The sequence below is a fragment of the Salvelinus namaycush genome, chromosome 35 (genome assembly GCF_016432855.1).
Source record: "Salvelinus namaycush isolate Seneca chromosome 35, SaNama_1.0, whole genome shotgun sequence".
NCBI classification, from domain to species: Eukaryota; Metazoa; Chordata; class Actinopteri; order Salmoniformes; family Salmonidae; genus Salvelinus; species Salvelinus namaycush.
In genome coordinates this window covers 3543256-3615344 of record NC_052341.1, presented here as the reverse complement: position 1 = coordinate 3615344, position 72089 = coordinate 3543256, and the positions used below count along the sequence as shown (strand labels likewise).

Below are 72089 nucleotides of genomic sequence, written 5' to 3'. Positions count from 1 at the left end.
AAACGGTTGGAAAGATATCAAGAGAACTATCGTTGGCTACTGGCATTGAAGAAGGCATATCAGTGTACAGTGAAGACTGGACGGAAGACTAGCACCCCTTAAGGAAAAACCACATGAATTTTCATGATTTATGTAACAGCAACATGTGATAACATGAAACTACACGTGACAACATTTGAAAGATTTTCACATGCGAAGTGCCAATTCGAATTTCACATGTGAAAGTTAGATTTTTACATGTGAAAGTAAAACTGCAATTTTCACGTGAGTTTTTCACATATAGAAATGCAATTCCATCAGTAGCGGCTCCTCAGAGGAGGAAGGGGAGGACCATTTTACTCAGTGAATTTCATACAAATCTAAATTGTGAAACACTAAAAAAGTTATATTTTTTGATAAACTATACTAAATATATTCACGTCACCAAATAACTGATTAAAACACACTGTTTTGCTATGAAGATCTACAGTAGCCTCAGCAGCACTCTGTAGAGTAGCACCGTGGTGTAGCAGGAGGACGGCTAGCCTCAGCAGCACTCTGTAGGGTAGCACCGTGGTGTAGCAGGAGGACGGCTAGCCTCAGCAGCACTCTGTAGAGTAGCACCGTGGTGTAGCAGGAGGACGGCTAGCCTCAGCAGCACTCTGTAGGGTAGCACCATGGTGTAGCAGGAGGACGGCTAGCCTCAGCAGCACTCTGTAGAGTAGCACCGTGGTGTAGCAGGAGGACGGCTAGCCTCAGCAGCACTCTGTAGGGTAGCACCATGGTGTAGCAGGAGGACGGCTAGCCTCAGCAGCACTCTGTAAGGTAGCACCGTAGTGTAGCAGGAGGACGGCTAGCCTCAGCAGCACTCTGTAGGGTAGAACCATGGTGTAGCAGGAGGACGGCTAGCCTCAGCAGCACTCTGTAAGGTAGCACCGTGGTGTAGCAGGAGGACGGCTAGCCTCAGCAGCACTCTGTAGAGTAGCACCGTGGTGTAGCAGGAGGACGGCTAGCCTCAGCAGCACTCTGTAGGGTAGCACCGTGGTGTAGCAGGAGGACGGCTAGCCTCAGCAGCACTCTGTAAGGTAGCACCGTGGTGTAGCAGGAGGACGGCTAGCCTCAGCAGCACTCTGTAGAGTAGCACCGTGGTGTAGCAGGAGGACGGCTAGCCTCAGCAGCACTCTGTAGGGTAGAACCATGGTGTAGCAGGAGGACGGCTAGCCTCAGCAGCACTCTGTAGGGTAGCACCGTGGTGTAGCAGGAGGACGGCTAGCCTCAGCAGCACTCTGTAAGGTAGCACCGTGGTGTAGCAGGAGGACGGCTAGCCTCAGCAGCACTCTGTAGGGTAGCACCATGGTGTAGCAGGAGGACGGCTAGCCTCAGCAGCACTCTGTAAGGTAGCACCGTGGTGTAGCAGGAGGACGGCTAGCCTCAGCAGCACTCTGTAGGGTAGAACCATGGTGTAGCAGGAGGACGGCTAGCCTCAGCAGCACTCTGTAGGGTAGCACCGTGGTGTAGCAGGAGGACGGCTAGCCTCAGCAGCACTCTGTAGGGTAGCACCGTGGTGTAGCAGGAGGACGGCTAGCCTCAGCAGCACTCTGTAGGGTAGCACCGTGGTGTAGCAGGAGGACAGCTAGCCTCAGCAGCACTCTGTAGGGTAGCACCGTGGTGTAGCAGGAGGACGGCTAGCCTCAGCAGCACTCTGTAGGGTAGCACCGTGGTGTAGCAGGAGGACGGCTAGCCTCAGCAGCACTCTGTAGGGTAGCACCGTGGTGTAGCAGGAGGACGGCTAGCCTCTATCCTCATCTGAATGCATCGACTTCCATACAAGACTTCTCATCCCCTTCCATGATGACTTCCCGGAGGATGTCTTCCAACCTATCAGAGCTCTTGCAGCATGAACTGACATGTTGTCCACCCAATCAAAGGATCAGAGAATGAATCTAGTACTGAAAGCATAAGCTACAGCTAGCTAGCACTGCAGTGTATAAAATGTGGACAAATTTAACAAATTAAACAAATTGAACAAATTAATTTCTTTAAAAATTAAGGAGAAGCAGGAAAGAGAGAGAGAAACAGATATATTTTGTTGTATTTATTTCACTTACTTGTTGCAGCTAGATAGTTTATCCTACTCAAACACCCGGCTCAAACAGAGAGGAATGCTATATATGTTAACTAGATGGCCAAGACTATCCAACACTGGAACTCTTCCAAGTCAAGGTAAGCCTTTGGTTTTATTAATTTATTGTCACCGGGGCCCGCCGGTGTAACTGTTAAACCTTCATGCTGACTGTACACTGTACTGCATGATTGTAGCGGGTTTACTAACGAGTTAGATCTATTAGCTATGTTGACTCTGATGTTAGCTAAAATGGTGACAACGATGTAGGCTGTGTGTAGTGGTTAGCGGTTATGGCATGAAGGTTTGGCTTGGAAAGGATTTTTCGCCTGGTCGCAGACAGCTGTTATGTTGTGCATTGAAGTGAGACAACAACATCAAACAAAATTATGATGCTGTTTATATGTGGCTGCTATGAAACTGGCTATGAAAAGCCAACTGACATGTACTCTTGAGGCACTGACCTGTTGCACCCTCTATAACAACTGTGATTATTATTTGACCCTGCTGGTCATCTATGAACGTTTGAAAATCTTGAAGAACAATCTGGCCTTAATGGCCATGTACTCTTATAATCTCCACCCTGCACAGCCAGAAGAGGACTGGCCAACCCTCAGAGCCAGGTTCCTCTCTAGGTTTCTTTAAAGGTTCCGGCCTTTCTAGGGAGTTTTTCCTAGTCACTTCTACATCTGTTATTGCTTGTTGTTTGGGGTTTTAGGCTGGGTTTCTGTATAGCACTTTGTGACATCTGCTGATGTAAAAAGGGCTTTATTAATACATTTAATTGAATTAAATACATTTGATTGATTGATGAAAGTGAACTGTGTTTGTGGGTGATCAGGGGTGTATTCATTCCAACGATTCTGTTGAAAAACATTTCTTAAACGGAAGCAAACGGAATGAAATGGAGATAAACCTACCTGAATTTGTCCAATACAAACTCTTGTTTGCAACTGTTGGACTAATGATTACACCCTAGATCAGCTAGATTCAGGCAAGAGTGTGCAAGGCGGTATTGAATGTGTCACTGTCTGCCACCTTGATCACTCAAATTTCTCCAATTTGTCTCTCGACCTGTGCACGCATCTACGCTGTAAACTGTCATTCATAGGCTAGGTTGTAGCAAGCTCATGATGGGTATTACATTTACATTTTAGTCATTTAGCAGACGCTCTTATCCAGAGCGACTTACAGTAGAGTGCATACATTTTATTACATTTTACATACTGAGACAAGGATATCCCTACCGGCCAAACCCTCCCTAACCCGGACGACGCTATGCCAATTGTGCGTCGCCCCACGGACCTCCCGGTTGCGGCCGGCTGCGACAGAGCCTGGGCGCGAACCCAGCCCAGCCTGGGCGCGAACCCAGAGACTCTGGTGGCGCAGCTAGCACTGCGATGCAGTGCCCTTGACCACTGCGCCACCCGGGAGGCGTATCATGTAGTAGCCTAAACCTATCCATGTTACATTGAACTTGGTGAATGGAATATGAATGACAGTCATCCAATATGCTATATTAGAAACAAGGCCATGCTCATAAAAAACTAAATCGTCCTCCATAATCTTTAACAGCACCGACCGCCACTGAATTCCACATCTGAGAGTTTGTCACGTGATACCGCAAATTCTGCAATTCACATGTGAGTTGAAAACATGTTATTCTCCTCACGTGTGAAGAGGTGGTGTAAACACGTGAATTCTATATTGAATACATTGTGAACAACTGACCTCACGTGTGTCTCTTCTGTTTCTACATGTGAAATGTTCAACTCAACATGTGAAAACAGTTATATCAATTTTCGCAACTGCAAATTTAACATGTTTTTTGGGGGGTAAGAGAAGTAATGAAATTGTATGGGTGTTTTAAGGTAAGTTGTTTATTATTCAGCTAAAATAGTGTAAAAATCTTTAATCAACAACAACATGATAACTTGTATTTTCAATATGACCACACCTGTGATTTGAACTCACGATCTCTGGATTCGGGGGTACGCCGATCATTCTGCTGCCAACACACTACCATCTCAGCAGTTTGAGCGTTTTCTGTATAGTTGTCTAATGTTGATGGGGCATATTATTCCCTTTTAATGTTACTCCTCAATCACTATGATAAATATAATAGTTTTCCTTGATTATACAAAGCTGAGATTGACGTTGAAGTCCAAAGTGTACAAATACAGGTGAAATCAGTTACTGACAGACATGTTGGTGTAGCAAGAAGACTGGACTGCCCGTGAACCAAGAGGTGTGCGACACAAATCCCCGGTGAGGACATGTTGAATAATAATTCAGGATCTCTGTATGATGACACTGTGTTGACTGTGTTATTGTAACAGCAGAAACTCCCTGCAGAACTCAGTCATCAGCTATTACTATGACTAGTGCCAGACCTGGGTTCAAATAGTATTTATTTTCTTTCGAAAGCTTTTTATCTGCGTTTGATTGAGCTTGCCTGGGGCAACTGAATCAATGCAATTGTCCAAAAAGTACAAACCCTACTCATCTGGAACTCTAGGCGGGCAGACACAATCAAATGCTCAAAGTATTTTAAAGAAAAATAATATTATTTGAACCCAGGTCTGACTAATGTTCATTAGTGTATTAGGGTTCATGGTTTCAGTCCTGACTCTTCGGGGGCCATATCCCTACGAGACGTTCTACTGAGGAAAACATAAACGCTTAATATCTAAATGTACAGTACAGCCACATGCATTCATCTAGCATGATTGGGAAGCAAGGCCATCCCATCTGTAATCATTACTGTAACAGCTACTAATCTTGTGTTATGCTTTGTATATTACAACACAGTTGTTAGTACTTTTTTCACAAAACTATGCCCATGTCAGTAAAGACTTTAGGAGTATTGAGTACTATGTGTCAAACAGGGCTATTCCTCTCTGTATGTGTTGGATTACAGTACTATGTCAAACAGGGCTATTCCTCTCTGTATGTGTTGGATTACAGTACTATGTGTCAAACAGGGCTATTCCTCTCTGTATGTGTTGGATTACAGTACTATGTGTCAAACAGGGCTATTCCTCTCTGTATGTGTTGGATTACAGTACTATGTGTCAAACAGAGCTATTCCTCTCTGTATGTGTTGGATTACAGTACTATGTGTCAAACAGGGCTATTCCTCTCTGTATGTGTTGGATTACAGTACTATGTGTCAAACAGGGCTATTCCTCTCTGTATGTGTTGGATTACAGTACTATGTGTCAAACAGGGCTATTCCTCTCTGTATGTGTTGGATTACAGTACTATGTGTCAAACAGGGCTATTCCTCTCTGTATGTTTTGGATTACAGTACTATGTCAAACAGGGCTATTCCTCTCTGTGTGTTTTAGATTACAGTACTATGTGTCAAACAGAGCTATTCCTCTCTGTGTGTTTTGGATTACAGTACTATGTGTCAAACAGAGCTATTCCTCTCTGTATGTGTTGGATTACAGTACTATGTGTCAAACAGAGCTATTTCTCTCTGTATGTTTTGGCCTCAGTCCTCCAGTAAACTCTACAACACAATTAATCACTGAGCTGAGCTCAGTGTCAACATCGTTTGTCATCAGTGGTCCGTAGCCGTCACTCTTAAGTCGGGAGTGCAAGGATGTCGCTGACAGAACCGCCTTAAAAAAATCTGCCAGAACTTTCCCGGCTGTAAACGAACACATTTTGACACTCCCTATCACTATCAGTGAGCTCAGGACTCAGTCAGTAGCTTCTTCCTGGGTGACTAGACAGGGGAAGATAATCCACAAGGCCCTGCCTGCCGCTCTGGCATTCCTGCCTGGTTCTCAGGACCCTTGTCAACAACCCAGAGGTGCAGATGCTCCGGCTGTCAGAGCCACTTCAAGAGGACTGGAAAGAAGGGATTTGTCCCACATGGCACCCTATTCCCTATTTAGTACACTACTTTAGCCCAGAGCACTAAATAGGTAACAGGGTGCCATTTTGGACGCAGAAGTATAAAGGGCTGAGGCTCGGCAGCCTTTGCATGTGATTAGTGATGTCAGCCGTGTGTATTACAATGGAAAACTTCATCACCACTTATCGTTTTCATGTCCCATAGGCTCATGACGTTATGCACCACTACGACAGCATCTTGGCGATGACTTCACGTGTAGAGGTTGTGGTGTTGTAAAATTAACCACAATTTTTTTTTTTTATGGAACTACTGTTTGTATATAAGGCGTCGTTGTAAATAAGAATATGTTCTTAACTGACTTGCCTAGTTAAATAAAGGTTCAATTAAAAAAATAAAAATAAATGTTTGTACTTCTCCTAAACAAGATCATAGAATTGAAACTGTACCAACGCACATTGATTTAAAAGTGTCCATAATATATAGATGAAAATGTACACAATTAAGTGTACTACACCATGTTCAATGAATGGTTCAAATAAAATCAAATGTATTTATAAAGCCCTTCTTACATCAGCTGATGTCTCAAAGTGCTGTACAGAAACCCAGACTAAAACCCCAAACAGCAAGCAATGCAGGTGTAGAAGCACTGGTTGGATGTGATCCACAGTGGGAGATGCAACCGCTTTTAAAGGTGGCTTTCCATTTAGTAGTGTTGACTACATTATCGCTAGAACATTATTCAGAATAAATGCATTATCAGGAAGTGGACACAAACGACTAAATACAAATGTTAAGCAGACAACCCAATGGTCCCCAACAAGATTAACAGCAGGCATTCCTCCTTCAGGATTGGATTTATTTTCTATTTTATTTCTCCGTTAATAACTTGCCGTGAACACCACTGTTAATATATCGACAATGTCTCCAGATTGGCAGTGAAACCCCAATGACTAAATGAGAATTCAAAATGGCCATTATCTACATTAATGTCTGTTCATTTAGAGAGTCAATACAGTGTCTGAGTTGGTGCGTGAGAGAGAAATGACGGAGAGCAATCTGGAGTAAAGTAATCCGTTATCAACGATCTCATTTAAAGTGTGTTTTTTTAAACACGTCATGTGAAGGTATTCTGGCTTCTAGGTGGGTGTAGCTGGTACATTTGTATTCATGCATTTCCAGGGCTTGTTCGTATTACTCTTTTAGATAAGTGCAACATTTTCCAATCACATTTATCATCCACTAGGCCCAATTTAACTTTCATCAGTGTATGTATTATCACACCAACCAGATAAAAAATATCTGTGCCCCTGACCAAGGCTCTTAACCCTTGTGTTGTCTTAAGGGTCAGAAATGACACACCACTATGTTTAAATGACATGTTGGGGGAAAAAAGCCAACTCGGCTCCTTCATTCATTGAATCAGATGGCTCATTCATCACAAAACACACTGATCTTGTCAACTACTTTAATGACTTTTTCATTGGCAAGATAAGCAAACTTAGGGATGACATGCCAGCAACAAACGCTGACACTACACATCCAAGTATATCTGACCAAATTATGGAAGACAAGAATTGTACTTTTGAATTCCATAAAGTCAGTGTGGAAGAGATGAAAAAAAGTATTGTTGTCTATCAACAATGACAAGCCACCGGGGTCTGACAATCTGGATGGAAAATTACTGAGGATAATAGCAGACGATATTGCCACTCCTATTTGTCAATTTAAGCCTACTAGAAAGTGTGTGCCCTCAGGCCTGGAGGGAAGCTAAAGTCATTCCGCTACCCAAGGATAGTAAAGCCCCCTTTACTGGCTCAAATAGCCGACGAATCAGCCTGTTACCAACCCTTAGTAAACTTCAGGAAAAAATTGTGTTTGACCAGATGCAATGCTATTTTACAGACTTTCAGCACGCTTATAGGGAAGGATACTCAACAAGCACAGCACTTACACAAATGACTGATGATTGGCTGAGAGAAATTGATGATAAAATGATTGTGGAGTGGCAATATCGTCTTGTTAGACTTCATTGCAGCTTTTGACATTATCGATCATAGTCTGCTGCTGGAAAAACGTATGTGTTATGGCTTTACACCCCCTGCTATATTGTGGATAAAGAGTTACCTGTCTAACAGAACACAGAGGGTGTTCTTTAATGGAAGCCTCTCAAACATAATCCAGTTAGAATCAGGAATTTCCCAGGGTAGCTTTTGGCGAACACCAAATCTGTTTGCTTATTTATTTCTTTAAGCAATGCCTTTTTTCTGGCCAATCTTCCGTAAAGCCCAGCTCTGTGGAGTGTACGACTTAAAGTGTTCCTATGGACAGATACTCCGATCTCCATTGTGGAGCTTTGCAGCTCCTCCAGGGTTATCTTTGGTCTCTTTGTTGCCTCTCTGATTAATGCCCTCCATGCCTGGTCCATGAGTTTTGGTGGGCGGCCCTCTCTTGGCAGGTTTGTTGCGGTGCCATATTCTTTCAATTTTTTAATAATGTATTTTTTGGTGCTCTGTGGGATGTTCAAAGTTTCGGTTATTTTTTTATAACACAACACCGATCTGTACTTCTCCACAACTTTGTCCCTGACCTGTTTGGAGAGCTCCTTGTTCTTCATGGTGCCGCTTGCTTGGTGGTGCCCCTTGCTTAGTGGTGTTGCAGACTGGAGTCTTTCAGAACAGGTGTATATATACTGAGATCATGTGACACTTAGATTGCACACAGGTGAACTTTATTTAACTAATTATGTGACTTCTGAAGGTAATTGGTTGCACCAGATATTATTTAGGGGCTTTATAGCAAAGGGGGTGAATACATATGCACGCACCACTTTTCAGTTGTTTTTTTTCCCGAATTTTTGAAACAAGTTTTTTTTTTCATTTCACTTCACCAATTTGGACAATTTTGTGTATGTCCATTACATGAAATCCAAATAAAAATCCATTTAAATTACTGCAACAAAATAGGAAAAATGCAAAGGGGATGAATACTTTTGCAAGGCACTGTATATGGTATTGGTGAAGTAGGGGCCTGAGGACACACAGTGTGTTGTGAAATCTGTGAATGTATTGTAATGTTTTTAAAATTGTATAAACTACCTTAATTTGCTGGACCCCAGGAATGGGGATCCATAATAAATACAAATACAAAATACAAATCACGTTAGAAGTTGAGAATGAGAAAGTATAGGCTTTGAAGAAATAATGACACGCACATTTAAGGTGCCCTAAAGCTTTTTACTGTCATTCTTTATATAATTTATCTTTGTTTCATAGTGTAGTTTCTTTTTCTTCTTCTTTAGTTTAGTCGCATGATTTGCAGTAGGTTTGCCAATCAGTTGGGCTGCCAGACTTAATTGCCATACCTTTTGCCTCATCCCTCTCAACCATACCATTTTTCAATTCCTCATCAATCCAAGGGGATTGAACAGTTTTTACAGTCATTTTCTTAATGGGTGCGTGCTTATTAGTAACTAGAATAAGTAGTTTCATAAATGCGTCAAGTGCAGCGTCTGGTTGCTCCTCGTTACACACCACAGACCAGCAAATATTCTTTACATCAACATATGAATCACTACAAAACTTCTTGTATGACCTCTTATACACTATACTAGGCCCAGCCTTTGGAGCTTTTGTTTTCCTAGATATGAGTATTATATTGATAGTGATATATAGTGATCAATATAATAGCCATATTGGGAGGGGTGTGGCTTCATCATAATGATCAAGAGCAGCTGCTCACAGATTTGACAGCTCCAACACAGTTCCACCTTTAGCACCGTCAAAACAACCGCTATGTATCTGCTATCGACGGTTAAAGCTTGATCTGATTGAATCTGGGCCTTATTTCTTACCTCTTAAGGAACGGAACTTTTTTTTTTTAAATGTTCTCCTAAAATGACATACCCAAATCTAACTGCCTGTAGCAGTTATATATATATATATATATATATTTAGGTTACAGGTTATTTCTACAGGACAGACCGATACCTCTTGTAATACGATGAATACAGTTCAGCTATATCTACTATCCAGCTATTTAAAGTACTTTACAGCACTGGTAGCTGTATTATTGATTAGCATCCAGCATTTCAAGTCATCTCCCAACAGCTAAATTGGTTATAGCTGGTTACAATTATCAGACGTAATTTTCCGGTTGTAATGATGTCATTTCAACCAGTTTTGCCCACTGGGATCGGTTTCAACCACTAAAACAGGACAGGCAGATTCCCAACCACTGTTGTTTAGAAAAACAATCTTTCTGATCTGACCTCGCCTTACAACCTGGTCTCAAAGCATTTCGTATTATTCTGTACGTAAATCCGAGACACTCCATTCAGTGTATGTTACGCTTGGTATGGTTACATAAGACAGATGGTTAATTAAGGCAAAAGTGAATGGAGGGTGGTTGGTTGGTGTGGATGGGTAGACGTATAACGCGAACGTCTAGCAACCCAAATGTTGCGAATTCGAATGTTCTCACGTACAACTTTTGCATTTTAGCTAAATATCACCTTTTCAACTACATTTTAGCTACTTTGCAACTACTTAGAATGTTAGCTGACCCTTCCCCTAACCTTAACTTGAACCCTTTTAACTAAACCATTAGCTAACCTTAACCTTAACCCGTTAACCTAACTCCTAAACTTAACCTTAACCCAAACCTAAGTATGATATGTTATGTTTGGTATTGTATGTATTATTCATTTGTGGATGTGCATTACCCATTTTGAATGCTATGTTATGAATTACAACTAGAATTATTTGTTACGAATTTGCAAAACATACAATATGTTATGAATTTGCTAAATGTATGTTACCTTATGAATGCTAGCTAGGTGGCTAACGTTAGCTAGCTCGCTAACATTAGTTAGGCTAGGGGTTAGTGTTAAGGTTAAGTTGGGGTGGCAGGTAGCCTAGTGGTTAGAGCATTGGACTAGTAACTGAAAGGTTGCAAGATTGAATCCCTGATCTGACAAGGTAAAAATCTGTTGTTCTGCCCCTGAACAAGGCAGTTAACCCACTGTTCCTACGCCATCATTGAAAATAAGAATTTGTTCTTAAATTACTTGCCTAGTTAAATAAAGGTAACAACATTTTTTTTTTAGGAGTGATAAGATTCCAACCTTTGGGTTGCTAGGCCTTCGCATTATACGTCTACCCATCCACACCAACCAACCACCCTCCTTTCACTTTTGCCTTAAGTAACCATCTGTCTTATGTAACTATACCAAATGTAACATATACTAAATGAAGTGTCTCAGATTTACGTACAGAATAATATAAAATGCCCTGAGACCAGGTTGCGTCTTGACCTGGCTTAGTTCAGAGTGGCTACAATGGAAGGAATGCCACCGATGGGTAGTAAAGATGAGAGTTGAAAATAGCTAATGCTAACAACAACTTGACTTGAGCTTTTTCTATTCTGAGGTTTATACAAATGTAACCTAAGATGCTGTTTTAAAAAGTATTTTGGAAATAACAATTCTGAAATAAAATCTGGGGTCAATTGCTAGATCAAGACATTGCGTATTTGTGTACATAAAATTCTGTCTGAATCAAAGAACTAGCAGAGTACGGGGTAAACTGCAAGCCAATAGGGTACTCAATAAAAACACTGCTGCCCGTGGGGCTTCTCTGTTCGAAACATCAATATCCAAAGAGCAAAGAACCTATAGTCATCACTTAATTACCTTATCACTGTGATTTAGGGGACAAGGTGAATGTTAAATAGCTGTAAATCCTTATCTTTGACTTTGTGGGTGGTTTATGGCAGTTTCAACAGCAGCTCGGAGACAAAACGTCTATACCTGCAGCAGGATACACGATTTATAGCTTTATTACTCTTTGTCTAAAAGAGCAGAGAAACATATAATTGAAAGGAAGAGATAGAGGCTAGCTAGCGGCTCTGGGAGCTAGGGGGGACTGGAGGGGGAAAGGGGATTGAGTATCATCATTGGTAGAGACATATCTCGGTGACAGGTTAATAGCAGAAGGGGCTAGCTCTTTATTTTTGGAGCCGCTACTCTTTATGAAATGAGCAAGATCCAATTTTCTGATTCATCTGCAAACATTCCTAAGTTAGACACCACCCACCAGAAACACACACACACACACACACCAGACACACACACCAGACACACACTCACACCACACACGCACACACACACACCAGACACACACACACCAGACACACACACACACACACCAGACACACACTCACACACACACACACTCACACACCAGACACACACACACACACCAAACACACACCAGACACACACACACACACACACACCAGACACACACACCAGACACACACACACACACACACACCAGACACACACACCAGACACACACACCAGACACACACGCACAATAGACACACACACACAGACACACACACATACACTCACACACACACACGGACGTACACGTGCACACATGCACACAAGCATGCACCAACTCAACCTCATGTTTTCCCTCTTCACACACTATCCACCCATAGTTCCACCCTGAGTGACACAAGGCATATTGCTCTCACGGATAAGACCACAATGTACACGGTAATGGGAATTAGGGGAGGAGTAAGTCACACAGAAAGTGGGTGACACCGGACCAATAGATAGTCACGGCTTTCTCACCCTGAGGGGCCATTAGTGGAGAGGACTTCTTTGTTTGTCTAATGGTGAAAGGCCAGCCCATCCCAAATGGCACCCTATTCCCTATATAGTGCACTACTTCTGTCAAAAGTTTACTATAAAGGGAATAAGGTACCATAAGTTATGCAACCTGAGATTCTCTCTTCACCTGTGGACAAAGACATTTCTACTTTAGAAGTTGACCTGAAAGTCAAGTCAAGCTAAATTCTAAATAACATTTTTGTGAATTACTCTGAAAATTACATGACACTAAGACACTTTTTGCCGCCACTGCTTATCTTTATGAACCAACGGCCGTAGACATTTCCATCAGGAAGTAGATTCTTAATGTGTTCGGTGGACTGTAGGAAAGGCCTCCGCACCCCATCAGAGCAGCCGTATAGGCCTGCCGGAGGACGGAAAGGAATTATCTCTAATCTTCAACAGTGTTCAAACTGATTACCCCGAGCATATGACAAGTTCAATAGAAGAGATTCCACATTAAAGTACTTAAGGCAAATGCATATTGTAGCCATCACTGTGATGTGAGCCCCCCCCCACCCCCACCCCCCCATATCCCATCTAAACGTACAGATCAATTGTTGTTAGTCCTACCCCATAACTAAACCTAGCAGCTCCGACTACAGCTGAGCGAGCAATGTGCCAATCAAAACCAAATATATTAATTTGTGTATTATGATGGTGGCACATGCATTTTCACAATTAATAAATTCCACCCCATCGAGTTGCGATTTAATTAGGAATTATGTAAATGGTATATGGCATGAATCATTTATGCTTTTTATTAGCTAAATGGGGGAACGGAATGTAAGCACATCACAATGATTTGAATTAACCCTCTCCAAATGTAGACAGCAGAAGTAACAAAATAATCAGAACGGCACACAGAACGGCGTTGCTAATGGCAAAACACATTTCAGATTACAGATTAATAATTGAGAAATAAAACTTGAATGGCTTTTAAAGGGCCAGATGTACTACACATTATATTTATCTGGTCTTCGAACCTGTTGCTGGATCCCAGGAAGAGTAGCTGCTGCCTTGGCAGGAACTAACGGGGATCCATAATAAACTCCATGAAGAGTAGCTGCTGCCACGACAGGAACTAATGGGGATCCATAATAAACCCCAGGAAGAGTAGCTGCTGCCTTGGCAGGAACTAACGGGGATCCATAATAAACTCCAGGAAGAGTAGCTGCTGCCACGACAGGAACTAATGGGGATCCATAATAAACCCCAGGAAGAGTAGCTGCTGCCTTGGCAGTAACTAATGGAGATCCATAATAAACCCCAGGAAGAGTAGCTGCTGCCTCGGCAGGAACTAATGGGGATCCATAATAAACCCCAGGAAGAGTAGCTGCTGCCACGACAGGAACTAATGGGGATCCATAATAAACCCCAGGAAGAGTAGCTGCTGCCTTGGCAGGAACTAATGGGGATCCATAATAAACCCCAGGAAGAGTAGCTGCTGCCTTGGCAGGAACTAATGGGGATCCATAATAAACCCCAGGAAGAGTAGCTGCTGCCTTGGCAGGAACTAATGGGGATCAATAATAAACCCCAGGAAGTGTAGCTGCTGCCTCGACAGGAACTAAAGGGGATCCATAATAGATACAAATAAAACAGTAATATTACATTTGATGCTATGGAATATATCATATAATATGTATGGATTTGACCGGCTAAAAAGAATGAAGCAGAATACTAGACTATCAACCTCCTCAACACTAGGTTTTGTCTCTCACTTCACTCTGTTGTCAAGATGATGCAATATGAGTATATTTAGCTTGAAGAGGGTTGTCAAATCGAACCGTCAAGACTGCACTTTTGGATGAAGCGTTATTGCTCGCTCATCTGTCAATCAAAGGAGAAAGACTCCTGTCAAAGGCAAATTGAAGAGTTGAGAGAAACGAAGTTGTCTGACAAGCTAACATTTCACAGTGAGAGCCGGGTAACAGAGAGATATTTGAAGGGTATTCTGAAAAAGCTAACATTTCACAGTGAGAGCCGGGTGATCGGGAGGTATTTGAAGGGTATTCTGACAAGCTAACATTTCACAGTGAGAGCCGGGTGATAGGGAGGTATTTGAAGGGTATTCTGACAAGCTAACATTTCACAGTGAGAGCCGGGTGATAGGGAGGTATTTGAAGGGTATTTTTATATACTTAACGGGTCCTCAGGAAAAGGGTTGTTTCTCAAATGGCACCCTATTCCCTACATAGTGCACTACGTTTGACCAGAGACCACTATGTAGAGAACAGGGTGCCGTTTGGATAGCCGATGATAGGATATAACCTCTCTGGTATGAATGAGGAAGTATACCACACCACACACATACTATAGATACATAGCATTTCAACAAAAGCACACTTGACTTGTAGGTTATGATTTACGCATGCCGTAGCAACTCAGCTAAACTACATACCGTACCGGTCAATATAGTCTTCCTGAATTTATTTGTATCTTTCATAACATATTGCGGTAAACCGTGGGGCATTGGGTTGAGCGTGCTGTGATTAACACAGAGACCAGGAGGTTTTAGTCAGCAAACATGACTTTACTAGGCCATAAAATAAACATAACAAAGAAAATCACATAAGTTTGGCTCTCTGTCAGTCTCTCCCACGGTGTGCCACAGTGCTCCTTTTATGTGGCCTCCACAGCTGGTTGGCACTTTCCCCTAATTACCTCTACTTGGAGCCATCCGTGTCAGGGTGCTCAGCTCGTGTACTGCCAGCAGAGGGAGCCAACGTCGCAGCACGTACCTCCCCTCTATTACCACCCCCCAGGGTAGACCTCCCGGGATACCACAATATCAACACATTAAGTTAGCTGGAGATACACTATTTTACTTTTTTTTTTAAATTGAACCTTTATTTAACTAGGCAAGTCAGTTAAAAACAAATTGTTATTTTCAATGACGGCCTAGGAACAGTGGGTTAACTGTCTTGTTCAGGTGCAGAACAACAGATTTTTACCTTGTCAGCTCGGGGATTCAATCTAGCAACCTTTCGGTTACTGGCCCAACGTTCTAACCACTAGGCTACCTGCCGCCCCAAAGGCTGCTGAGGCCCTTCACTCCGCTAGGAGCTGAAAGGAATAAGTCAAGTCCAGTAAGTCAAAACAGCATCAGGTAGTAGCCTAAGACTGTAGTGCTCAGAGAAATAGAATGGTATTCATGATGATATCCTTCACAGTAGCCTAAGACTGTAGAGATTAGAGAAATAGAACGTTATTCATGATGATATCCTTCACAGTAGCCTAAGACTGTAGAGATCAGAGAAATAGAACGTTATTCATGATGATATCCTTCACAGTAGCCTAAGACTGTAGAGATCAGAGAAATAGAACGGTATTCATGATGATATCCTTCACAGTAGCCTAAGACTGTAGAGATCAGAGAAATAGAATGGTATTCATGATGATATCCTTCACAGTAGCCTAAGACTCTAGAGATCAGAGAAATAGAACGGTATTCATGATGATATCCTTCACAGTAGCCTAAGACTCTAGAGATCAGAGAAATAGAACGGTATTCATGATGATATCCTTCACAGTAGCCTAAGACTAGAGATCAGAGAAATAGAACGGTATTCATGATGATATCCTTCACAGTAGCCTAAGACTGTAGAGATCAGAGAAATAGAATGGTATTCATGATGATATCCTTCACAGTAGCCCAAGACTGTAGAGATCAGAGAAATAGAACGGTATTCATGATGATATCCTTCACAGTAGCCCAAGACTGTAGAGATCAGAGAAATAGAATGGTATTCATGATGATATCCTTCACAGTAGCCCAAGACTGTAGAGATCAGAGAAATAGAATGGTATTCATGATGATATCCTTCACAGTAGCCTAAGACTGTAGAGATCAGAGAAATAGAACGGTATTCATGATGATATCCTTCACAGTAGCCTAAGACTGTAGAGATCAGAGAAATAGAATGGTATTCATGATGATATCCTTCACAGTAGCCCAAGACTGTAGAGATCAGAGAAATAGAACGGTATTCATGATGATATCCTTCACAGTAGCCTAAGACTGTAGAGATCAGAGAAATAGAATGGTATTCAAATCAAATGTTTTTAGTCACATGCGCCGAAAACAACAGGGATTACAGTAATGCTTACTACGAGCCCCTAACCGACAATGCAGTTTAAAAAATTACGGATAAGAATAAGAGATAAAAGTAACAAGTAATTAAAGAGGAGCAGTAAAAAATAACAATATATACAGGGGGGTGCCGGTACAGAGTCAATGTGCGAGGGCACCGGTTAGTTGAGGTAGTATGTACAGGTAGGTAAAGTTAATTAAAGACTATGCATAGATGACAACAGAGAGTGGCAGTGGTGTGGAGGGGAGGGGGGGGGCAATGTGAACAGTCTGGGTAGCCATTTGACTAGATGTTCAGGAGTCTTATGGCTTGGGGGTAGAAGCTGTTTAGAAGCCTCTTGGACCTAGACTTGGCGCTCCGGTACCGCTTGCCATATTGTAGCAGAGAGAACAGTCTATGACTGGGGTGGCTGGAGTCTTTGACAATTTTCAGGGCCTTCCTCTGACACCGCCTGGTATAGTGGTCCTGGATGGCAGAAAGCTTGACCCCATTCCTGCTACCCTCTGTAGTGCCTTGTGGTCAGAGGCTGAGCAGTTGCCATACCAGGCAGTGATGCAACCAGTCAGGATGCTCTCGATGGTGCAGTTGTAGAACCTTTTGAGGATCTGAGGACCCATGTCAAATCTTTTCAGTCTCCTGAGGGGGATCAGGTTTTGTCGTGCCACTTCACGACTGTCATGGTGTGCTTGGACCATGTTAGTTTGTTGGTGATGTGGACACCAAGGAACTTGAAGCTCTCAACCTGCTCCACTGTAGCCTGGCGAAGAGAATGGGGGCATGCTTGGTCCTCTTTTTCCTGTAGTCCACAAACATCTCCTTTGTCTTGATCACGTTGAGGGAGAGGTTGTTGTCCTGGCACCACACGGCCAGGTCTCTGACCTCCTCCCTATAGACTGTCTCGTTGTTGTCGGTGATCAGGCCTAACACTGTTGTGTCACCGGCAAATTTAATGATGGTGTTGGAGTCGTGCCTGGCCGTGCAGTCATGAGTGAACAGGGAGTACAGGAGGGGGCTGAGCACGCACCCCTGAGGGGCCCCTGTGTTGAGGATCAGTGTGGCGGATGTGTTGTTACCTACCCTTACCACCTGGGGCCGGCCAGTCAGGAAGTCCAGCATCCAGTTGCAGAGGGAGGTGTTTAGTCCCAGGGTCCTTAGCTTAGTGATGAGCTTTGAGGGCACTATGGTGTTGAACGCTGAACTGTAGTCAATGAATAGCATTCTCACATAGGTGTTCCTTTTGTCCAGGTGGGAAAGGGCAGTGTGGAGTGCAATAGAGACTGCATCATCTGTGGATCTGTTGGGGCGGTATGCAAATTGGAGTGGGTCTAGGGTTTCTGGGATGATGGTGTTGATGTGAGCCATGACCAGCCTTTCAAAGCACTTCATGGCTTCAGACGTGAGTGCTACGGGTCAGTAGTCATTTAGGCAGGTTACCTTAGTGTTCTTGGGCACAGGCACTGTGGTGGTCTGCTTAAAACATGTTGGTATTACAGACTTGGACAGGGAGAGGTTGAATGACACTTGCTAGTTGGTCAGCGCATGCTCGCAGTATACGTCCTGGTAATCTGTCTGGCCCTGCGGCCTTGTGAATGTTGACCTGTCTAAAGGTCTTACTCACATCGGCTGTGGAGAGCGTGATTACACAGTCTTCCGGAACAGCCGGTGCTCTCATGCATGTTTCAGTGTTATTTGCCTCAAAGCCAGCATAGAAGTAGTTTAGCTCTTCCGGTAGTCTCGTGTCACTGGGCAGCTCTCGGCTGTGCTTCCCTTTTGTAGTCTTTAATGGTTTGCAGGCCCTACCATATCCAACGAGCGTCAGAGCCGGTGTAGTACGACTCGATCTTAGTCCTGTATTGACGCTTTGCCTGTTTGATGGTTCGTCGGAGGGCATAGCACGATATCTTATAAACTTTCGGGTTAGAGTCCCGCTCCTTGAAAGCTGCAGCTCTAGACTTTATCTCAGTGCAGATGCTGCCTGTAATCCATGGTTTCTGGTTCGGGTATGTACGTACAGTCACTGTGGGGACGACGTCATCGTTGCACTTATTGATGAAGCCAATGACAGATGTTGTGTACTCCTCAATGCCATTGGAGGAATTCCGGAACATATTCCAGTCTGTGCTAGCAAAACAGTCCTGTAGCTTAGCATCTGCTTCATCTGATTCATCTTCACCTTTTTGTTGATCTAGTCGCTGGTGCTTCCTGCTTTAATTTTTGCTTGGAAGGAGGAATCAGGAGGATAGAATTATGGTCACATTTCCCAAATGGAGGGCGAGGGAGAGCTTTGTATTCGTCTCTGTGTGTGGAGTAAAGGTGGTACAGAGTTCTGTTCCCTCTGGTTGCACATTTAACATGCTGATAGAAATGAGGTAAAACTGATTTAAGTTTCCCTGCATTGAAGTCCCCGGGTACTAGGAACACCGCCTCTGGGTGAGCGTTTTCTTGTTTGCTTATGGCGGAATACAACTCATTCACTGCTATCTTGGTGCCAGGCTCTGACTGTGGTGGTATGTAAACAGCTACAAAGAATATAGATGAAAACTCTCTCGGTAGGTAATGTGGTCTGCAGCTTATCATGAGAAACTCTACCTCAGGTAAGCAATGGCTCGAGACTTCCTTAGATTTCATGCACCAGCTGTTGTTTACAAAAATACATAGACCGCCGCCCCTTGTCTCACCAGATGCCGCTGTTCTATCCTGCCGGTACATCGTGTAACCAGCGAGCTGTATGTTGATATTGCCGTTGTTCAGCCAGGACTCCGTGGAGCATAAGATGTTACAGTTTTTAATGTCCCGATGGTAGTTTAATCTTCCCAATAACTCGTCCATTTTATTGTCCAAAGATTGCATGTTTGCGAGCAGAATTAAGGGAGTGGGGGTTTATTCGATCGCCTCCTACACCTCAGAAGGCAGCCGCCCTCCGACCTCTCTTTCTCTGCCTCCTCTTCACGCAGATCACGGGGTCGGGGCCTGTTCCCGAGAGAGCCGAAGATCCTCCGCCTCGGGCTCGTCAGAGTCGTGAAAGAAGAAAAAGGATTCTGCTAGTCCATGGTGAGTAATCGTGGTCCTGATGTCTAGAAGTTATTTTCCGTCATAAGAGATGGTAGCGGCAACATTATGTACAAAAATGTATTTGTGATAATATCCTTCACAGTAGCCTAAGACTGTAGAGCTCAGAGAAATAGAATGGTATTCATGATGATATCCTTCACAGTAGCCTAAGACTGTAGAGATCAGAGAAATAGAATGGTATTCATGATAATATCCTTCACAGTAGCCTAAGACTGTAGAGATCAGAGAAATAGAATGGCATTCATAATGATATCCTTCACAGTAGCCTAAGACTGTAGAGATCAGAGAAATAGAATGGTATTCATGATGATATCCTTCACAGTAGCCTAAGACTGTAGAGATCAGAGAAATAGAATGGTATTCATAATGATATCCTTCACAGTAGCCTAAGACTGTAGAGATCAGAGAAATAGAATGGTATTCATAATGATATCCTTTACACCACAGAAATTTCCCAGACATACGGAGGAGTAATGCATCCCATCTGGATTTGTTGTGTGATAGTGTGATATTGCCTTTACTCCCTTACCAGGGGTGAGGGGTGCCCCTTGGCAGACTCCTCCAGTCTTTTCCTCACCTCAAGGGGCCAGCTGTGGCTGTGAGCTCCCATGTTTGGTCCCCATGGGGAAATACTCTCTCAGAGAGACAGATTCTGCATTCACAGTTCAACTGGACAGGATGGAACCTGCAGATACTCAGACAGACAGATTCTGTATTCACAGTTCAATTGAACAGGATGGACACTCAGAGAGACACATTCTGTATGCACGGTTCAACTGGACAGGATGGAACCTGTAGATACTCAGACAGACAGATTCTGGAACTGTGTATCACTTCACGTGATTTGTTTTTTATATTGGGAACTTTGTTACTCACCAGGTCTCTGAGATAATACTCTGCTATTCACAATGTATGCCGCTGAGGTCACAAAGTAGTATTATCTCTCTCTCTCTCTCTCTCTTTCTCTCTCTCTCTGTCAGTAAATTAATTGGTGCTATTTGCACCCCTCTAGTGGCACACCTGGCAGCTGCTTGCCCTGACCTTTCTCCTGGGGATGAGAAATAATAATATAATTGGTTAGTCACTGTGTTATCCTGTGTTTATTCTGCCCTATGCTTGTCAAAACTGAGGCATATCATCACCCAAAGCTCTTAAAACTGAGGCATATCATGAACTAATGCAGTCAATAATGATTTTAGATTATGTAATGACATAGTCATGGAGGCACTGACATTTTCAGTGTCTCCTCTCTCTCTTCCTCTCCCCTCCTCTCTCATTCCCTCTCCCCCTCTCTCACCCCCTCTCTCATCCCCTCTCCCCTCCTCTCTCATCCCCCTCTTTCCCCTGAAGTTAATTATCTACACCATTTGTCTCTGACATAACGCCAGCTGCTCTTGACCTTGTGCTCATGTGTCTCAGAGCAGCAGATGAAAGGGAGTCGTCCCCTCATGACTGGATTAACCACTGATATGGGATGTGTGCATTCCAAATAGCACCCTATTCCCTACATAGTGCACTACTTTTGACCAGATCGAGCCCTATGGGCCCTGGTCAAAAGTGGTGCACTAAATAGGGAATAGGATGCCATTTGGGATGTAGCTATGGTGTGTGTCTGGCACTATTAGGATCCTACACAGGGCCCTGTGATGACGCCCCCCATCCTCCAGCCGTCTCTCCATGCAGAGCCTCGCCTCTCGGTGGGAGCATGCTGTCACCACACTATCACACGGCATGGTTGTGGAACTAAAAGGCCCTGAGGAGAAGACTTCAGCTACAGATCAGAGATATCAGCTCCCACTGGCCTGCTGATCACCACACCAACACATACTGTATGTAACTGGGTCAAAATACCACAGAGGCAGAGAGTTAGTCTATGTTACATTGTTCACATGGACTTCATTGTGTAGCCTCGTGAAAAATCATACTGCTTTTTAATATGATAGAAAATAACTCAACCAGCCGACATGCAAGAGCATATTGTAGATGCAATAACATGACATTTTTGTTAGGTGAAAGTAGCGGACCAATGGCCCAGTGGATATATATCTCCAACAATACAGTATACTGAACATTGAACATGACAACAGCGCCCCTCTCTGTACGAAAGTATGCATCACATGTTGATCACGTTACATGCGTCGCGGCTGCTCTAAAGAGGTATTTCAGACAGTCACAAACAGGCCAGATGAACAAGGGGTTGAGGTAGGTAGGGTTGACCTGGATTTTCTGTGATACAGAATCAACTGGAGGGTGACCGTGTCATTACCCTCGTAAGGTATCTGAAATTACATCAAAAGGTAAATAATAGTCCACGGTTACCATGGTTACCGACTGTGCTGTGGTAGAAAAGTAAATACTACATACCTGGGACACTGACTGTAGTCATTAAGATTATAGAATTTGCAATTCAACAATGACATTGCAAAATTATAGTAGTCTAGAATTATATGATTTTTTGGGACATGGACTTGCAAATATGCTATAGGCTAATGTTTTGGACATTGCCTATTCACATATTCCTGTTGGAACTATTGTCAGACGAGTTTAACATTGAGTTCAAAATTAACACACTGCTCAAACTGACTGTCCTTGTTGGCCCCAATGATCCACATTCTCTAAGTGTTCTAGGATACTCTGTTATTGTTTCTGTAACAGCAGAGTCCATGGAACTGTATGTTCCACAAACCAGTAATGGAATAGGATAGGGGGAACTGTCGTAATAGAATACAAAACTTTACAGCGACACAGAAGCCTCACAACGTTGGCAACTATTACAGTGTGTCTGGTGACGCTCCTACGCAGCTAGGTCTTTGTGTAAAACTACCATGTGTCTGGTGACGCTCCTACACAGCTAGGTCTTTGTGTAAAACTACCGTGGTTATGAGCACATGATAAAGCAATACCATTATCTAGATTTGGTGAAGCAAGTGTTAACTGGATTATTCATGAATCGGGGATCAGAGACCCTCCCTCCATCCCTCCCTGTTCTCAGAGGCCATTTTATACAGTGAATCACCTAACGGTACAACATAACTGGCACCACGCAGATTCATAGTTCGTCGAATTCATCTCTTTATACGCGGTAAGTAGGTTACTGTATGCATTACTTTTGGTGCGTGCTCCATACGTGCTCCATCGTTTGAAGATCAGGTTATTTGTTCATGTTGATGAGGAACTTTGTACAAATATTTCGGATAATTTTGCAGCCATAAGATATAATGGTACAAAATGTCAGTGTCTGAATGGAGTTGGATGACAAGTGAACAATTCAACAGTATCTTGCTCAAAGTAAAATGGTGTTAAATTGCAGACCACTTGTGGCTATGGACGTTACAGCCGTTGGGGTGGTTTTAGCACATGAGCGGTCACGTGCACGCGTTTATTATTAATTTAACCTAGAACATTGTAATATAAGCGCAATTAATATATTGTCCGTTCATGTGTATGCATTATATTTAGGGTGCGCCACTATATTACAGCTCTGCGGTTACGTATAGCAAACAAGGAAACAGCTTGTTACACGGTAAGAAGTCATTGATCTGTCAAACGGTCAATGAATAAGCGAGGAGAAACATTGTTACAATGTCTTTTCACAGTGTATCCAGAGAAGCATTGATCGGGTCCGCTACACTTGGAGTTGTCTTTGTGGCTGGTTATTACATTGGTAAGGGGGGGTAGAATCAACGTGGCCGCCTTATCAATTTCATCACATGTCAAGATGACGTTCAACAGTCAAATAAGACCGCTAGAGTCATCGTGTATTGTTTCCCATTATTGTTAAATTATCAAACACTTAAACCACAGTATCTGTACCATATAGCCATTTTGAGATTACTCATCAGTTGACATGATTGCTCCCTCCAGGCAAAAGAAGATCCACATTTTCCATGGACATCTTCAAGAGTCACTCTGGGGCGAAAGATAACCCCTTGATGCAGTATGTCCTCAATCATTCAATGAGGGAGCATCCGGCCCTGAAAAAACTCCGACTGGTAAGAAGGTCCGGATTTACTCATGTCTTCATTATCAAATATGTTCAGATATTTGCCTAGCAGTAGAAACTGTCCAAAGTCCATAGTGTCTGTCCATAGTGTCTGTCTTTTGCCACAAGGGGGAACCATTTATTATGTTGTACAAATCACATCAAATCTAATTTTATTTGTCACGTGCGCCGAATACAACAGGTGTAGGTAGACCTTACAGTGAAATGCTCACTATCAAGCCCTTAACCAACAATGCCGTTTTAAGAAAAATAAGTGTTAAGAAAGTATTTACAAAAATAAACTGAAGTTAAAAAAATAACAGACAAATAACAAATCATTAAAGAGTAACAATAAAATAACAGTAGTGAGGCTATATATTTTTATTTTTATTTTATTTCACATTTATTTAACCAGGTAGGCAAGTTGAGAACAAGTTCTCATTTACAATCGCGATCTGGCCAAGATAAAGCAAAGCAGTTCGACACATACAACAACACAGAGTTACACATGGAGTAAAACAAACATACAGTCAATAATACAGTAGAAAAATAAGTCTATATACAATGTGAGCAAATGAGGTGAGATAAGGGAGGTAAAGGCAAAAAAAGGCCATGGTGGTGAGGTAAATACAATATAGCAAGTAAAACACTGGAATGGTAGATTTGCAATGGAAGAATGTGCAAAGTAGAAATAATGGGGTGCAAAGGAGCAAAATAAATAAATACAGTAGGGGAAGAGGTAGTTGTTAGGGCTAAATTAAAGATGGGCTATGTACAGGTGCAGTAATCTGTGAGCTGCTCTGACAGCTGGTGCTTAAAGCTAGTGAGGGAGATGTGTTTCCAGTTTCAGAGATTTTTGTAGTTCGTTCCAGTCATTGGCAGCAGAGAACTGGAAGGAGAGGCGGCCAAAGGAGGAATTGGCTGTGGGCGTGACCAGAGAGATATACCTGCTGGAGCGCGTGCTACAGTTTACAGTCTAACCAGACACCTAGGTATTTGTAGTTGTCCACATATTCTAAGTCAGAACCGTCCAGAGTAGTGATGCTGGACGGGCGGGCAGGTGCTGGCAGCGAACGGTTGAAGAGCATGCATTTAATTTTACTTGTATTTAAGAGCAGTTGGAGGCCACGGAAGGAGAGTTGTATGGCATTGAAGCTCGCCTGGAGGGTTGTTAACACAGTGTCCAAAGAAGGGCCAGTAGTATACAGAATGGTGTCGTCTGCGTAGAGGTGGATCAGAGAATCACCAGCAGCAAGAACGACATCATTGATGTATACAGAGAAGAGAGTCGGCCCAAGAATTGAACACCCTGTGGCACCTCCATAGAGACTGCCAGAGGCCCGGACAACATGCCCTCCGATTTGACACACTGAACTCTATCAGAGAAGTAGTTGGTGAACCAGGCGAGGCAATCATTTGAGAAACCAAGGCTATTGAGTCTGCCGATGAAGATGTGGTGATTGACAGAGTCGAAAGCCTTGGCCAGGTCGATGAATACGGCTGCACAGTATTGTTTCTTATCGATGGCGGTTATGATATCGTTTAGGACCTTGAGCGTGGCTGAGGTGCACCCATGACCAGCTCTGAAACCAGATTGCATAGCGGAGAAGGTGCGGTGGGATTCGAAATGGTCGGTAATCTGTTTGTTGACTTGGCTTTCGAAGACCTTAGAAAGGCAGGGTAGGATAGATATAGGTCTGTAGCAGTTTGGGTCAAGAGTGTCCTCCCCTTTGAAGAGGGGGATGACCGCAGCTGCTTTCCAATCTTTGGGAATCTCAGACGACACGAAAGAGAGGTTGAACAGGCTAGTAATAGGGGTTGCAACAATTTCGGCAGATAATTTTAGAAAGAAAGGGTCCAGATTGTCTAGCCCGGCTGATTTGTAGGGGTCCAGATTTTGCAGCTCTTTCAGAACATCAGCTGACTGGAATTGGGATTAGGAGAAATGGTGGGGGCTTGGGCGAGTTGCTGTGGGGGGTGCAGTGCTGTTGACCGGGGTAGGGATAGCCAGGTGGAAAGCATGGCCAGCCGTAGAAAAATGCTTATTGAAATTCTCAATTATAGTGGATTTATCGGTGGTGACAATTTCCTATCCTCAGTGCAGTGGGCAGGAGGAGTCTCCATGGACTTGACACTGTCCCAGAACATTTTTGAGTTTGTGTTGCAGGAAGCAATTTTCTGCTTGAAAAAGCTAGCCTTGGCTTTTCTAACTGCCTGTGTATATTAGTTTCTAACTTCCCTGAAAAGTTGCATATCACGGGGGCTGTTCGATGCTAATGCAGAACGCCACAGGATGTTTTTGTGCTGGTCAAGGGCAGACAGGTCTGGAGAGAACCAAGGGCTATATCTGTTCCTGGTTCTACATTTCTTGAATGGGGCATGCTTATTTAAGATGGTGAGGAAGGCATTTTTTTTTTAAATAACCAGGCATCCTCTACTGACGGGATGAGGTCAATATCCTTCCAGGATACCCGGGCCAGGTCGATTAGAAAGGCCTGCTCGCTGAAGTGTTTCAGGGAGCGTTTGACAGTGATGGGTGGAGGTCGTTTGACCGCTGACCCATTACGGATGCAGGAAATAAGGCAGTGATCGCTGAGATCTTGGTTGAAGACAGCAGAGGTGTATTTAGAGGGCAAGTTGGTTAGGATGATATCTATGAGGGTGCCTGTGTTTACAGCTTGGGGTGGTACCTGGTAGGTTCATTGATAATTTGTGTGAGATTGCATCAAGCTTAGATTGTAGGATGGCTGGGGTGTTAAGCATGTCCCAGTTTAGGTCACCTAGCAGCACGAGCTCTAGATATATAGGGGGTACCAGTACAGAGTCAATGTGTGGGGGCACAGATTAGTCACAGGTTAGTTGATGCAATATGACAGTACCAGTCAAATATTTTTAGTTTTTCTTACTATTTTCTACATTGTAGAATAATAGTGAAGACATAAACTATGAAATAACACATGGAATCATGTAGTAACAAAAAAAGTGTTAAACAAATCAAAATATATTTGAGATTTGAGATTCTTCAAAGTCGCCACCCTTTTCCTTGATGACAGCTTTGCACACGCTTGGCATTCTCTAAACCAGCTTCACCTGGAATGCAGTCTTGAAGGAGTTCCCACATATGCTGAGCACTTGTTGGCTGCTTTTCCTTCACTCTGCAGTCCAACTCATCTCAAACCATCTCAATTGGGTTGAGGTCAGGTGATTGTGGAGGTCAGGTCATCTGATGTAGCATTCCATCCTTCTTGGTCAAAAAGCCCTTCCACAGCCTGGAGGTGTGTTGGATCATTGTCCTGTTGAAAAACAAATGATAGTCCCTCTAAGCCCAAACCAGATGGGATGGTGTATCGGTGTAGAATGCTGTTGTAGCCATGCTGGTTAAGTGTTCCTTGAATTCTACATAAATCACAGACAGTGTCACCAGCAAAGCACCCCCACACCATCACCCCTCCTCCTCCATGCTTCCCGGTGGGAACTACACATGCGGAGATCATCTGTTCACCCACACCGCATCTCACAAGACACGTTGGTTGGAACCAAAAATCTCCAATTTGGACTCATCAGACCAAAGGACAGATTTCCACCGGTCTAATTTCCATTGCTCGTGTTTTTTGGCCCACTCAAGTCTCTTCTTATTATTGGTGTCCTTCAGTAGTTGTTCCTTTGCAGGAATTCGACCATGAAGGCCTGATTCACGCAGTCTCCTCTGAACAGTTGATGTTGAGATGTGTCTGTTACTTGAACTCTGTGAAGCATTTATTTGTGCTGCAATTTTTGAGGCTGGTATCTCTAATGAACGTTTCCTCTGTAGCAGAGTTAACTCTGGGTCTTTCTTTCCTGTGGCGGTCCTCATGAAATCCAGTTTCATCATAGCGCTTGATGGTTTTTACGACTGCACAATGCAAATAGTCTGGGTAGCTATTTGATTAGCTGTTCATGAGTCTTATGGCTTAGGGGTAGAAGCTGTTAAGAAGCCTTTTGGACCTAGACTTGGCACTCCGGTATCGCGCTGTAGCAGAGAGAACAGTCTATGACTAGGGTGACTGGAGTCTTTGACAATTTTTAGAACCTTCCTCTGACACCGCCTGGTATAGAGGTCCTCGATGACAGGAAGCTTGGCCCCAGTGATGTACTGGGCTGTACGCACTACCCTCTGTAGTGCCTTGCGGTCGAATGCCAAGCAGTTGCCATGCCAGGCAGTGATGCAACCAGTCAGGATGCTCTTGATGGTGCAGCTGTAGAACTTTTTGAGGATCGGAGGACCAATGCCACATTTTTTCAGTCTCGTGAGGGGGAATAGGCATTGTCGTGCCCTCTTCACGACTGTCGTGGTGTGTTTGGACCATGATAGTTTGTTGGTGGACACCAAGGTACTTAAAGCTCTCAACCTGCTCCACTACTGACCTGTGGATGAGAGTGGGGGCGTACTCAGTCATCGTTTTCTTGTAGTCCACAATCATCTCCTTTGTGTTGAACACATTTCGGGAGAGGTTGTTGTCCTGGCACCACACGGCCAGGTCTCTGATCTCCTCCCTATAGGCTATCTCATTGTTGTCGGCCTACCACATCGCCAAACTTAATGATGGTGTTGGAGTCGTGCTTGGCCATGCAGTCGTAGGTGAACAGGGAGTACAGGAGGGGACTGAGCACACACTCTCTGTTCACAAGTGTCTGGGTCTGGGACTTGTAAATATAAATGTACACTTAGTAAACAGGCTGTTTATCATGTTAACTTTTCTATTTTTGGAGAAAATCAAAACATGAACATCTCCTTTCTTCTGTTTTATCTTCCAGAGGACGATGGATGATTCCTGGAACTTCATCATGGTTGCCGCTGAGCAGTCTCAGCTGATGGCTAACCTGGCGAGACTCATCAAAACCAAGAAGGCTATAGAAATCGGTAAACATTATTCACATTATACTCTTTATCACATGTAATAATCTCTTCTCACTAGTTTCTGTAGCCTAGGGTTTTATTTAATGTTGCTATCACCACCAATAACATAGTGTAATTCTAGTCCATATTGGCTCGCAAAAATAAATACTGTTTTTATGTAAAACATTTACTGTATACGAGTCTCATAATACTTGATTTATTTGTCTTCCCTGTAGGAGTATACACAGGGTACAACACTCTGAGCATAGCGCTGGTTCTGCCAGACGACGGGAAGATGGTGGCCTGTGACATCAAAGACGAATACCCCAACATCGGCAAACCCTTCTGGAAAGAGGTGATATGTGGATTTGTGTTTGCTTTCTCTGACACACCAGTGCTACGCGACCTACTGTTGACGTAACTCTTTTAGACAGGAATTTCAGCTGGCAGAATCATTTGATTGACTATATGTCATCTCTCACACCATTGTAGTGATTCTGGCGTGTACAGGCCAGACATGGGTGTATTTGTAAGGGATAGCACCACTAGCCTTGTCAAGCTCCCCAGGTAACAAGTTATATTCTGAAACTATTTTATTCACATTAGCCTCGTCCCAGATCTGTTGTCTCCTTCTATAGCCTGGTCCCAGATCTGTTTGTGCTCTTGCCAACTCCTTTGCTGTAATTTTTGGCATGATGGCATGATGAAACAAACAGACTGGCACTCAAGCTACATTTTCAAGTAAAACTAAATGCATGCTCTTCAACCGATCGCTGCCCACACCTGCCCGCCCGTCCAGCATCACTACTCTGGACGGTTCTGATTTAGAATATGTGGACAACTACAAATACCTTGGTGTCTGGTTAGACTGTAAACTCTCCTTCCAGACTCACATTAAGCATCTCCAATCCAAAATTAAATCTAGAATCGGCTTCCTATTTCGCAACAAAGCTTCCTTCACTCATGCTGTCAAACATACCCTCGTAAAACAGACTATCCTACCGATCCTTGACTTTGGCGATGTCATTTACAAAATAGCCTCTAACACTCTACTCAACAAATTGGATGTAGTCTATCACAGTGCCATATACTAACCACCACTGCGACCTGTATGCTCTCGCTGGCTGGCCCTCGCTTCATATTCGGCCTCAAACCCACTGGCTCCAGGTCATCTATAAGTCTTTGCTAGGTAAAGCCCCGCCTTATCTCAGTTCATTGGTCACCATAGCAGCACCCACCCGTAGCACGCTCTCCAGCAGATATATCTCACTGGTCACCCCCAAAGCCAATTCCTCCTTTGGCTGCCTTTCCTTCCAGTTCTCTGCTGCCAATGACTGGAACGAACTGCAAAAATCACTGAAGCTGGAGACTCATATCTTCCTCACTAACTTTAAGCACAGCTGTTAGAGCAGCTCACAGATCACTGCACCTGTACACAACCCATCTGTAAATAGCCCATCCAACTACCTCATCCCCATACTGTTATTTATTTTGCTCCTTTGCTCCCCAGTATCTCTACTTGCACATTCATCTTCTGCACATCTATCACTCCAGTGTTTAATTGCTATATTGTAATTATTTCGCCTCTATGGCCTATTTATTGCCTTACCTCCCTAATCTTACCTCATTTGCACACACTGTATATATATTTTGTCTACTGTATTATTGGTATGTTTGTTTATTCCATGTGTAACTCTGTGTTGTTGTATGTGTCGCACTGCTTTGCTTTATCATGTCCAGGTCGCAGTTGTAAATAAGAACTTGTTCTCAACTAGCCTACCTGGTTAAATAAAGGTGAAATAAAAAATAAAACAATTTTTAAAAACATTTGCATGGCATCAGAAAAGCTGTCTCACTGGGCTAAGAACTAGCTGCACCTCGATGGGTGTGCGCCTCGATGGGTGTGCGCCTCGATGGGTGAGCGCCTCGATGGGTGAGCACCTCGATGGGTGTGCGCCTCGATGGGTGTGCGCCTCGATGGGTGTGCGCCTCGATGGGTGTGCGCCTCGATGGGTGAGCGCCTCGATGGGTGTGCGCCTCGATGGGTGTGCGCCTCGATGGGTGAGCGCCTCGATGGGTGTGCACCTCGATGGGTGTGCGCCTCGATGGGTGAGCGCCTCGATGGGTGTGCACCTCGATGGGTGAGCGCCTCGATGGGTGAGCGCCTCGATGGGTGAGCGCCTCGATGGGTGTGCAGCTTGTTATGGTTGTTGCTTTTATGGAGCTAAGATACCAAGCACAAAACACTGTTATGAAAAAAAGACCTTTAAGTTCATCATTATTCCCATAGCTGTGAACCTGTAGATGTGCAGTACACTGCTGATATTCTGGACTTTACAAAAAAAAAAAAAAAACTCAGACATGCTTTTTCAGTCCCTCCTCAAAATCAATTCAAGCTTTTGAGAGACTGGCTGTGGTTGTGTGATAGATTGATGGGAATGTGAAAGTAATCTGATCCATCATAGAGAGTCTGTCAGAGCATCCATTACTAATGGACTCACCTTATAACAGACGTTTTTCTCACCTACCACCTTCAAGAAAAGCCCTTATTGTCCACATTGTAAGCAGAGCACAAAATTGGTGTCAGAAAGTCATGTGTAACCATGCATAACTCAACCACCAGGTCTACTTCTGTGCTTTCTTTGCAGGCTGGAGTGGAACATAAAATAGATCTACGCATCCAGCCGGCATTGCAAACTCTAGGTATAGTAATAACATGTTTATAACAGATCCATTACAAACAAGACCATGAACAAATGTATTCACACTCACTCCTCTTCCTCAGATGACCTCCTGGCCAATGGCGAGGCCGAGACATTTGACTTCGTCTTCATCGATGCAGACAAAGCAAACTATGACAACTACTATGAAAAGTCCCTCCAGCTAGTGAGGAAAGGAGGCATTATTGCCATTGATAACGTGAGTGCTTCAATATGAGGACTGTAGTCTCAAATCACATGGACAGCCGTAAGCAACTAAAAGATATCGCTTAGAAATGTCCTTGTTTTTGAAAGAAAAGCCCATTTTTTTTGTCCAGTAAAATAACATCAAATTGATCAGAAATACAGTGTAGACATTGTTAATGTTGTAAATGACTATTGTAGCTGGAAACGGCTGATTTTTAATGGAATATCTGCATAGGCATACAGAGGCCCATTATCAGCAACCATCACTCCTGTGTTTCAATGCCACGTTGTGTTAGCTAATCCAAGTTTATAATTTTAAAAGGCTAATTGATCATTAGAAAACCCTTTTGCAATTATGTTAGCACAGCTGAAAACTGTTGTCCTGATTTAAAGAAGCAATAAAACTGGCCTTCTTTAGAATAGTTGAGTATTTGGAGCATCAGCGTTTGTGGGTTCGATTACAGTCTCAAAATGGCCAGAAACAAAGACCTTTCTTCTGAAACTCGTCAGTCTATTCTTGTTCTGAGAAATTAAGGCTATTCCATGCGAGAAAATGCCAAGAAACTAAAGATCTCGTACAACGCTGTATACTACTCCCTTCAAAGAACAGAGCAAACTGGCTCTAACCAGAATAGAAAAAAGAGTGCGAGGCCCCGGTGCACAACTGAGCAAGAGGACAAATACATTAGAGTGTCTAGTTTGAGAAACGGACGCCTCACAAGTCCTCAACTGGCAGCTTCATTAAATAGTACCCGCAAAACACCAGTCTCAACGTCAACAGTGAAGAGACGACTCCTAGATGCTGGCCTTCTAGGCAGAGTTCCTCTGTCCAGTGTCTGTGTTCTTTTGCCCATCTTAATCTTTTATTTTTATTGGCCAGTCTAAGATATGGCTTTTTGTTTGCAACTCTGCCTAGAAGACCAGCATCCCTGAGTCACCTCTTCTCTGTTGACGTTGAGACTGGTGTTTTGCGGTTACTTTTTAATGAAGCTGCCAGTTGAGGACTTGTGAGGCGCCTGTTAATCAAACTAGACGCTCTAATGTACCTCTTTCTCAGTTGTGTACCGGGGCCTCCCACTCTTTCTATTCTGGTTAGAGATAATTTCTAAGTTATTTGTTTCTGGCCATTTTGAGCCTGTAATCGAACCCACAAATGTTGATGCTCCAAATACTCAACTAGTCTAAAGAAGGCCAGTTTTATTGCTTCTTTAATCAGAACAACAGTTTTCAGCTGTGCTAACATAATTGCAAAAGGGTTTTCTAAGGATCAATTAGCCTTTTTAAAATTATAAACTTGGATTAGCTAACACAACGTGGCATTGGAACACAGGAGTGATGGTTGCTGATAATGGGCCTCTGTACACATTCCATTCAAAATCAGCCGTTTCCAGCTACAATAGTCATTTACAACATTAACACTATTTCTGATCAATTTGATGTTATTTTAACTGCAATGTTTTTTTTGCTTTTCTTTCAAAAACAAGGACATTTAAGTCACCCCAAACTTTTGAATGGTAATATACATATACACACATTATAATGATGCTGCTGCTCTGTGCTTTAGGTTCTGTGGAGTGGTAAGGTGGTAAACCCTGCAGCTGATGACATTGACACCCAGGCCATTGACAAGCTGAACAAGAAGTTGTACCGGGATGTCAGGATCAACATCAGCATGCTCACTGTGGGAGACGGCGTGACACTGGCCTTCAAACTCTAACACTATGTAGGAGACAGGTCTTAAAACTATAGTACTAAATGGGAGATTGGCCAACACTGGTCTGTACTGTAGTATCAAATACCTTTGGGTTATGATTGACCAACACTGGCCTTTACTGTGGTAAACTGTAGTACCCAATTACTGAGAAGTAGCTTTACGTTATGATAATCAGATAGTACTTGCCATCTTTTTGGTACAAGTGCTGACTTTAAGTTGTTTGTCATTAAATCCATGTGTGTAATGCTGCCCTTGAATATATGTGACCTGAAAAGGATTAAATGAAAGAACTAGGACTGTCAGAATCAGGTAACTTTGTAATTTTAGTGCCCTTTTTTTTTTTTTTTTTTTTTTTTTTAAATCGCGATTAATATCATTGTCTGAAAGTATTCAAAAATATACTGAAAACGTACCTCTAAAAACAAGTCGGGTGCCTGCTTTCTCAATTTACATAATTTTGCCAACTGTTACTTTAGATAAAATTAAGATGTCAATATTCTTGTTTTTTTATGAAGAATCTTAAATCACACCTTAATTTTAGCAAATTCTGAAGTTGCGATAATTCACAGCAAACCCTGCGATTAAATAAAACTTGATGGTCCTAGAAAGGACCAAAGTAATGTTTACAGTTCTACACATATTGTACTCAGGTGAGTCATACTTTCACTGTTATGGTTGTTTTAAATGTTCATTATGGTTGAGCTGTACATTAAATTGTAAAACAAGTGACTTGTCATGTACAGTTTCATGTTGTGAAGGCGCCATGACTTATCCAAGAACAAAGGACTGACTTGTTTAAAGACTTTATTGTAAAGGTAGACAGACAAGTGGACTTGGTTTCTGGTTTCCCAGTCATATCATTTATACACAGCTAGGGGAAGGGGAGGTGGAGGATTCGCTCAGTTATAATAGTTTCCCCGTTTCCTTTCTAATGACACCCAGAAAATCCCATTTGGCAATGTCGTGCAATTTATATTACCATGTTCAACTAGGAAACAGGTTAGGTAATCAAGATCGTATGGGTGGCGAAGCAGTAAGCATAATTAACATGTCCTCAAGAATATTAGCTAAATAGATCACCCAATAGAATAGAGGTTTAAGGTCTCTAGAATACGTGATGAACATTCTGAGTAGGAGCCGTCCTGACAACAGGCAAAGCGTTGCTAACCGAAGGCTACTATATGTGTAAATGAAACAGGGAAAGAAAGGATATAAATTAAGGTATAATATAATACGCTAGTGTGAAAAACAACAGTTCAGGATTGTCACACAATGACAACATAATAACATTGTTATTATATATAGAACTAAATGAAAGTATACATCTTAATATAACCCTCCGGATTGTCCGAGCCAAACCAAGAAAACAAACGTCAAACATGCAGAATGAACGCGCTTTTTGAGAAGGAGGATGTATTTCACTAGTGGTACAGGAATACATGACTGAATACATAACAGGCTTAGTGGTACTGGGCTACTGTTCATAGGACACACGGGATGACTGACTACAAACCAATACATAACAGGCTTAGTGGTACTGGGCTACTGTTCATAGGACACACAGGATGACTGACTACAAACCAATACATAACAGGCTTAGTGGTACTGGGCTACTGTTCATAGGACACACAGGATGACTGACTACAAACCAACTGAAAGGAAATGACAGTGGCTGATAGGTCAGGGATCCATCTAACTGACAGAACCGAGGGCTATGTTGTTTTAGATTAGATTCATCACTTTCCTTTGAGACATCCCTTACTGGTTGTTGGGTTGGAAATAAATAAGGCCAAATTCTTCTGATATTCCCTCAAATATTAAAATATGAAGACTTCACTAGAAAGGATAGCTAGATACTTATGCCTCTAGCTCCAAGCCCAGTCCCAGTTTGTGGCCACCGGCGTTGATGCTCTTACCATCGACCAGTGCAGACAGGACAAGTTTCATACCTGCAGAACGGGAAAAATAAATAACTTGGCTACAACAACGCAATTTGGTGATGGCTGGCAGTGCAAAGTAGTGAGAGACAGTTCTTACCTGGTCGCAGCGTCTGGGTATAGCCCACTCCCACTAAGCTGGCATTGTTAACTTTAGCCTGGAAAATATAACAAACACATACAATTAAACAATGGAATACAACGGGTTATGATAAGTATTGGCATTGCGTAAGAACGTCACTATTGTCCAGTTACTTCCTAAAATATCTCATTTGACACAACCCATTCCCATTTAATAAACTGCTAATCCTGCAGAACCAGTCCCTGAATATTAAACAGCCGTCAGGCTGATAAACAAGACAAGCAAAGAGCAGCACTCACAGATATGGAGGCACTGGAGTCCAGCTGATACTTGGCAGCGATGCCAAAGCGCGTGCTGTTGCTGCCTGCTGTCCAGGCCAGGTTCACAGCAGTCTCCAGCTTGTCATTCACCTTCTGGTAAATGGACCCTCCAAACTCTGTGCCATCATTACTGGGATATAGGACATAAACATACATTGTGTTATCCTTGTCTGATGAAGAGCTCTTTTTGTTTAATAATAACTCAACAAAAGATGAACTGAAACACTCAAATCAACCTACAACTTATTCAAAATCGATGTAACTTGGTAAGACCATAGTTACCAATAAGCACAAAAGGAGAACATCTTTCTAGTAGAAACAGTCATACTTTTCACTTCACTGCTGAGACACAAGTCCTCCAAAAATACAATCGATATGAAGCTTACACATTGGTGTGCAGCTGGAAATCTCCCGTCTTGTAGCCAACGGCGAAGTTGCTCTGGGTCATTTTGGACTTGGCCGTGTCGAAGGTCATCTGGTAGCCAGCCAGCCATCCCTCATATCCGGCCACCGCTGCCCCATGGATGGCCGGGCCGGCAAAGTCAAAGTCTACATCCACGCCCAAGTTGACATATTCACGCTTATACGCAGTCTTCACCTTCCCACTCTTCTTGCTGTTAGAAGGAGAATAGAGGAGGAAGATAGGATGAATAAACATCAGTCTGATATTTCTGTTGTTCTAGTTCAGCCGTCACTGATTATTTTCAATAAAGGAAGATTGGTGGTGGATTAGGGTTTCAAAAGACTGGTGAGAAACATTTAGTTGTGCTTGAAATTAAAAAAGCCACAAACCTTACCCAGAATTTGGTGAGAACTGGGTGTCGAACGTAAGTTTCAGTCCTTTGGTGATCTATGAAAAAAATAAAAATAAGCATAACTGAATAGAATGCTCACAGATTACAGTATAGACTGGTTTCTCCTCTCTACCTGGTCTTCAACGGTGATCTCAGTCCCCAGAGTGTTGTCTGTGGTCCACTTCTCTGTAAACGTCAGGCCGTATTCAGCCCATTTGTACTTGGTCTCCAGGTTGCCATTGACTTTGCTGGTGTCAGTGTTGGATGAGCCAGAGGTTTTGAATTCCTAAATAACAATAATGACAGACTTAGCACACCTATATCTTGCTATGGAGAACCAGAATGTACAGTAATCCTGGCAGGATTGAAAAGCCAAACTCACCACTCCACTTGAAGACTTGGTCTTGACATCAAGTTTCACCAATCCAAAACCTAATAAAAGAACAAACCATAACATTCAGAACACCACATGTTCCATTACATATTAAGGTAGTGGCATTAACCTTGTTTTGATTGGCGTCTCATTAACATTTAAATACTTGCCAAATGGACTTCTACATGGAGAATACTGATCCATTCGGCCCAATTGTGACATGTCTTGAACAAATTGAATGCCCGGGTGTTATGTTAACTTCCTTGTAAAATGTCATGTCAGTGTGAAATGTGTTCTGTGCATTGATGGAAACATTCCCTTACGGGCTCAAGAGAGGACAAACAAAAGTGATGTGAACGTTTAAGTTGTCAGAAGAGGCCCCTGTTACATTAAGGTCAATGCGTGTCCTGCTCATCATTCCTACAGGGGTAAACCAACCAGTTTCAAAGACATTTACCATATCCTTTGTTGAAGATGTCCTTTGCAGATTTACCAAGGTCACCATATGATGGAGGGACAGCCATTCTACCTGTGACAAGAAGGAAAATGGCAGATGACAATTTAATGCTGTCGTAGTACTACTGACCGAGTTCAGCATGTAGCCTATTACAGCAAATGTAGGACAAAGATGGTATTGCCACAAAGGGATAGTCCTAACATGCATGTTGTTCGCCATTTATTCACTAGTAAGTGTACTCCACCACCAAGTAACTGATCAGATAATAGGGAATGTACGGATCATCTCCTCGTAGGACTGTGAACACGTTTTAAGGGATATAGCCAGGCCTACACAACCATCTCTACACACGTAAAGCTTTGAAGAACAAGGTTATCTGCAAGCAGCCATCTTGACGTCGATATTAGCACGTCAAAGCCCCTGCCAAGTCTCAAGTTGTTTGCTTGCCTAGCTAGCTACAGTAGATCGTTACAACATGCAATATCAATGTGACTGGCGGCTGGTTCAATGAAAGTCAAGTTAGCTAGCTAGTAGCCGTTAACAAAATAGCTAGCCGGCGAGCAAGTTAACAAGCCATTACATCACAGACAGGGATTTGCTCACAACAGCAATCTGTTCTCTCAACTTGAACTAGACAATAAGAAGACGTAACTAACTAGCTAGGCAATGGCACATATTTCCACCTCGAATAAAAGTCCAAATGTAATTAGTTATACTGTAGTTAATATGTCAAAGATCGGGACATGTATTTACCCTTGACAATGAACTAACGTTAGCTATCCATGTAACGTTAGCTAACTAGCTATCTGGCTACAGATTTCTCAGCGCTGGATCCCGGCCATGTCCCCTACCTAGCTAACATTTAGCTAGTTAGCTGGCAAGCAATGTACCTAATTAGATAGCAAACAAAACTATGGCAATTACTTACTGGAAGTTTTGCGTTGGTGCAGATAGTTGGTTCGTTGTTCAAGCAGTTTCCAACACCGCGTCGCGACAGTCCTATCCAGCTGGAGGGCGATGAAGGAGAAACAGCAAAAGCAAAACAACCTCTCATGACCCCAGGATCGCAGGACCCTATAAATATAGGTGTTCGTTTCTTTGCCTGTCTAAATCAAAGTAGGATGACTGAGTTCTGGGTTTATTTGAGTATTTCTATGCCCATATTTAATAATTTTGTTAATACAAGACTGAAAAACTTTAACATTTGTGTATTAATTAACTTAATACAATTGTCTTTACAAATAATATACCTGGCAACTGGAAGACGTCTTTATCACCATAGAAACCACGGTGCTTTACCTAACACGATAGGTCTAGCAGTCAGCTAATGTCAAATCGTATTTGTCACATGCGCCGAATACAACAGGTGTAGGTAGACCTTACAGTGAAATGCTCACTATCAAGCCCTTAACCAACAATGCCGTTTTAAGAAAAATAAGTGTTAAGTAAAAAAATATATATTTTAATTTAAGAGCAGCAGTAAAAATAACAGTAGAGAGGCTGGGGTCAATATGCGGGGGCATAGGTTAGTCGAGATAATTGAGGTAATATGTACATGTAGGTAGAGTTAAAGTGACTATGCATAGATAATAAACAGAGTAGTAGTCTGGGTAGCAATTTGATTAGCTGTTCAGGAGTCTTTTGTCTTGGGGGTAGAAGCTGTTAAGAAGCCTTTTGGACCTAGACTTGGCGCTCCGGTACCGCTTGCCGTGCGGTAGCAGAGGGAACAGTCTAAGACTAGGGTGGCTGGAGTCGAACAATTTTTAGAGCCTTCCTCTGACACTGCCTGGTATAGAGGTCCTGGATGGCAGGAAGCTTGGCCCCAGTGATGTACTGGGCTGTACGCCCTACCCTTTGTAGTGCCTTGTGGTCGGAAGCTGAGCAGTTCCATACCAGTCAGGATGCTCTCGATAGTGCAGCTGTATAACTTTTTGAGGATCTGAGGACCCACGCCAAATCTTTTCAGTCTCCTGAGGGGGAATAGGCATTTGTCGCGCCCTCTTCACGACTGTCTTGGTTTGTTTGGACCATGATAGCTTGTTTGTGATGTGGACACCAAGGAACTTGAAGCACTCAACCTGCTCCATCGATGAGAATTGGGGTGTGCTCGGTCCTCTTTTTCCTGTAGTCCACAATCATCTCCTTTGTCTTGATCACGTTGAGGAAGAGCTTGTCATCCTGGCACCACATGGCCAGGTCTCTGACCTCCCTATAGGCTCTCGCATCGTTGTCGGTGATCAGGCCTAACACTTGTGTCATCGGAAAACTTGGTGTTGGAGTCGTGCCTGGCCATGCAGTCATGAGTAAACAGGGAGTACAGGAGGGGACTGAGCACACACCCCTGAGGGGCCCCCGTGTTGAGCATCAGCGTGGTGAATGTGTTGTTACCTCCCCTTTACACCTCAGGGTGGCCCATCAGGAAGTCCAGGACCCAGTTGCAGAGGGAGGTGTTTAGTCCCAGGGTCCTTAGCTTAGTGATGAGCTTTGAGGGCACTATGGTGTTGAATGCAAAGCTGTAGTCAATAAATAGCATTCTCACATAGGTGTTCCTTTTATCCAGGTGGGAAAGGGCAGTGTAGAGTGCAATAGAGATTGCATCACCTGTGGATCTGTTGGGGCGGTATGCAAATTGGAGTGTGTCTAGGTTTTCTGGGATAATGGTGTTGTGATCCATGACCAACCTTTGAAAGCACTTCATGGCTACAGACGTGAGTGCTACAGGTCAGTAGTCATTTTGGCAGGTTACCTTAGTATTCTTGGGCACAGGGACTATGGTGGTCTGCTTGAAACATGTTGGTATTACACACTCAGTCAGGGACAGGTTGAAAATGTCAGTTAAGACACTTGCCAGTTGGTCAGCACATGCTCAGAGTACACATCCTGGTAATATGTCGAGCAGTCATATTTTCTCTGCACAGTTTCAGGAGGTTTGCATTTTGTTGACAGCTGGATTAGCAACTATAACGGGCTGTCAGAAACACTTCAAGAAACCTTAACTGGAAGAATTCTGCATGGTAAGGAATTACACTAACTGAGCTGTGATTAAATAAACATTTGCTGGAGCTGATCACTGTGCTGCTAGCGGAGGGCTGCAGTGTGGTTGAAGAAAGCTTTTGATGGTCAAAACAGAAACCGGTGGTCTAGCTAACTAAAAACAGTAAACACTGAATCAGCATCGTCAGAGGTCTTGACCTGAAGTGGGACTAACTAAGCTAACAAGATCAGGCTGAACAGACATGCTGGTTTTCCATAGCAGACAGACCTGGCATGTAAACTCAGTAGTAGGTTAAATCCATGATTAGACACTGGACCTCAGACACAGTGGGAACCATGGCCATCAACTGGATGGGATTTCAAAAATGTCAACTGCTCAGGATAGCTCTGAGCCGATTCCCAGAATCCGCTTAAATCCACTGCACTCTGGCTCTATCCCGTGCAGATGTGTCACCATGTCCTCTAACCGTGTAGCTAACTGAATTACAGTCTTGCCCACAGTGCTCCTGGGTGACTTTTCACTAGGTAAAGATTTAGGATCCACTTCCCCTCCCCAATACTAACTTTAACCATTTGTAGGGAACCTGCAACAAGATCAGCATATCGGGACAATGTCACATTACACTCAAACCCTTCTCTTCTGAAGAATCACATCCAAGTCACAGCATTGATGTCAACTGTTTAATGATGGTAAAGACATGTCATTCGCAGGACATTAATCAATTAACCCAATACAACCACACTTTGTGTGATTGCTACATTCCAAAATGGTAGCCAATTACTGCATCGTGGAGCTATGTAACATACCATTATAACCACACCAGTGATAAGGATTAGTAACAATTTATTAGAGGGGGTTAAAAGTGACAAGAACAAATACATGAGAGAAGTCATAATTCTCCTGTATATATCAAAAAAATAAAAATCATCTTAGCAGCAAATGATAGATTTGCAGTTAGCACGAGCTGGCATTAGTCAGAAGTTAGACGCATTTCTTTATTAGGAGGGGGGGGGGGGGTAATAAAAGACTCATAGCATGTAAGGGATCTAGTAACTATTCCACAGCTGAAATTCCAAATAAAACATGGGATGGAGATGAGACTTAACCCACTGGACACAAACCAGTAGAATCAACATAAAAAATCTATGACGTAGAAAAACAAATTTGATTAATCAAGGTGGATAACTGATTAGATTCAAGAAGTCATCAACATAAAATGAATTTGGAAAATGTGTCCTTTTTTCACCTGACTTAAATCCAATGACAGAGTTCAAATCTATATTTTCTTACATTGAGTTGTCAACTTGCGTGAATTCAAATCAATTGTAGGATACATTTAAAAACTAGACGTTGAATTGACGTCTCTGCCCAGTAAAGTAACCCTTAATTGTCTTACAAAAGTGGGTTGTAACCAATACCATTAATGGCCGTTTCAGATCTGATTTGAGTGACGGGGGTTTGTGTTGGTTGGAATTTGTCTTTAATGATTTGGGTGAGAGGATGATTCTGAAAAATCAATCTATACATAAAAGCACATTGTGTTTTAAACAAATATATTTCCCCACAACTGTAAACATATTCCTGTTCAAGTGTATATTGCAATATCCTTTCTGTACATCAAATAAAACAAAAAACAATTCTATTGACATATACAAAATTAAATAAATTAAGACAGTCCAAGGGATCTGTGGAAGAAGTAAAACTATTTTTGTAAGGATTTATATCCTTGTATGTTAATCGCGAAGCCTGGGCATTTACTAAATTACAAGCGAGTACGCAACATCTGAGATATGCAGTTCTTATAAAAAAGACAATGTTACTATAACACCTAAAGTTATTGGCAAATGGAATGATATTTAAAAACGATTGTTCACCATTTTCCATTCCATAGTTTTGGCTGCTTTTTGCGATCTCCTTGGGGGTAACATCCCCGTTTACGGCAAGGTATAGTTCGGAAAAAGGTAGGATTAACTGAACAATACAAATATTATAAAGGACACCAAATATATTATATACACACGTATGTGGACACCTCTTCAAATTAGTGGAGTCGGCCTTTTCAGCCACACTCGTTGCTGACAGGTGTATAAAAAAAGAACACCGCCACGCAAGCTCCATAGACAAACATTGGCAGTGGAATGGCCTTATTGAGGAGCTCAGATGCCACCTTCCCAACAAGCCAGTTCGTTACATTTCTGTCCTGCTAGAGCTGCCATGGTCAACTGTAAGTGTGGTTATTGTGAAGTGGAAACATCTAGGAGCAATAACGGCTCAGCCGCAAAGTGGTAGGCCACACAAGCTAACAGAACGGGACCGCAGAGTGCTGAAGCGCATACATTATAATTATTATTATTATTTTTTTAAATGTCTGTCCTCGGTTGCAACACTCACTACCGAGGTCTGGGGATGTTTTTCATGGTTTGGGCTAGGCCGCTTAGTTCCAGTGAAGGGAAATCTTAACGCTACAGCATACAATGACATTCTACACAATTCTGTTCTTCCAACTTTGTGGAAGGCCCTTCCCTGTTTCAGCATGACACTGCCCCCGTCCACAAAGCGACGTCCATACAGAAATGGTTTGTCGAGATCGGTGTGGAAGATCTTGACTGGCCTACAGAGACCTGACCGCAACCCCATCGAACAGCTTTGGGATGAATTGAAATACCAACAGCGAGCCCAGCTTAATTGCCTAACATCAATGCCCGACCTCTAATGTTTGTGGCTGAAAGGAATTAAGTCCCAGCAGCAATGTTCCAACATCTAGTGGAAAGCCTTCCCAGAAGAGTAGAGGCTGTTATTGCAGCAAGAGGGCAGGGACCAACTCCATATTAACACCCATGATTTTGGAATGAGATGTTCGACAAGCAGATGTCCACATACTTTTGGTCATGTAGTTCATGTCAACATGACTAATTCAGCATTCTAGTAATACAGCCAAAACCCACAGTAGTGTCTTAAGGAATGCAGAAGCTTTTCACACTACCCAAATTAATAAAGATAAACAAGTAACAAGACCGGTCACAACATCTGGAACTTAGATATTGTTATACAGAAATTCAGGAACAGTATCATCTTTGACATTTTGAAAATTGCTTAAAAAAAATTTTTTTTAAAGAAGTGGGCCATACCTGTATTAGAGCCAGATAAAACCACAATAATATTATACCCTAATTTCTCAGGATATATAAATGAAGATTTTTTTAATATAATACTGTTGAATTTTAGATTAACAAATTCTATTGGACTTAAAAAAAAAAAAAAATTTGGTTACAATAGGCTGCCTGAGAATTCCGCTTTCATGTTTTTCCCCAAACCTCTAGCTTGCTTATTACCTTCAACGTTCCCTCAGACTGCAAGTTAAGAGCTGTTAAGCGTGGAAATGCAAGCCTGGCAGTAGCAGGTCAGTTTGTGCTTTAGCCAACTCGTCTGTCGAGTTCGCTGTCATGCCATACACCGTAAGACATAACAAGAGATGAGTTGACTAAAGCACTTACATCATATCTGTTACCTGGTTATTGATCATGGCAAAAGGTGTGGGAAATATCTGCAAAAATCTCAATCCCTTTTCAAATGAAGAGAATTAGTCTTTAGCATGTATCCAAAACGGCACCCTATTCCCTACGTAGTGCATTATTTTTGACGAGAGGCCATAGGGCTCTGGTCTAAAGTAGTGCATTATAAAATGAGTAGTGTGTCATTTTAACCACACAGTTTAATCCCTTTCAACAGGCTGCCGTGGGACAAACGCCAGCCAACCACTAAGTCACAGAATATGAGTAGTCAAGTCTCCCGTACCCTGTCGCACCGTGGCACCGATAGGATCCTACAAGCCATCTCAGTTCGCAGTCTCTGCAGACATTGGAATATAAAGTCAATATCACACAACCACAGTTGGCAACTCCTTGAAGGCAGCGGCAGCAGCAAAAAAACACAACGGGTCTCACAGTAAACAGTGTTGGAAGAGATCAACGTCGTGGTGGCTGCATCGCAGACCAGTGGACTCCACCTAGTACCCAATCATGCTCCTGATCATGGTGGGTTTAGAGAAGGGCCACCCGTACTCGTTGGGCACGGGGCCATTGACGTTGCATTCGAAGAAGGAGAACATGGGGAACCAAATGCGGGCCCTGCGACTCTGCTGGTAGGCCCTGGTGTTAGCCAGCGTGTGGTAGTACAGGAACAGCCTGGTCGTGATGTAGAAGGCGATGAAGACGTCGATGGAATAGTGTTCATGGGCCGCCAGGATAAAGAAGATGCCAAACAAGTTCAGGACCCAGGACAAGGTGTGGATGAAGTTCCAGCCCCGCGGGGTGTCTTAATGAATACATACAAGCAGAACATTGAACAATGTGTTAGGATGGTTTTGAGTTTCAGTTATGTTCTGTTCCAAATCAGGAATTGAATGACAACTTCAAGTGATCCTGTAGATTGAGACAACAGTTTAAAGCTGTCAGTGGTCAGGTCTTCATGTAGTTATAGCTGATTGACACACAATGTACAGAAGTTCTTCCCACTACAGTCAATTACATCTTATAGTCTGCACCAATAAATGATATGGAACACTTACATTCTGTCACAAAGAAGTTGAGCATGGTGATGACCACCGTGTGACCACTGAACATGTAGTCCCCACACGTATGGACCCCTGTGAGGGACATTCCAAATCCACTCCATATGGCCAGAGCTCGATGCAGTTTGGCCCACATATCACCATACACCTAGGGGAAAGAGAAGGAAAGGGTCACGATTGATATTCTAGCCTGTTGTGAGACGTGTAAATTGCCATCCATAGCCTGTGTACAGCAAAGGGGGGGGGGGGGTCAGAATGTACAGCGGGGGGGGGGGGGGGGTCATAGAATGTACAGCAGGGGGGGGGGTCATAGAATATACAGCGGGGGGGGGGGGTCATAGAATATACAGCGGGGGGGGGGTCATAGAATGTACAGCAGGGGGGGGGGGTCATAGAATGTACAGCAGGGGGGGGGGGTCATAGAATGTACAGCAGGGGGGGGGGTCATAGAATGTACAGCAGGGGGGGGGGTCATAGAATGTACAGCAGGGGGGGGGGTCATAGAATGTACAGCAGGGGGGGGGGGGTCATAGAATGTACAGCAGGGGGGGGGGGGTCATAGAATGTACAGCAGGGGGGGGGGGTCATAGAATGTACAGCAGGGGGGGGGGGTCATAGAATGTACAGCAGGGGGGGGGGTCATAGAATGTACAGCAGGGGGGGGGGGTCATAGAATGTACAGCAGGGGGGGGGGGTCATAGAATGTACAGCAGGGGGGGGGGGTCATAGAATGTACAGCAGGGGGGGGGGTCATAGAATGTACAGCAGGGGGGGTCATAGAATGTACAGCAGGGGGGGGTCATAGAATGTACAGCAGGGGGGGTCATAGAATGTACAGCAGGGGGGGTCATAGAATGTACAGCAGGGGGGGTCATAGAATGTACAGTAGGGGGGGTCATAGAATGTACAGTAGGGGGGGTCATAGAATGTACAGTAGGGGGGGTCAACTATCCCCCCTGCGGATCGCATTCAGTTTTAACCGAGGTCCAGAGGGACACATTTAAAATTGGTTACATTTGACCGACGTCAAAATTTGCAAAAAAGAATGATATGACCATCACTTTTGGAATTTGCGATGCTCTCCGACCGTCTAGCTTTCGTTTACTGTTAGCAAGCTGGACAGAGTGAAAAGACTATAGATGACTTATCAAGCTGGACAGAGTGAAAAGACTATAGATGACTTATCAAGCTGGACAGAGTGAAAAGACTATAGATGACTTATCAAGCTGGACAGAGTGAAAAGACTATAGATGACTTATCAAGCTGGACAGAGTGAAGACTATAAATTGTAGGTTCATCATATCTACACAGTGTTGATTTAGTCAGTGGAGAGGTGGTACCTTTCCTGAGCACTGCAGGTGCTGTCCTGGCACTGACAGGGAGGTCACGAACATGGTGATGCAGCGCAGCATAAACACTGTCCCCATGAGGCTGCACAGCCGCCGCAGCAGAATGGACCTTTAGCAGAGCAAACATTACACACATTAACATAGCACTGACCACAACTTCAATAACTAGGCCAATGGTTTTCAAACCTCTCCTCAGTGACCCTTAGAAGTTTCAACATTTTGTTGTAGCCTTAACTAGCTCACCTGATTCATGTAGTCAAAAGCCTAATGATTAGTTGACAAGTTGAATCAGGTGTGATAGTTCTGGAATAGATTGAAAACATGAAACCGGTTCCCTGGAGGAGAAGCTTGAAAACTCCTGGACAATACACTTCTATTCTACACGAATCCTCTATTCTAGTCAGGGAGACATCCTAGACACTAGCTTTAAAAAAATTAATAATAATAATAATAATAATGTCTAGGCTGTGTGATGAACATGTTTCCCTATGGACCAGTCAGTAGCCAGTACTCTACCTGTGCTTGTGCAGCAGCAGAACTAGCAGCCAGATATTACACAGGATGACTCCACATGCCTCTGCCATGGCAAAGGCCCATGGTATTCTAGGTACACTGTTAAAGAAAGAAAAATGGTTATAGGCTGATCTTCAAGCTGTCTGCTACGGAGCACTGTGGGTTATTCTCCCAGGCTTAGCCAACTTTATTAAAAAAGGGTCACTGAAGCCTAATCGCTAATAACCTGATGAAAAGTATTAACCTATATTCAACATTACTTAACTGGAACAAACTAAAATTGCCTAGAAGATTTCTTTCCCAATTAAAGGATGCGAAGGGACACGCAGTGCAACTGGGATAACACCTGACAAACCGGAATTAGGTTCTCACAAAAGGCTAACCCTTTTGCTATTTCACTACGCTGCGTCTCGACGTCAACCTCTAGTCCTGCTAGACCCTAAACATAGGGAGCTACATTTAGCCTAGTTACTGCTTAGTCATGTCGCCAACAATAATCTGCCACATTATCACACCATGAGTAAGTGGGAACTCAGCACTCGGTAAGAACAAGCCGGACATTTAAGCGTAGTACACCGCCCAATGGAATTCATTGTGAACAGAAGATTAGACAATCCAATAACACTTGATGGCACCCCATTCCTATATAGTGTACAACTTTCAACCAGGGCCTATAGAGTAGTACACTTCGTGAGCAATTTGGGACACACCCCGTGTCAGGCTTATAATAGACTGTTGCTATCAGAAAGTAGGGCAAGTACCACAATGTCCATCCAACAGCTTGATTGCTTGTTTTAACAGATCACAAGATGCTGCAGGTGCACCATCATGTTTAATTTCACTATCGAGACCAACTTTCACTGTTGCTCTGAGAGCCTAATCAGGGCTGTATTCATTAGTCGGACACTGACTAACGAATACATTTTGCAACGGAAGCCATTCACACCAAACGGAAAACATTTTGCTACGAAAAATAGTTTATATTAATGAAATTCAGATTAGTTCCTCCCTGTTTGCTTGTATTTGGTTCCTTGTAACGTGTCGTCAAAGCATCAGTTATGTTGACAATCGGAAAGAGGTGCTTGCTGGAAAGTCACAAGATCAAGTCGGTCTAAATGTACATACATTGCTTAGGTTGTAGGGGAACAGCATGAGCAACCCACCTGTCTAAGAAAATGTCTGGCAAGGGAGGGTAAGTGCGCATGTCCGGCACCCTCTCGTGCACGATCACCATAACGAAAGAGGTAAATCCGAACACAAACACCACATAGATGGCACTAAGCGCCGTCTTCCAGTACTCAGGGTCCAGCCTCCCGCTCCCTCCATGCTTGTACTTCCCATTCCTATACTCAAGATACTGCTCTCCAACCGGTGCTGTGTCTGTGTTAGAGTTATCGCTCTCTCTACTGGAGTCTCCGTTGCAGTGCCAGTCCCCACCCTGAGGCGAGTGTCCGTCGAATGGGACCCCCAGCTCCTCCAGGATATCCAGGTTTTGTTTCTGCAGCTTGCGGAGGGACACCATCAGCCTCTTGATGTCCCCCAGCACCTTGAGTTCCAGTGGGGGAGAGCGGAGGTCGTATTCACTTAGGGTGAGTAAGGACATGCCATCCAGACGGTGCTTGTTGCACAGTAGGTCTACATAGTGGCAGAAGCCCTCGTCCTTCAGCCACTTGGCAACGTGCTTGGTGGTCCAATGCCGGATGCTCAGCTGGGTACTACTAGACATCTCCCCTTCACTCTGTAAACTGTAGAAGACAAAAGGACAAGATTAATCTCGACTCCAAAACCAAATATGCTCTTAAAAAGGGCGACTGCATTCCTGATTTGACCTCGTTTTATATTTGATTCATTTAAGAAATGCTAGTGGCTGTGACTGAATTCAAACATGAGTTTGTGTCTGGGGTGTGGTTTGATGTGAGTCTCTCGCAGGTGGGAAGAGTTAGCCAAATTATTTCACCAATTAGCTTCAGCAGGCTGGTGTTTGACCGTGGCAAAGTTGGTTACCTCATTTCTGGGGATAGTTCGGGACTGTCAAATTACACAAGAAAATATTTTCATGCCGCACATCTTTTAGTTGTCTCATTAAATGCTTTCAATATTTGTATTTGAATTTCTACAATTTATAATTGGTTAAGTCATTACATTTGGAGCTATTGAACTTCTAAAATATTGTCCCATGTGCATTGGGACATGTGCAATTTACTGATGGTCTCTAACTAGCAGGGTTCGGTTGTTCAGCAACAAAACCGAATTGATGATTACTTGGGTGCTGCCAGCTGGATTGAAATAAACAGGATAACTTACTGTACCCTTCATCCGTGACATAACATTTTATTCCCTATCATCTTGCAAATCTCTGTTTTGGACGAGACTGACTTTACACTTTGTAGTCAATTTTGACACTAGAATAAATGTCTAACTCATGACGATGCCACATAAAAAAATCTCGTTTTGAAAATGGCCTAAAGGGCAGTCGCTCTTTAAGTTTGTCACAGGAAACATGCATATCACATTAAAAGATATGCACTGTGTGGAATAGACAAAAAGTTCCCATATCGATTGGAGGAGCCAGTACCATTTCAAAAGAGAAAACACTGCAACACTGTCATTACACAAGCCACAGAGAACTAGGCATTCACCATTTCACTGAATCAGCATTTCAGCAATACTGTCTGGTTCACTGTCTAGCATACAATATTTCTACATGAGGCACTGACTTTCCAATGCTTCAAGACAATCTTCTCCATTTCTTCCAGTCTGGTTAAATTGTAGTCACTCAAAGCAGTTTTCCGCTGAAACTTCTAAGCACTAACGTTAAGTCTAGCCTACAGTACACTGTCAGACAAACCTCTGTATATACCGAGTAATTGTGTAATACAGCCTAGTTAAAGCAAACTACTTAGAGGTCAGTGTCCCTGGCAAAACAAACTGTCCCATGTCATGTCCCCACTCACCTCTTGCAACCATTAAAACGCAATACAGAGAACTAGTGTTGGGTGCTAATAGCACAGTCACTCATTATACTAAACAAGACAGACAGAGAAGGGTGGTGACATCTCTGGCAATAGCCAAGGAACGCTGAACTCCGTTCTCGTATATCCGCTACTCTGGCAAAAGCCTACTGTCTCCAGTAGGCCAGACAGGGGTTAGTTAGCTAACAGTAGCTAGCTAGTTAGCCATACACATCTGAGAGCTTTGGCTTTAACTACATAACTAGCTAAGTGCACGAGTGACTGATATACCACCAAGCCCAGTTAGCTAGCTATCCACACAGCAAGCTATGCAAAACACATTTCAATGCTCAGAATACATTAGCTATCAGCAACGTGTACATTCCGGCATAACGTCACCAGCTTCCTGGTATGCAAACGTTAGCCTGATATGTTAGCTAGTTAGCAATCTAGCAGTAAATACTCACCAGAATTCAGACTCAACTGTTAGTTAGCTGCCGCGGAGAGTAAATTGACTATATGGCATCTCACATGAGTCTGACGAACCTATATTTACGTTTAGTGTGATAAAACGATTGAAGCAAATCATTTCGTCCGCTGCTGGTTAGCATCTGCTTTGCTGTTGACAATACTGAAGGAGCTCCGTAAACACTGGAAGAGCCGCGCACCAGGTAGTTTTCTCGTACTGAGTCGAACGTTGCTCATAGCTGAATTTATAGCCAATACACTGACCTCTACTGGTGAAATGACAGTATCGGTATGCAAAGACAGCACAGTATGTACTCTGAAACAATGTATTGTTCATGACCAGTAAAGTAACCTAACGTCATGTCAGCCTGGTCTCAGAAACTAGACGTAACATAGTAAATGTAAATCCAGAATACTTATTTTAATGTGGTATTTTATGTTTAATATGGATACATAAGACAGAAAGATATGTCGAGCAACCAAAAGGTTGTGTGTTTGAATCTCATCACGGACAACTTTAGCATTTTAGCTAATTAGCAACTAGTTACTACTTTTTTTTACTCCTAACCCTTTAACCCAACTCCTAACCTTAACTTTACCCCTAGCCTAGCTAACGTTAGCCAACTAGCTAACATTAGCCACAACAAATTGGAATTTGCTATTTTGTAACTATTTGTAAGAATTACAATTCATAATATATTGAACGAATTGCAATTTGTAACATATACTAATTGTTATTTGTAACATATACAAAATGGTTGATGACACCCACAAATTAATACATACCATACGACACGTAACATATTATACCATTTGGTGGATTTACATTTACTTTGTTACATCTAACCCTGAGTCCAGGTTGCATAACGTAGCCTATATTTAAATTAGGTGAGTCACTGTTGCCAACATTAGCTCTATGTAAAGTTGCAAGACACATGTAAGATTTAAGACATAGGTCTAAGTTCAATTACACAAACAGACATCAATCAGGTCATTTTTCATTTTAGACTGAGGCGAAGGAACAACACCTGTTCCTGCCACTATACATAAGCCTAAAGCCTCAACTAGGCTAATTACCATCCTACAACATCAGAAAATGAAAAGGAAAGATAGCTGATGTCTCATGAGAGCCATTTATACCACACTGTATGTGTGTTCTTGTCTTTATCAATGTATTCTATTGAATATCATGTACAGCTGTTGCATTGTTTGACAGAAGAGCTTGCAAGTAAGCATTTCATTGTACTGTATATTATACTACACTGTATCCTGTGCATATGACAAATACACTTTTATTTGATTTGTATGTTGGAAGTACACTTTAAAAAGTAATAGTTGTTAAATGGTTCTTCTCTCAGGTCTTATGGTTCCTTGGAGAACTCTTGCCTGATAAAGAACCTTTGAGTTAAACATGTGGGTTCTTGAAAGGTTCTGGAAGCCTGCAGATGTGTCCCTTTCATAGCACACAGTAAATTGGCCAGTGTTAACTAGTGTTGATTTTTTTTCAGTGTAAAATTTCTAGTGGTTATTCAATAGGTAAATTAACACTGTAAAATGTTAAATTAACACTCAGTGTTTTAAAAGAACCCCAGTGTTGGGGTTAATAACCAGAGTTGAACCATTATCATATTTCCCAGCATGCTCTATTGCAGGTTGATTTTTATAATTGTTTGTTTCAATATCAATGTTTTTTCATGTACATTGATTGATTAATTAATCTAATGCTACTTAAATATAAATAACATACATTTTTCTAAACTATTCCAATCTGTTACTTGGACTTATTGCACCCGGGACGGTCCCATATTTCAGACCCGCTTCAGGTGTCTTGTCTTTTTACAAAAAGGTCAATTTGTCAGCAAGACGCACCATTTAACTCGGGCAACAAGAGTGTAGGGCCTAATGACAATGGCTGAATGTCATTTTTTGGTGTTTTATAACGGACGTGTCTTTCCATTCATCAAATGGATTGGATTTGGATACTAGAATTACTTTGGAGTGGACAAACTTGTGCAGGTAGCCTACTTTTTGAAGTGATTTGTTTGACAATCAGATGAAAACATAATGACTGGTTGTGTTTATGCCACATTAAATGGCAATTACATTTTTACCATTAAATGACATGTCTTTACAATTAGGCTCATAAAAAAAATTCCCAAGAAAAAAATTGAGAACCCCCCGAATGTCACGGTATAATTCGTACTCTGCTCACGTATGGCCTTGTGTCACTTGAGAACAGTTGACTAAATCAGCGGTTCTTAATTCCCTCTTCAGGGTCCCCCAGCCATAGCACACCTGAATCAACTTCTCAATGAACACAATAACAATGCCTTAGAAATTGTAACAATATAATATGGCTAACCAGAATAAAATAACCTAAAATAACCTTCAAAAGGATCTTTCTAGAACCATTTTCCATATAGGTTCTATAAAGAGCTATAAAAATAGTTTTATATATATAGCCCCAGAAAGGGTTGTAACCATAGCGGAACCATTTTTTTGGGTGCTACAGTATATAGAACCTTTTCTAATGGTTCTTTATAGAACCTTAGGAAAGGGTCTTTGTGCTGTAGCACCATACAGGTTCCATTTAGAACCTTATGAGCATGGTTCTTCATAGAATCTTCAAAAAAAGGTTCCATATAGCACGAGAAAGGGTTCTGCTATGGGTACAAGCCAAATAACCCTAATTTAAGCCTTCGGAAGGTATTCATACTCTTTGACTTATTCCACATTTTGTTGTGTTACAGTCTAAATTCAAAATTGACTCAATTGATTTTTTTTCTCTCACCCATCTACACACCATACCCCATAATGACAAAAATAATTTGAAAAAATTATTGAAAATTTATTGAAAATTAAATACAGAAATATGTAATTTACATAAGTATTCACACCCCTGAGTCAATACTTTGTAAAAACAACTTTGGCAGCAATTACAGCTGTGAGTCTTTCTGGGTAAGTCTCTAAGAGCTGTGAGTCTTTCTGGGTAAGTCTCTAAGAGCTGTGAGTCTTTCTGGGTAAGTCTCTAAGAGCTGTGAGTCTTTCTGGGTAAGTCTCTAAGAGCTGTGAGTCTTTCTGGGTAAGTCTCTAAGAGCTGTGAGTCTTTCTGGGTAAGTCTCTAAGAGCTGTGAGTCTTTCTGGGTAAGTCTCTAAGAGCTGTGAGTCTTTCTGGGTAAGTCTCTAAGAGCTGTGAGTCTTTCTGGGTAAGTCTCTAAGAGCTGTGAGTCTTTCTGGGTAAGTCTCTAAGAGCTGTGAGTCTTTCTGGGTAAGTCTCTAAGAGCTGTGAGTCTTTCTGGGTAATTCTCTAAGAGCTTTCCACACCTGGATTGTGCAACATTTGCCGATTTATTCTTTCCAAAAGTCTTTAAGCTCTGTCAAATTGGTTGTTGATCGTTGCTAGACAACCATTTTCAGGTGAACTGCTAGACAATCATAGATTATCAAGTAGATTTAAGTCAAAACTGTAACTCGGCAACTCAGGAACATTCATTGTCTTCTTGGTAAACAACTCCAGTGTAGAGTTGGCCTTGTGTTTTAGGTTATTGTCCTGCTGAAAGGTGAATTCATCTCCCAGTGTCTGGTGGAAAGCAGACTGGACCAGGTTTTGCAGCCATCACCATGTTTGAAAATATGGTACTGGTTAGTATTGTGGAGCAACTACAATGTTGTTGATCCATCCTCAGTTTTCTCCTATTACTGCCATTAAACTCTGTAACTGTTTTAAAGTCACAATTGGCCTCATGGTGAAAAACCTGAGTGGTTTCCTTCCTTTCTGGCAACTGAGTTAGGAAGGACGCCTGTATCTTTGTAGTGACTGGGTGTATTGATACACCATCCAAAGTGTAATTAATAACTTCACCATGCCCAAAGGGATATTCAATATCTGCTTTTAAGTTGTTTTACCCATCTACCAATAAGTGCTCTTCTTTTTGAGGATTGGAAAACCTCCCTGGTCTTTGTGGTTGAATCTGTAATAACCATATCCCCTACTTTAATCTTTAAATATAACTGCAACTTTATTCTCAAGAAGTCTATTTTATTCTCAACATTTTGACTTTATTCTCCCAATTTTTTTGTTGAGTTGATTCTCAAAATATTTTGACTATATTCTTGAAGTTGAATATTCTCAGAATATTGCAAATTTATTCACAAAGTTCAATTTTGACTTCATTGTCAAAGTATTGCGAGTTTTTGAAGAACCATCCCCATCAAATAAACATTTTTATCTCTTCATTTGGCCCTAATGCTCTTCCGTATGATGCACTTTTCACTGGGAATATATCTTTTTTGCTTCTTTCTGTATTATATTTGACCCATTTACAATAAATAGGCAGCACTGTGTTACAGCTTTGTCTTTCTGTTCCTGAAATACTATCCCAGCTCAGTAGAATGGCAGCAGGTAGTCTAGTGGATAAGGAGGTGAGCCAGCAAACGGAGAGTTGCCATTTCGAATCCTGGATCTTACGGGAAAAATCTGGTTGGATGCAAGCTGTAACCGGAGGGTGGGTGGTATCAAAATCCATTGCCATTTAAACCCCCACAACCACTGCTCCACGGGCACCCAGTGTGGCTGCTCCAACCTCTCTCATATGTGTGTGTCTTTCAGAGGTTGGGATCAAGTGGAAGTCAAAGTTCAGGCTGGACATGAAAGTGGACGAATAAAATTATTTTAAATCTACTCTACAGTATACTATAGAAACACATCTTTAACAGCGTCCATCATGTAAAATCACCCGTGCTCGTCAGGTGCTTCCTCTCTGTTTGTGGTTTATTGAATTAAGGGTCTTTGTCGGCGTCCCAAACGGCACCCTATTCCCTGTATACTGCTTTACTTCTGACCAAGGGCCCATAGGGTTCTGATCAAAAGTAGTCATAGGCAATAGGGTGCCATTCGAGACACACGGGGTGGTGTGAAAGGACACAGTCACAGCCGTCAGTTTGTGATCCTGCCCTCTGCCTGACTTACTGAGGGTAAACAAATACCAGCTCACACATATCAGCTGAAGTGGGAGTATAGAGTGTGCTGCTGCTTTAACACATTGGAAACATTGACTAGTAGCCTAGTCATTGATTTGTAATTTGAGGGGGATTTGTAATTGGAATAATGGCAGCCCTGAAGACCAAAAAAGAACCCAGGAAAGAGTACCTATCTGTGAAGGACTTGGAAAAGATTTTGGATTCTTGCACGCTGCGGTTGACCCAGATAAATGAGGTTTGGCCGAACATATTCATAGGAAATGTGTAAGTATTCATTTGAATAATTATTCATCTTAACTGCATTACACGTAGTTCATTGTTTAAGCATTTGTAAATAAAAATACTCAAGCAGTTATGATCAATTCTATGTCGATGTCACAGTAAACAGATCAACTATAACCAAGGTCATATCATAGGCTACTGCAAACATCTAATGTAATTAAACAGAAGTATTATTTATCGTTTGTACAGTTTCTGACGAGATGAAAACTATTTGACAAACTAATGTAGCTAGTGCTGCACTACATTCACATTAGTTCAGTCTCAACACCTTCTCTCTCTTTGTCTTACCAGGGCAATAGCCCAAAACAGGAGTTCCTTGCAGAAGTTAGGCGTCACTCATGTTTTAAACGCTGCTCATTCCAAGCGAGGCAGCATAGGGGATCACAGATTTTATGGCAACAGCTTTGTTTATTATGGTATTCCAGCAGAGGACTCGACTCACTTTGATCTGGATGTGTACTTCAAGCCCGCAGCTGATTTCATTCACAAAGCATTGAAACAACCAGATGGTAAGACTCCTATTCTAAGTCAAGTAGGGCCAATCAGCAGTTGAAACTATAACAAAGTGCTTTGCCTGGCCCTGTTTCGAAACAAGAATGGAATCACTCTCAAATTCATAGACAGAGCTATGGATGCAAACACTGACCATCCAAGATATCTACATGATCGTTTGAACCATGTTTTGAGGCTGTACAGTGTTTGTTTACATTTCCAATGTTTACAAACATTGGTGTAAAACAAGCTTATATTTTGGGTTCTGATGGGTTGAAGTTGAAGTTATATTCTTCAAGAATAATGCCAAAAATGGATGTAGCAACTGCTGATTTTCCCTGTAATTTTACATAGAATATCTATACAAGCAGAGTTATGAACACCAAAAAAGATAATTTGAAGTTGACACATTTCATCTGTTAGGCTTACATTTGGTCTTTACGAAAGCACCAACCTCAACTCATTCCCACAGTACCCCACTCTGTCTCTGTATAGCACCAACCTCAACTCATTCCCACAATACACCACTCTGTCCCTGTATAGCACCAACCTCAACTCATTCCCACAGTACACCACTCTGTCTCTGTATAGCACCAACCTCAACTCATTCCCACAGTACACCACTCTGTCCCTGTATAGCACCAACCTCAACTCATTCCCACAGTACACCACTCTGTCTCTGTATAGCACCAACCTCAACTCATTCCCACAGTACACCACTCTGTCCCAGTATAGCACCGACCTCAACCCATTCCCACAGTACACCACTCTGTCTCTGTATAGCACCAACCTCAACCCATTCCCACAGTACCCCACTCTGTCCCTGTATAGTACCGACCTCAACCCATTCCCACAGTACACCACTCTGTCCCTGTATAGAACCGACATCAACCCATTCCCACAGTACCTCACTCTGTCCCTGTATAGTACCGACCTCAACCCATTCCCACAGTACACCACTCTGTCCCTGTATAGTACCGACCTCAACTCATTCCCACAGTACACCACTCTGTCCCTGTATAGTACCGACCTCAACCCATTCCCACAGTACACCACTCTGTCCCTGTATAGCACCGACCTCAACCCATTCCCACAGTACACCACTCTGTCCCTGTGTAGTACCGACCTCAACCCATTCCCACAGTACCCCACTATGTCCCTGTATAGCACCGACCTCAACCCATTCCCACAGTACACCACTCTGTCCCTGTATAGTACCGACCTCAACCCATTCCCACAGTAACCAAGCCTGTCCCTGTATAGTACCGACCTCAACCCATTCCCACAGTACACCACTCTGTCCCTGTATAGTACCGACCTCAACTCATTCCCACAGTACACCACTCTGTCCCTGTATAGTACCGACCTCAACTCATTCCCACAGTACACCACTCTGTTCCTGTATAGTACCGACCTCAACTCATTCCCACAGTACACCACTCTGTCCCTGTATAGTACCGACCTCAACTCATTCCCACAGTACACCACTCTGTCCCTGTATAGTACCGACCTCAACTCATTCCCACAGTAACCAAGCCTGTCCCTGTATAGTACCGACCTCAACTCATTCCCACAGTAACCAAGCCTGTCCCTGTATAGTACCGACCTCAACTCATTCCCACAGTAACCAAGCCTGTCCCTGTATAGTACCGACCTCAACCCATTCCCACAGTACTCAAGCCTGTCCCTGTATAGTACCGACCTCAACTCATTCCCACAGTACACCACTCTGTCCCTGTATAGTACCGACCTCAACTCATTCCCACAGTACACCACTCTGTCCCTGTATAGTACCGACCTCAACCCATTCCCACAGTACTCAAGCCTGTCCCTGTATAGTACCGACCTCAACTCATTCCCACAGTACACCACTCTGTCCCTGTATAGTACCGACCTCAACTCATTCCCACAGTACACCACTCTGTCCCTGTATAGTACCGACCTCAACCCATTCCCACAGTACTCAAGCCTGTCCCTGTATAGTACCGACCTCAACCCATTCCCACAGTACTCAAGCCTGTCCCTGTATAGTACCGACCTCAACCCATTCCCACAGTACCCAAGCCTGTCCCTGTATAGTACCGACCTCAACCCATTCCCACAGTACACCACTCTGTCCCTGTATAGTACCGACCTCAACTCATTCCCACAGTACACCACTCTGTCCCTGTATAGTACCGACCTCAACCCATTCCCACAGTACTCAAGCCTGTCCCTGTATAGTACCGACCTCAACTCATTCCCACAGTACACCACTCTGTCCCTGTATAGTACCGACCTCAACTCATTCCCACAGTACACCACTCTGTCCCTGTATAGTACCGACCTCAACCCATTCCCACAGTACACCACTCTGTCCCTATATAGTACCGACCTCAACTCATTCCCACAGTACACCACTCTGTCCCTGTATAGTACCGACCTCAACTCATTCCCACAGTACACCACTCTGTCCCTGTATAGTACCGACCTCAACCCATTCCCACAGTACACCACTCTGTCCCAGTATAGTACCGACCTCAACCCATTCCCACAGTACACCACTCTGTCCCTGTATAGTACCGACCTCAACTCATTCCCACAGTACACCACTCTGTCCCTTTATAGCACCAACCTCAACTCATTCTCACAGTACCCAAGCCTGTCCCTGTATAGTACCGACCTCAACCCATTCCCACAGTACCCAAGCCTGTCCCTGTATAGTACCGACCTCAACCCATTCCCACAGTACCCCACTCTGTCCCTGTATAGTACCGACCTCAACCCATTCCCACAGTACCCAAGCCTGTCCCTGTATAGTACCGACCTCAACCCATTCCCACAGTACACCACTCTGTCCCTGTATAGTACCGACCTCAACCCATTCCCACAGTACCCAAGCCTGTCCCTGTATAGTACCGACCTCAACTCATTCCCACAGTACACCACTCTGTCCCTGTATAGTACCGACCTCAACCCATTCCCACAGTACCCAAGCCTGTCCCTGTAAAGTACCGACCTCAACCCATTCCCACAGTACACCACTCTGTCCCTGTATAGTACCGACCTCAACCCATTCCCACAGTACCCAAGCCTGTCCCTGTATAGTACCGACCTCAACCCATTCCCACAGTACCCAAGCCTGTCCCTGTATAGTACCGACCTCAACCCATTCCCACAGTACACCACTCTGTCCCTGTATAGTACCGACCTCAACCCATTCCCACAGTACACCACTCTGTCTCTATATAGCACCGACCTCAACCCATTCCCACAGTACCCAAGCCTGTCCCTGTATAGTACCGACCTCAACCCATTCCCACAGTACACCACTCTGTCCCTGTATAGTACCGACCTCAACCCATTCCCACAGTACACCACTCTGTCTCTATATAGCACCGACCTCAACCCATTCCCACAGTACCCAAGCCTGTCCCTGTATAGTACCGACCTCAACCCATTCCCACAGTACACCACTCTGTCCCTATATAGTACCAACCTCAACCCATTCCCACAGTACCCAAGCCTGTCCCTGTATAGTACCGACCTCAACCCATTCCCACAGTACACCACTCTGTCCCTGTATAGTACCGACCTCAACCCATTCCCACAGTACCCAAGCCTGTCCCTGTATAGTACCGACCTCAACCCATTCCCACAGTACACCACTCTGTCCCAGTATAGCACAGACCTCAACCCATTCCCACAGTACACCACTCTGTCCCTGTATAGTACCGACCTCAACCCATTCCCACAGTACACCACTCTGTCCCTGTATAGTACCGACCTCAACCCATTCCCACAGTACACCACTCTGTCCCTGTATAGTACCGACCTCAACCCATTCCCACAGTACACCACTCTGTCCCAGTATAGCACCGACCTCAACCCATTCCCACAGTACACCACTCTGTCCCTATATAGTACCGACCTCAACCCATTCCCACAGTACACCACTCTGTCCCTGTATAGTACCGACCTCAACCCATTCCCACAGTACACCACTCTGTCCCTGTATAGTACCGACCTCAACCCATTCCCACAGTACACCACTCTGTCCCTGTATAGTACCGACCTCTACCCATTCCCACAGTACACCACTCTGTCCCTGTATAGTACCGACCTCAACCCATTCCCACAGTACACCACTCTGTCCCTGTATAGTACCGACCTCAACCCATTCCCACAGTACACCACTCTGTCCCTGTATAGTACCGACCTCAACTCATTCCCACAGTACACCACTCTGTCCCTTTATAGCACCAACCTCAACTCATTCTCACAGTACACCACTCTGTCCCTGTATAGTACCGACCTCAACCCATTCCCACAGTACCCAAGCCTGTCCCTGTATAGTACCGACCTCAACCCATTCCCACAGTACCCAAGCCTGTCCCTGTATAGTACCGACCTCAACCCATTCCCACAGTACCCAAGCCTGTCCCTGTATAGTACCGACCTCAACCCATTCCCACAGTACACCACTCTGTCCCTGTATAGTACCGACCTCAACCCATTCCCACAGTACCCAAGCCTGTCCCTGTATAGTACCGACCTCAACCCATTCCCACAGTACACCACTCTGTCCCTGTATAGTACCGACCTCAACCCATTCCCACAGTACCCAAGCCTGTCCCTGTATAGTACCGACCTCAACTCATTCCCACAGTACACCACTCTGTCCCTGTATAGTACCGACCTCAACCCATTCCCACAGTACCCAAGCCTGTCCCTATATAGTACCGACCTCAACCCATTCCCACAGTACACCACTCTGTCCCTGTATAGTACCGACCTCAACCCATTCCCACAGTACCCAAGCCTGTCCCTGTATAGTACCGACCTCAACCCATTCCCACAGTACCCAAGCCTGTCCCTGTAAAGTACCGACCTCAACCCATTCCCACAGTACACCACTCTGTCCCTGTATAGTACCGACCTCAACCCATTCCCACAGTACCCAAGCCTGTCCCTGTATAGTACCGACCTCAACCCATTCCCACAGTACCCAAGCCTGTCCCTGTATAGTACCGACCTCAACCCATTCCCACAGTACACCACTCTGTCCCTGTATAGTACCGACCTCAACCCATTCCCACAGTACACCACTCTGTCCCTTTATAGCACCAACCTCAACTCATTCTCACAGTACCCAAGCCTGTCCCTGTATAGTACCGACCTCAACCCATTCCCACAGTACCCAAGCCTGTCCCTGTATAGTACCGACCTCAACCCATTCCCACAGTACCCCACTCTGTCCCTGTATAGTACCGACCTCAACCCATTCCCACAGTACCCAAGCCTGTCCCTGTATAGTACCGACCTCAACCCATTCCCACAGTACACCACTCTGTCCCTGTATAGTACCGACCTCAACCCATTCCCACAGTACCCAAGCCTGTCCCTGTATAGTACCGACCTCAACTCATTCCCACAGTACACCACTCTGTCCCTGTATAGTACCGACCTCAACCCATTCCCACAGTACCCAAGCCTGTCCCTGTAAAGTACCGACCTCAACCCATTCCCACAGTACACCACTCTGTCCCTGTATAGTACCGACCTCAACCCATTCCCACAGTACCCAAGCCTGTCCCTGTATAGTACCGACCTCAACCCATTCCCACAGTACCCAAGCCTGTCCCTGTATAGTACCGACCTCAACCCATTCCCACAGTACACCACTCTGTCCCTGTATAGTACCGACCTCAACCCATTCCCACAGTACCCAAGCCTGTCCCTGTATAGTACCGACCTCAACCCATTCCCACAGTACCCAAGCCTGTCCCTGTATAGTACCGACCTCAACCCATTCCCACAGTACACCACTCTGTCCCTGTATAGTACCGACCTCAACCCATTCCCACAGTACACCACTCTGTCTCTATATAGCACTGACCTCAACCCATTCCCACAGTACCCAAGCCTGTCCCTGTATAGTACCGACCTCAACCCATTCCCACAGTACACCACTCTGTCCCTATATAGTACCAACCTCAACCCATTCCCACAGTACCCAAGCCTGTCCCTGTATAGTACCGACCTCAACCCATTCCCACAGTACACCACTCTGTCCCTGTATAGTACCGACCTCAACCCATTCCCACAGTACCCAAGCCTGTCCCTGTATAGTACCGACCTCAACCCATTCCCACAGTACACCACTCTGTCCCAGTATAGCACCGACCTCAACCCATTCCCACAGTACACCACTCTGTCCCTGTATAGTACCGACCTCAACCCATTCCCACAGTACACCACTCTGTCCCTGTATAGTACCGACCTCAACCCATTCCCACAGTACACCACTCTGTCCCTGTATAGTACCGACCTCAACCCATTCCCACAGTACACCACTCTGTCCCAGTATAGCACCGACCTCAACCCATTCCCACAGTACACCACTCTGTCCCTGTATAGTACCGACCTCAACCCATTCCCACAGTACACCACTCTGTCCCTGTATAGTACCGACCTCAACCCATTCCCACAGTACACCACTCTGTCCCTGTATAGTACCGACCTCAACCCATTCCCACAGTACACCACTCTGTCCCTGTATAGTACCGACCTCAACCCATTCCCACAGTACACCACTCTGTCCCTGTATAGTACCGACCTCAACCCATTCCCACAGTACACCACTCTGTCCCTGTATAGTACCGACCTCAACCCATTCCCACAGTACACCACTCTGTCCCTGTATAGTACCGACCTCAACTCATTCCCACAGTACACCACTCTGTTCCTTTATAGCACCAACCTCAACTCATTCTCACAGTACCCAAGCCTGTCCCTGTATAGTACCGACCTCAACCCATTCCCACAGTAACCAAGCCTGTCCCTGTATAGTACCGACCTCAACCCATTCCCACAGTACCCAAGCCTGTCCCTGTATAGTACCGACCTCAACCCATTCCCACAGTACACCACTCTGTCCCTGTATAGTACCGACCTCAACCCATTCCCACAGTACCCAAGCCTGTCCCTGTATAGTACCGACCTCAACCCATTCCCACAGTACACCACTCTGTCCCTGTATAGTACCGACCTCAACCCATTCCCACAGTACCCAAGCCTGTCCCTGTATAGTACCGACCTCAACTCATTCCCACAGTACACCACTCTGTCCCTGTATAGTACCGACCTCAACCCATTCCCACAGTACCCAAGCCTGTCCCTATATAGTACCGACCTCAACCCATTCCCACAGTACACCACTCTGTCCCTGTATAGTACCGACCTCAACCCATTCCCACAGTACCCAAGCCTGTCCCTGTATAGTACCGACCTCAACCCATTCCCACAGTACCCAAGCCTGTCCCTGTATAGTACCGACCTCAACCCATTCCCACAGTACACCACTCTGTCCCTGTATAGTACCGACCTCAACCCATTCCCACAGTACACCACTCTGTCTCTATATAGCACCGACCTCAACCCATTCCCACAGTACCCAAGCCTGTCCCTGTATAGTACCGACCTCAACCCATTCCCACAGTACCCCACTCTGTCCCTATATAGTACCAACCTCAACCCATTTCCACAGTACCCAAGCCTGTCCCTGTATAGTACTGACCTCAACCCATTCCCACAGTACACCACTCTGTCCCTGTATAGTACCGACCTCAACCCATTCCCACAGTACCCAAGCCTGTCCCTGTATAGTACCGACCTCAACCCATTCCCACAGTACACCACTCTGTCCCAGTATAGCACCGACCTCAACCCATTCCCACAGTACACCACTCTGTCCCTGTATAGTACCGACCTCAACCCATTCCCACAGTACACCACTCTGTCCCTGTATAGTACCGACCTCAACCCATTCCCACAGTACACCACTCTGTCCCTGTATAGTACCGACCTCAACCCATTCCCACAGTACACCACTCTGTCCCAGTATAGCACCGACCTCAACCCATTCCCACAGTACACCACTCTGTCCCTGTATAGTACCGACCTCAACCCATTCCCACAGTACACCACTCTGTCCCTGTATAGTACCGACCTCAACCCATTCCCACAGTACCCAAGCCTGTCCCTGTATAGTACCGACCTCAACCCATTCCCACAGTACACCACTCTGTCCCAGTATTGCACCGACCTCAACCCATTCCCACAGTACACCACTCTGTCCCTGTATAGTACCGACCTCAACCCATTCCCACAGTACACCACTCTGTCCCTGTATAGTACCGACCTCAACCCATTCCCACAGTACACCACTCTGTCCCTGTATAGTACCGACCTCAACCCATTCCCACAGTACACCACTCTGTCCCAGTATAGCACCGACCTCAACCCATTCCCACAGTACACCACTCTGTCCCTGTATAGTACCGACCTCAACCCATTCCCACAGTACACCACTCTGTCCCTGTATAGTACCGACCTCAACCCATTCCCACAGTACCCAAGCCTGTCCCTGTATAGTACCGACCTCAACCCATTCCCACAGTACCCAAGCCTGTCCCTGTATAGTACCGACCTCAACCCATTCCCACAGTACCCAAGCCTGTCCCTGTATAGTACCGACCTCAACCCATTCCCACAGTACACCACTCTGTCCCTGTATAGTACCGACCTCAACCCATTCCCACAGTACCCAAGCCTGTCCCTGTATAGTACCGACCTCAACCCATTCCCACAGTACACCACTCTGTCCCTGTATAGTACCGACCTCAACCCATTCCCACAGTACCCAAGCCTGTCCCTGTATAGTACCGACCTCAACTCATTCCCACAGTACACCACTCTGTCCCTGTATAGTACCGACCTCAACCCATTCCCACAGTACCCAAGCCTGTCCCTATATAGTACCGACCTCAACCCATTCCCACAGTACACCACTCTGTCCCTGTATAGTACCGACCTCAACCCATTCCCACAGTACCCAAGCCTGTCCCTGTATAGTACCGACCTCAACCCATTCCCACAGTACCCAAGCCTGTCCCTGTAAAGTACCGACCTCAACCCATTCCCACAGTACACCACTCTGTCCCTGTATAGTACCGACCTCAACCCATTCCCACAGTACCCAAGCCTGTCCCTGTATAGTACCGACCTCAACCCATTCCCACAGTACCCAAGCCTGTCCCTGTATAGTACCGACCTCAACCCATTCCCACAGTACACCACTCTGTCCCTGTATAGTACCGACCTCAACCCATTCCCACAGTACACCACTCTGTCCCTTTATAGCACCAACCTCAACTCATTCTCACAGTACCCAAGCCTGTCCCTGTATAGTACCGACCTCAACCCATTCCCACAGTACCCAAGCCTGTCCCTGTATAGTACCGACCTCAACCCATTCCCACAGTACCCCACTCTGTCCCTGTATAGTACCGACCTCAACCCATTCCCACAGTACCCAAGCCTGTCCCTGTATAGTACCGACCTCAACCCATTCCCACAGTACACCACTCTGTCCCTGTATAGTACCGACCTCAACCCATTCCCACAGTACCCAAGCCTGTCCCTGTATAGTACCGACCTCAACTCATTCCCACAGTACACCACTCTGTCCCTGTATAGTACCGACCTCAACCCATTCCCACAGTACCCAAGCCTGTCCCTGTAAAGTACCGACCTCAACCCATTCCCACAGTACACCACTCTGTCCCTGTATAGTACCGACCTCAACCCATTCCCACAGTACCCAAGCCTGTCCCTGTATAGTACCGACCTCAACCCATTCCCACAGTACCCAAGCCTGTCCCTGTATAGTACCGACCTCAACCCATTCCCACAGTACACCACTCTGTCCCTGTATAGTACCGACCTCAACCCATTCCCACAGTACCCAAGCCTGTCCCTGTATAGTACCGACCTCAACCCATTCCCACAGTACCCAAGCCTGTCCCTGTATAGTACCGACCTCAACCCATTCCCACAGTACACCACTCTGTCCCTGTATAGTACCGACCTCAACCCATTCCCACAGTACACCACTCTGTCTCTATATAGCACTGACCTCAACCCATTCCCACAGTACCCAAGCCTGTCCCTGTATAGTACCGACCTCAACCCATTCCCACAGTACACCACTCTGTCCCTATATAGTACCAACCTCAACCCATTCCCACAGTACCCAAGCCTGTCCCTGTATAGTACCGACCTCAACCCATTCCCACAGTACACCACTCTGTCCCTGTATAGTACCGACCTCAACCCATTCCCACAGTACCCAAGCCTGTCCCTGTATAGTACCGACCTCAACCCATTCCCACAGTACACCACTCTGTCCCAGTATAGCACCGACCTCAACCCATTCCCACAGTACACCACTCTGTCCCTGTATAGTACCGACCTCAACCCATTCCCACAGTACACCACTCTGTCCCTGTATAGTACCGACCTCAACCCATTCCCACAGTACACCACTCTGTCCCTGTATAGTACCGACCTCAACCCATTCCCACAGTACACCACTCTGTCCCAGTATAGCACCGACCTCAACCCATTCCCACAGTACACCACTCTGTCCCTGTATAGTACCGACCTCAACCCATTCCCACAGTACACCACTCTGTCCCTGTATAGTACCGACCTCAACCCATTCCCACAGTACACCACTCTGTTCCTTTATAGCACCAACCTCAACTCATTCTCACAGTACCCAAGCCTGTCCCTGTATAGTACCGACCTCAACCCATTCCCACAGTAACCAAGCCTGTCCCTGTATAGTACCGACCTCAACCCATTCCCACAGTACCCAAGCCTGTCCCTGTATAGTACCGACCTCAACCCATTCCCACAGTACACCACTCTGTCCCTGTATAGTACCGACCTCAACCCATTCCCACAGTACCCAAGCCTGTCCCTGTATAGTACCGACCTCAACCCATTCCCACAGTACACCACTCTGTCCCTGTATAGTACCGACCTCAACCCATTCCCACAGTACCCAAGCCTGTCCCTGTATAGTACCGACCTCAACTCATTCCCACAGTACACCACTCTGTCCCTGTATAGTACCGACCTCAACCCATTCCCACAGTACCCAAGCCTGTCCCTATATAGTACCGACCTCAACCCATTCCCACAGTACACCACTCTGTCCCTGTATAGTACCGACCTCAACCCATTCCCACAGTACCCAAGCCTGTCCCTGTATAGTACCGACCTCAACCCATTCCCACAGTACCCAAGCCTGTCCCTGTATAGTACCGACCTCAACCCATTCCCACAGTACACCACTCTGTCCCTGTATAGTACCGACCTCAACCCATTCCCACAGTACACCACTCTGTCTCTATATAGCACCGACCTCAACCCATTCCCACAGTACCCAAGCCTGTCCCTGTATAGTACCGACCTCAACCCATTCCCACAGTACCCCACTCTGTCCCTATATAGTACCAACCTCAACCCATTTCCACAGTACCCAAGCCTGTCCCTGTATAGTACTGACCTCAACCCATTCCCACAGTACACCACTCTGTCCCTGTATAGTACCGACCTCAACCCATTCCCACAGTACCCAAGCCTGTCCCTGTATAGTACCGACCTCAACCCATTCCCACAGTACACCACTCTGTCCCAGTATAGCACCGACCTCAACCCATTCCCACAGTACACCACTCTGTCCCTGTATAGTACCGACCTCAACCCATTCCCACAGTACACCACTCTGTCCCTGTATAGTACCGACCTCAACCCATTCCCACAGTACACCACTCTGTCCCTGTATAGTACCGACCTCAACCCATTCCCACAGTACACCACTCTGTCCCAGTATAGCACCGACCTCAACCCATTCCCACAGTACACCACTCTGTCCCTGTATAGTACCGACCTCAACCCATTCCCACAGTACACCACTCTGTCCCTGTATAGTACCGACCTCAACCCATTCCCACAGTACACCACTCTGTCCCTGTATAGTACCGACCTCAACCCATTCCCACAGTACACCACTCTGTCCCTATATAGTACCAACCTCAACTCATTCCCACAGTACACCACTCTGTCCCTATATAGTACCGACCTCAACCCATTCCCACAGTACACCACTCTGTCCCTATATAGTACCGACCTCAACCCATTCCCACAGTACCCAAGCCTGTCCCTGTATAGTACCGACCTCAACCCATTCCCACAATACACCACTCTGTCCCTGTATAGTACCGACCTCAACCCATTCCCACAGTACACCACTCTGTCCCTGTATAGTACCGACCTCAACCCATTCCCACAGTACACCACTCTGTCCCTGTATAGTACCGACCTCAACCCATTCCCACAGTACACCACTCTGTCCCTGTATAGTACCGACCTCAACCCATTCCCACAGTACTCAAGCCTGTCCCTGTATAGCACCGACCTCAACCCATTCCCACAGTACACCACTCTGTCCCTGTATAGTACCGACCTCAACCCATTCCCACAGTACTCAAGCCTGTCCCTGTATAGCACCGACCTCAACCCATTCCCACAATACACCACTCTGTCCCTGTATAGCACCGACCTCAACCCATTCCCACAATACCCCACTCTGTCCCTGTAACACACATTGAATAGTTAGTTATACAGTAACTACTTCCAATCCACACAAACAAGAATAAAAAAATCGTACCTTACAGTACTTTATAAAGTCTAACCATGGATCCTCTCAGAGAGCCTCACCACCAGAGGACAGGCAACATTGGATTTATGTGACAGCCAAGCAGCCTAGGCCTCTCTCTCTCTCTGCAAAGGCAATGAATTATGGAGACTATTTTTAGATCTCTGAGGGGAACAGAAAGGCCACAGTTTGAGGCGGGCAGTCATGTATGATATTAATAACATGGTGGCCTCTCACTAATCCCTCTCCATCACTTTCATTTTCTCTTTTCATCTTTTCTCGCCACTTCTCAGGCCGTCATTCTAAATAACAATTAGTTCTTAATTGACTCGCCTGGATATAAAGTTAAATAATTAAACAAACAATTCTCTTCTCTCCTCTCCAGGGAAGATTCTCGTCCATTGCATTATGGGTATGAGCAGATCGTCTACCTTGGTGTTGGCGTACCTCATGTTGTATTGTCACATCCCCCTCCATTGTGCTCTTCAGAAAGTCATCCAGAAAAGAGCCATTTACCCTAACAGGAACTTCCTGGCTCTGCTGCTGGACCTAGATCTTCAGCTGAAGAGAAAACAGAAAACATGGAAAACCTGTCTGATTCTGTAGAGATCAGAACATAGCAAAACAGACCAAATGCCACAAGTTAATATTTGTATCAGTGCACAACGAAGAAGCTTAAAAAGAGGAAGTTGATTTTCAAATCAAGTGGGAATGAATCTATGTCAAATCCCTTTCTAGTGCACAAACTACCTAAAACAAACAAGTATACCTCACCTACATACAGTATGTTGAATAAAATATGTTGCAAAATTTTGGGGGGATTTATAATTCATTTGAAAGAGCAGACTGTTATTGGCATTATAAATGTATATGGATGTTGTATAAATGTTTTAAAAAACAGACTTCCTCTATTTTCAGCAGTGCCATCAAACGAGGTCATTGGTAAACAGAGCTCAGACAATGGCTGTGTCCACACAGTGAAGGAACATTATTTTAAATAAATATCAACACAGAAGACACGAGCAGTATCTCTAAAGCTATTTTGTCGCTGCCGACAAAACCAAACAGTGTGTCCACTCCCACTCTCCATACCTACTGGTAGCTCACATAACCTTGGGGGTATGCAGAAGAGATGCCAGAATTATTTTGAGCCGAGGTCATTCAGGTGTAAAAATAGAAAGAGTTAAGGCAGATGTCTACTACCTACAGCCAGTTGTGCTGCTAGAATACATGTTGGAAGAATAACTCATCTCTGCACAATATCAATTTGGATATACACTGAGTGTACAAAACATTAGGAACACCTTCCTAATATTGAGTTTGCACCTCATTTTGCCCTTAGAATGGACTCTACAAAGTGTCCAAAGCGTTCCGCAGGGATGCTGGCCCATGTTGACTCCAATGCTTCCCACAGTTGTGTCATGTTGGCTGGATGTCCTTTGGGTGGTGGACCTTTATTGATACACACGGGAAACTGTTGAGCGTGAAAAACCCAGCAGCATTGCAGTTCTTGACACAATCAAATCAAATCAAATGTATTTATATAGCCCTTCGTACATCAGCTGATATCTCAAAGTGCTGTACAGAAACCCAGCCTAAAACCCCAAACAGCAAGCAATGCAGGTGTAGAAGCACAATCACACCGGTGCACCTGGCACTTACTACCAAATAAAATAAAATAAAATTACATTTTATTGGTCACATACACATATTTAGCAGATTTTATTGTGAGTGTAGCGAAATGCTTGTGTTCCTAGCTCAAACAGTGCAGTAATATCTAACAATAAACACAAATCTAAAAGTAAAATAATGGAATTAATAAATATATAAATATTAGATTGAGCAATGTCGGAGTGGCATTGACTAAAATACAGTAATATCGAATACAGTATTTACACTGCCAGTCAATAGTTTTAGAACACCTACTCATTCAAGAGTTTTTCTTTATTTTTACTATTTTCTACATTGTAAGATAATAGTGAAGACATCAAGACTATGAAATAACAGATATGGAATCATGTAGTAACCAAAAAAGTGTTAAACAAATCAAAATATATTTTGTATTTGAGATTCTTCAAATAGCCACCCTTTGCCTTGATGACAGCTTTGCACACTCTTGGCATTCTCTCAACCAGCTTCACCTGGAATGCTTTTCCAACAGTCTCAAGGAGTTCACACACATATGCTGAGCACTTGTTGGCTGCTTTTCCTTCACTCTGCGGTCCAATTCATCCCAAACCATCTCAATTGGGTTGAGGTCGGGTGATTGTGGAGGCCAGGTCATCTGATGCAGCACTCCATCACTCTCCTTCTTGGTCAAATAGCCCTTACACAGCCTGGAGGTGTGTTGGGTCATTGTCCTGTTGAAAAACAAATGACAGTCCCACTAAGCCCAAACCAGATGGGATGGCGTATCGCTGCAGAATGCTGTGGTAGCCATGCTGGTTAAGTGTGCCTTGAATTCTAAATAAATCACAGACAGTGTCACAACTCCTCCGTGCTTTACGGTGGGAAATACACATGCGGAGATCATCCGTTCACCCACATCACGTCTCACAAAGAAATTGTCCTCAGCACAAGGTACACCTGTGTAATGATCATGCTGTTTAAATCAGCTTCTTGAAACGCCACACCTGTCAGGTGGATGGATTATCTTGGCAAAGGAAAAATGCTCACTAACAGGGATGTAAACAAATATGTTCACAAAATTGGAGAGAAATAAGCTATTTGTGCGTATAGAACATTTCTGGGATCTTTCCTTTTCAGCTCATGAAACATGGGACCAACACTTTACATGTTGCGTTTATATTTTTGTTCAGTGTAGAGCAGAGCTGCAGTTCAACATGAACACCATGGAAATCAGCTTTTTGCCCCTGACTTGAGGAGAGAGGAGGATATGAACTTATAGATAAATAAAGAAGAAGATACTTAGTATAAAGCACATTGTTTTGTACTTGTGCAGAGACACACTTTAGCTACACCGTAAAAGCTTTCCTGTTGTTTTTACTGTAATTTACAAACAACTAAGGGGAGAAGAGATTTGTTTTTTTTACAGTATTTTACCATAATTTTAGGAGGTATAAAAGACCAAATGTATCTGTTTAATATCACTTTCACTTCAAGAGGCCTTAACAAAGGCTCCCACACTGGCAGAGAATACTGGATACAACAGGCCAAAGGACATGGGAAATAGTGAGACTTGTCACCTCTCCAATCTGTCCCCTATACACATTTCAGTGTAGGAATACTACTACGACAAATCAGTTCAATTGGCACAGGACTCTCACTCACGGGTGGTACAAATTTAGCCTCTTATAAGGCACGCCTCAAAATATGTTAATGAGCCAGAAACACAATACCATGCAACCTCTAGTGGTCAAAAGGTTTTTGGCACTCCAAAAATACGATACAGTACTGTATTCTGTGTGTGTGTGTGTGTGTGGGGGGGGGGGGGGGGGGGATTACAGTACCATTATAAATACAGCAATTATTTTCCTGCCCACAACATTTTCCCACAATGCACCATCATTTACAGTGTGCAGAAGTTCAATGCTTTACAGTGTTTTACTGTTGATAAATGTACAAATTTACTGTATAAGTCACCGTTTGCCACAAAGTGCATTTTAGGCATTACTTAAATCCCTAACATGCATTGGCAAATGACAGAAATAGAATTCTGGT

General features: G+C 44.0%; 4 protein-coding genes across 10 annotated transcripts; 2 read left to right on the top strand and 2 right to left on the bottom strand.

The window, feature by feature from the left end:
* Positions 1 to 22777: 22777 nt before the first annotated feature.
* Positions 22778 to 34024, top strand: LOC120029324 (catechol O-methyltransferase domain-containing protein 1-like). 4 transcript variants are annotated; one of them, XM_038974550.1, is made up of 8 exons: positions 22779 to 22899; positions 23414 to 23481; positions 23682 to 23809; positions 28594 to 28699; positions 28912 to 29030; positions 31324 to 31378; positions 31461 to 31594; positions 33146 to 34024. In XM_038974550.1, the coding sequence occupies exons 3-8, from the start codon at positions 23705 to 23707 to the stop codon at positions 33296 to 33298; spliced, it is 672 nt and encodes a 223-aa protein (XP_038830478.1). In that variant the 5' UTR covers positions 22779 to 22899; positions 23414 to 23481; positions 23682 to 23704; the 3' UTR covers positions 33299 to 34024. The 4 variants fall into 4 exon arrangements, with proteins under 4 accessions (XP_038830477.1, XP_038830478.1, XP_038830479.1 ...); XM_038974551.1 differs by lacking the exon at positions 22779 to 22899 and adding an exon at positions 23278 to 23340; XM_038974549.1 differs by lacking the exon at positions 23414 to 23481 and having other exon boundaries at positions 22778 to 22899.
* A 58-nt stretch (positions 34025 to 34082) lies between these two features.
* LOC120029323 (voltage-dependent anion-selective channel protein 2) lies at positions 34083 to 38316 on the bottom strand. The gene is made up of 9 exons (XM_038974547.1): positions 38187 to 38316; positions 37259 to 37330; positions 36811 to 36860; positions 36562 to 36714; positions 36432 to 36484; positions 36021 to 36248; positions 35614 to 35764; positions 35333 to 35390; positions 34083 to 35244 (listed from the first exon to the last, which is right to left on the bottom strand). The coding sequence occupies exons 2-9, from the start codon at positions 37323 to 37325 to the stop codon at positions 35153 to 35155; spliced, it is 852 nt and encodes a 283-aa protein (XP_038830475.1). The 5' UTR covers positions 37326 to 37330; positions 38187 to 38316; the 3' UTR covers positions 34083 to 35152.
* Positions 38317 to 42691: 4375 nt separating this feature from the next.
* On the bottom strand, positions 42692 to 50335 carry LOC120029738 (sphingomyelin synthase-related protein 1-like). Of its 4 annotated transcripts, none has more exons than XM_038975006.1 (6): positions 50104 to 50335; positions 47849 to 48430; positions 46689 to 46784; positions 46164 to 46281; positions 44821 to 44971; positions 42692 to 44567 (listed from the first exon to the last, which is right to left on the bottom strand). In XM_038975006.1, the coding sequence occupies exons 2-6, from the start codon at positions 48409 to 48411 to the stop codon at positions 44260 to 44262; spliced, it is 1236 nt and encodes a 411-aa protein (XP_038830934.1). In that variant the 5' UTR covers positions 48412 to 48430; positions 50104 to 50335; the 3' UTR covers positions 42692 to 44259. The 4 variants fall into 4 exon arrangements, with proteins under 4 accessions (XP_038830934.1, XP_038830936.1, XP_038830935.1 ...); XM_038975008.1 differs by lacking the exon at positions 50104 to 50335 and adding an exon at positions 49640 to 49957; XM_038975007.1 differs by lacking the exon at positions 50104 to 50335 and adding an exon at positions 49403 to 49522.
* A 4789-nt stretch (positions 50336 to 55124) lies between these two features.
* LOC120029446 (dual specificity protein phosphatase 13-like) lies at positions 55125 to 69218 on the top strand. Its single transcript, XM_038974654.1, has 3 exons — positions 55125 to 55348; positions 55658 to 55875; positions 68794 to 69218. Exons 1-3 carry the CDS (start codon positions 55212 to 55214, stop codon positions 69012 to 69014), a joined length of 576 nt encoding a protein of 191 aa, XP_038830582.1. The 5' UTR covers positions 55125 to 55211; the 3' UTR covers positions 69015 to 69218.
* Positions 69219 to 72089: the final 2871 nt, after the last annotated feature.

Excerpts from the sequence above, each read along its gene's own strand:
- LOC120029324 (XM_038974548.1), top strand. The coding sequence starts at position 23,400 with ATGTCTTTTCACAGTGTATCCAGAGAAGCATTGATCGGGTCCGCTACA. Across the intron at positions 23,810-28,593 it reads CCCTGAAAAAACTCCGACTG|AGGACGATGGATGATTCCTG; the intron begins GTAAGAAGGTCC and ends TTTATCTTCCAG. Across the intron at positions 31,379-31,460 it reads GCCGGCATTGCAAACTCTAG|ATGACCTCCTGGCCAATGGC; the intron begins GTATAGTAATAA and ends CCTCTTCCTCAG.
- LOC120029323 (XM_038974547.1), bottom strand. The coding sequence starts at position 37,325 with ATGGCTGTCCCTCCATCATATGGTGACCTTGGTAAATCTGCAAAGGAC. Across the intron at positions 36,485-36,561 it reads AGATCACCGTTGAAGACCAG|ATCACCAAAGGACTGAAACT; the intron begins GTAGAGAGGAGA and ends TTTTTTTCATAG. Across the intron at positions 35,391-35,613 it reads ACTCCAGTGCCTCCATATCT|GCTAAAGTTAACAATGCCAG; the intron begins GTGAGTGCTGCT and ends TATATTTTCCAG.
- LOC120029738 (XM_038975006.1), bottom strand. The coding sequence starts at position 48,411 with ATGTCTAGTAGTACCCAGCTGAGCATCCGGCATTGGACCACCAAGCAC. Across the intron at positions 46,785-47,848 it reads CCAGACATTTTCTTAGACAG|TGTACCTAGAATACCATGGG; the intron begins GTGGGTTGCTCA and ends TTTCTTTAACAG. Across the intron at positions 46,282-46,688 it reads CTGCTGCTGCACAAGCACAG|GTCCATTCTGCTGCGGCGGC; the intron begins GTAGAGTACTGG and ends GCTCTGCTAAAG.
- LOC120029446 (XM_038974654.1), top strand. The coding sequence starts at position 55,212 with ATGGCAGCCCTGAAGACCAAAAAAGAACCCAGGAAAGAGTACCTATCT. Across the intron at positions 55,349-55,657 it reads AACATATTCATAGGAAATGT|GGCAATAGCCCAAAACAGGA; the intron begins GTAAGTATTCAT and ends TTGTCTTACCAG. Across the intron at positions 55,876-68,793 it reads AGCATTGAAACAACCAGATG|GGAAGATTCTCGTCCATTGC; the intron begins GTAAGACTCCTA and ends TCTCCTCTCCAG.